This window comes from Ornithodoros turicata, chromosome 4, assembly GCF_037126465.1.
Source record: "Ornithodoros turicata isolate Travis chromosome 4, ASM3712646v1, whole genome shotgun sequence".
Lineage (NCBI taxonomy): Eukaryota > Metazoa > Arthropoda > Arachnida > Ixodida > Argasidae > Ornithodoros > Ornithodoros turicata.
In genome coordinates, this window is record NC_088204.1 from 70,438,658 (window position 1) to 70,510,746 (window position 72,089).

The following is a 72,089-nucleotide window of genomic DNA, read 5'->3' on the forward strand; positions in this document are numbered from 1 at the left end:
AGGCCAGTTCCGATAGAGTCACCCGATATATTTGTTTTTGTTTTGTTTCGGCAAGTTAAAGCTCATTTTCGCATGAGGCGGCAGTGTACTTTTTTCCCCTCTCACGTTGGGGATGAAGGAAATACGCGTCTGCGAAGATGCGCAATTCTTCAGTGCCCCACTCTCACCCTCAACGCATTAACTTCGTCTTCTTTTTTTTTTTTCAAGTCATATCTTTTTCTGTAATCCATCTCATCCTTATTTCACCGGTGTTCCTTTATTTCCTGACTCATTTCTTTTTCTTCTTTTATTTATTTTTCATTTTTTCTTTGCGGAATAGCAAGCCGCCGTTCCGTTTGGCTGACCTTTTCACCTTTTTCTTTCTTAGTTATAATAAATGTATCCCCCTCCCCTCCCGTCAGGATGAAAAAACTGACGGAATTTGTTGAGAAGCCTCTGAAGACGAGGCTTTGACCGTCTTCACGGCACACCGTCAACCGAGTTCTGCGAACGCCGTCACCGTTAAAGCTCCGTTTTTAGGTTATGGTCGTCGTATTTGCTGTCTGGCACGTAGCTAACTGCCGTAAGTATCTACGGCCCTAACTTTGACGGCCGTAAACGTGGCTGTCTGACAGGGTTATCACTGAAGCACATACGTCTGCGTAAGATGTCCATAAAAATGAGCACGATCGAGCGCAGGAATATTGGATTGTATGTGGCGATAATGATGCACATGGCATAGTCGCACCAGCTCCCATGACTGAGCAGTACAGGTACGCCACCGACAAGTGAAGGTGATCCGGGCCACGAACCCACAATCGTATGTGCAAAACTCTTAACCTTGACCTCCATGTTCTACAAAAGTTAAAATTCGCGTGGGTACCATATCGCTCGTAGATTCAATAAATGCTGAGCAATAAGATCGTGGACATGTAATAAAATGCAACTCTTAGTTTCTTTTTATTCACAGATAGCTGACAAACTCTACAGGTAGAAGTTCACCACATACGTAACATGCCCTGCGCAAGTTAGATGAAAAATGATTAAGTTAAAGCTTATGATCTCAGAAGAGCGCGGGCTGTACGCCTTTTCGTGACAAATAACATATGACGAATATGCCACGAAAAAGCGAAAGCGTGTAATTTTCATCAAACCGAGAGAGATAATGACAATAGTGAGTTTTAGTATATCGTACGCTGTCGCCTTTGTGTACGGAAGGGGTAACTCGCAAAACTCGCGCGTGCGCAGAACCACCAGAGCTAATCCTTACGTAAGCAAAGGCGATAGCGTACGATATACTCACTATTATTACAAATGGCAGGCAGTTCTGAACCTGCCATGAGGCCAAGTGCTGTTTTTAGACTGTAGGAAGCCATGTGAAATTGAGCGGATAACGTCTCGAATCACCCGGGGAGGCGTTCAGTTGTAGAGGGAGCCGCCCCTTACACTCCTTCTTGTAGCAGGAACGTCTGTACTATTGGAATGCAAGAAACGTGATTCACTTTTGAGCGTAAGAGAGGTCCCAGTGGTGGAATGCTTAGTATCGTGTGCAACCAGGGCCGACGAGAAGGAGGGGGGAGGGGCATGCCAGGAATGGAGCCCCGAGGCCGGGCCTCTTGAATGGCCCGCCGAGTCAAGGCCCGAAGGTTGCTAGTACCAGGAGACGTGCGTAGGGGGACCCTGGCAGGATTCATCAGGAACCTTTCCCCAGGGCCCATAATTTCTCTCGCCTGCCCTGGGTGCAAGCACACCCTAGTGTGACAAACGCATGATTCTTACAACGTCATAGTTTGCAGTACGACATGTTGAGCCGACGGGCAACACGTACGTCCTGTTATTTCCACCCTTGCCTTCTCCAGGTAGACAGCACTCTATTTCACAAGGTTGATCAGTATTATTTGCCATTGGTATCTGAAAGAAATCGCACGCTTATTAACACATGTTAGAGGTATAGCTTAGTGTCAAGTGGAAAACATATCTGCATTATCACGGTTGCTAGACAGCCAATATGCGCATTAGTTCTTCGCATTAATTCTTCCCAATCAATTCTGAAGAACAGAGGTTAACATAAAAGAGATGCTGCTTTCTTGTGAAATAATAATATGGACCTTCTATCGGCCCACATGAAGTTCTTTGACGATTGTGTTGTTCTAGTTATTCAAACGTGAGATCCCCTTGTCGGATTGAAGATCACATTCCTGTTTAGTAGTTTCGGTGAGGCATTGTCGTTAAAGGTGTGCGCGGGTGCGGTTCTACTCGAGGATGCGCGCAGATGTCCGTGATACATTGTTGTTTCCGGACAGAAATGCAACGTTTCGAAATCCGCGCGGTATAAAGTGCGGATTGAACCGCATACCTGTGTGGTACTCGTGGATGGCCGTATTATATATGCAAATAAGCATTAGTGTCGCCATCGACATCCCCAGGTGGAGCCACAATTGACGTAAATAATCCAAAATGGTGTAGAAGTGTATCATCCTTTATATTTCATGCTTTGTGGGGGGAGGAGGGACGTTATCGCCGGCACGTGGATGTAACATCTTCTGCGGGCCTTATCTTGTTTACCTATTTTAGAATGTGCATGCGAGATCTGGGACCCTTTTACTTCGTCGAATATGAATAAGCTTGAAAAGGTCTAAAGGCAGGCAGCATGGTTCATTTTTAAGAGATACAGGCATATCGACTCACCTTCTTATTTATGTAAACTACCAGAACTCTGCCCTTTGAATAAACGTAGAAAAATAAAGAGGCTTAAGTTTTTTTTCTCCTACTCCACGGCCACTTAAAACTCGATCCCGCATCCTACATAAGTAAAGGCAGTTCACGTCCTTCCAGACACAAACATTCGAAATACTTAGAACCTTACAGGTTCAACATCAATGCCTTTAAATACTCATTTTTCTCGAGGGTAATAAGTGAGTGGAATACCCTGCCCGAGGATTACGTCTCCGCGTCGTCACTTGCGGAATTTAGTAGATTATTGGATACCTTGTCGTCGTGTGAATTTTTCCCTGCAAATAGAATGACTGCGTATGTGCGGATGCGGATACACCTATGCCAACAAGCACGGTTGCGGATGGGTTGGGGTTCTTACATCCGCGGGTACAGTGCGGATGTGGTAAGTATCAATGCATGGCAACACGACTGCTGCAACTCCCACATGTCTCATTATTCTGTAACTGGAATGAAAGTTTATTCAAGAGTTCTGTAGTCTCACAACGAAATATTCGTTCAGAATATACATGACCTTTTGTTTTATCCCTTATAGAATCTGTATAAAAGAGCTATGAGAGCAGAACAGATGTCGTTCTTGCAGTTGAGTATGCGCCAAGGCGAACAGAGTATGCAATCACGGACGCAAGGATTTTAGGTCATTCTAGTCATCTTGTATAGAAAATGACTATAATTGTAACCGAAAGAGCATAACAAGGTAACAAAGATAACCGAATAGGCGCGCCTCGGAAGTGCACTACTTTTGCCGGCAGACGCTTGGCTAGGCCGAAAAGCGGTTAAGCCTAGTTCTCACATACGACAACGACGCACGGCAACGGCGAACGGCACGGCAAATTGTGTCATTCCGACGCCGTAATGGCGCCGTTCTGGCCGCCGTCTCACGGCAAAAGGAAGTTGAGCCATGCTCAACTTCTGCCGTGCCGTGGTCCCGCCCACATCACATCCAACCAATGAACGGCCCGCACCAATGAAGATGGCGGCTTTTCAGCTTGATGCCGAGAAATTAATTGAACTCGTGAGAAGGTTTCCTTATTTGTATGATTTGTCGCATCCTGATTTTAAAGATACACAGAGAACACGTGCAAGGAGAACACGTGGAAATCCATCTTTGCTCGCCGCGGCTCGTGATGTTCGACATCACGTGAACACGGCAGCACGGCGAGGTGGAGCGACGGCGACACGCACGGCGGCGGCAACGGCACGTCACCGTTGCTGTTGCCGTGCGCCGTTGTCGTATGTGAGAACTGGACTTCAGCCTTGCCAACAGATCCGCACGTACTCCGATTATATCAATCACTCCAAAGCATGTGACCCTCTGAAGTGAAATGAGCGCTGTGCCAACATGACCTAGAGATAAGGCCTGGTCACTTGAGCGACGTGACATAACAATTACTTTCGGTTAACTCGTGGTACCTACATTGTGGCTTGCCGATAGGAGTGTGGCGAACCTGTAAGCAACGAGAGGCAGACAACCGTTGACAGTGACGACCAAAAGAGACTGATCAGTGGCTTGCGCCACACCGTTTATCCTCCGCGCGCCATGCGGCGCTGGCGTGGACGATGGTGCCTCTACAAGCCCCCCCCCCCCCCTTTGCGGACTGCCGGCCACAGAGGGTGATGCACAACGAGGGTAGGGGCCGAGGAGACGCGTCTCGGGGGCGCCCGGGAGGATGGAACAGCCTGATGAGGGGTCGGAGGGGGCGACAGACCACGTGAAGCGTTGCACAGTGCCAGTTGAGCAGGTTGGGCAAACGACCAAGTGCAACCAACTCGAGACCGAAAGTGCCACGCTAAACCACCACTCGTTAGGACGCTGATGTTGCTGCTCGCTTGCGCCCCGCAGGTAGTTGCTCTCTGTGTCGTGCGCACAGGACGATGGTCTACAACATAGTCCTACAACATACAACATAGTTCTACAACAGTTGGCGATACGGGATTGTGCGAGAGGAGAATTATATTTGAATTGTAATGTGGGCAAGCTATCGTTTGTCCCATCCTACAGTTGGCAATACGAACATAGTCGCTCCATTCCAGAGCGCACCCGCAATTATCTCGCGCGAACGTTTGTCACAAAATGGCGCACACTAAATCATAGTCAAATATTTTTTTAGTATGGACATGGATGCGTGCGTGTGCAAACTTTATGAGCTATTTTTCACTCCTGATTTGCGGTTGAAGAGCCCTGTTTTCCAATAATCTCGTCGCTTGACTCAATAAAAATAACGAAAAACTGTTTTGTGGCATAAAAACATGGTGTCCTTTATTTACGACACTCTAGCAAGCACGTGGAGACAACTCGTTCCTTTCCATCGGCGATGTGGTTCTTTTTCCAGCATAGTCACGCCAGACGGAGATCCCTGCTTGTCTCCGCTTCCATATATCGCTCTAGCAATTCCAACGCGTATCTCGCAAACTGTCTTATTTGATAAGTACTCCGCGTAAGAATAGCCCTTGAAATATCTCTAAAATCAGTCTCTTCTCTGTGTCCATTAAAAAAGCTTTTTAGGCGCTGCAAATCTGCGTCTGCATACGAACTAATCCACTCACGCGATACACTGTATTTTTAAATGGGAAATACGCTCGCAGCCCTCACACTTTTGAAAATGTGGCTCCTCACTTTTTCTTCGGCTGATAGGGGCGCGAGTCTTTCACCATCCTTGAATCACTCCTTCTTCTCCAGTGTTAGATTCGACGGCTGACGCATTCCTTTCAAATCCGTGAACCGATTGAAACGATTGGACACCTTTACGTATCATTTTCCATGTATTCCGCCTTCCCGTACGTCGTTTCGACTTTGCGCAAGTCAAACTCATCAAGCATTGCATTCTTTGAACTCACCCGGTTTTCTCGAACACAGATGACTTTGTGTTTGTCTGACCTCTTCCTATCGGATTCTACGCACAGAATGAATTGAAAATATTAGCTCAGTTTCCTCACGATGAGAACAACAGTACCTTCCCGACTCTCTGTGTAAAGGAAGGAGTCGGCTCAGGAATGTGAGACAAGTAGCTTCTTGAAGCGCCGATCTGGAACGCGTTATACATATGTTACAACGTTTATGAAAGGTCCCGGTTGTGGGAAGTGAATATTTTTACACTGCGACGTAAACGGGCTACTCGTGCGAGCGGGCGCATGATGCAGCAGGGGGCCATCAATAGGGGCTCATGCAAAGAGTGTGAAGCCACAAATGGTTTGATAACCCCGGAAACCAAACTCCAAAAGCGTGGGGAGACTACTTGTACACGAAATCCGATTTGATTGTTTACAGACGAGAATGCAGGAACGAGCTAAATAAAACGGGCGGCCAGCATGCACTCGCCTTGAATTTTGCACAGTGAAGTTTAGCAGTTTTGGAGTGACGCAGAACAGTTTTGCTTTTTTGGGATATGATATAAAAAACAGGTTGCGCGCGCGCGTGGGTGGGTTTGAGAGTGGATTCGTGGTATCCCGAAATGAAAGTTCCATTAGCTCCATGTCTTAGTGATTCTCAGTGGAGTGCATGCTCCAACATGTTCAGGGGGAAACGTCTGTTTTATATCGCAGGTCACCGGTTCGCGCATTCCAAAACAACCTTTTTATAACTAAACAAAATTTTATGTAAAAGTAGTCTCCACCACATTGAAGGTTGTAAATCACTGAGAAATGGGGTTAACGGAACTTTCATTTCGGGACAACACGAATTCACTCTCAAACCCACCACGCGCGCGCTCAACCTGGTTTTTGTATCATATCTTCCCCCCCCCCTAAAAAAAAAAAAAAACTGTTCTGTGTCACCGAACATATGTCACCGAACACAATGAAAAGTAGAAAACTGCTAAACCTCACTGTGCAGGCTTCAAGGCGAGTGTATGCTGGCCGCGTGTTTTATATAGCTCGTTTTTGCATTCTCGTCTGTATAAACAAACAAAAAAGTATTTCATGTACCAGCAGTCTTTCCACGCTTTTGGAGTTTGGTTTCCGGGGTTATCAAACCATTTGTGGCTTCACACTCTTTGCATGAGCCCCTATTGCGAAGTCCAAGTGCACACGACACAGAGAGCATTTACCTGTTTCTGCGGGGCGAGAGCCAGCAGCAACATCAGCGTCCTAACGAGTAGTGGTTTAGCGTGGCATTTTCGGTCTGGAGTTGGTTGCACTTTGTCCTTTTTTTTTGTTTTTTCCCCCGTGGGTTTCGTTCAGCTTTCCTTGATGCGCTGGAAATACCATGCAGAAGCCGCCGATGAAACTGTTGAGCCCTCAATGGTGCTGTGTAAACGTTGCCAGCTTGGATAGCCAGGAAGGTAAACGTTGTTCATTATGGACATCGTGAAATCCTCATTGTTTACGCATACTGTGATCATCCATAGATTTTTTAACGAAAAAAAGTTTATTTTACCGAAGCCTTGTACAATCCGTAGATTAGTATGGATATGGCGGGCTAGAAGTATGGACACTGAATATGGATGGATGTGCAAACTATTTTTCACTCCAGATTTGCAGTTGAACAGCCCTGTTTTTCAATAATCTGTGGCAAAACTCGTTCCGAAGAATGAACACGCTCCACAGCACAATTTGCCATTCTGCTTAATTGAAACAGTTTCTAAGTTGAACTGCAAAGCACACACAGAAAATGTTCCTAAGCTTGTTCCCACGGTTGGGCTTGACCTAACGCACGCATGCAACCAGGTGAAGCCAGTTCCCACATACTGCCGCTTTGCTTGATAGCGCTAGAAAATAGTTCTCAAAAGCTGGCGGTGTTTTTCCGCTCGCCGTTCTCACATACAACTGAGCACAGAGCGCTGCTGCAGTCGCGGGATATCTTGTTGCGACGGGATGCACCGGTACTACCGTGATTATTTACTGCCCACGTCGGGCATCCGCAGCATGAACGCGGTTGACACTTTCGATGCCGTGATCGCGATACCGAACTATAATAGTAACCCAACAGTCATGGATTGGCAGATGCACGCGCACATGAAATCGGAGCCATTTTCATGTCGTCGTCGTCGTCGCTTTCCCGCCTTGCTGCTTCGAGTGATCGGAAGCAAAACAAGCCCCAGCTTCGGCGACGTCACGGCTGAAGGAAGCTCATGATTGGTTCACGCTGACTCAGCGCTGAAAGTAGCGCTAGAAAGTTGACCAGGGCTCTACTTCGGCAGGAAAGGTTTCATTGCGGTTCGCAGCAATGCGAGGAGGAAGATATAGCACAATTTTCCAGCGCTATGTACCAAAGCGCTATATGTGGGAACTGGCCTTTACTCTTGTACAGTGTGTTTTGAGATGTGTACCCTAAACACGTTTTTTTTTAATTTCCCATTAGCAACTGTGGCTATGTGAACAACAGGAGGCGGCGGCATGTAAGCTGTTCAGCATTCTAACGCTGGCTCTCTAAGAGATTGAACCATTTGGATAGAAATGAGTCACCAATGAAATGGACATTTTTTTTTCACACTCGCGTCGCAGCAGTCCAGCCTCAGCTTTCTTTACAAAGAGGGTATACAACCGACGCCATCTATTATATGTGTAGGGAACCTTCTTCGGCTCCATCAGAGCATGTGAGAAAGCTTCATTGTGAACCAGTGAGCAGCCGGATGGAGGCATGGGCCAATAGCAGTTGAAGCCTACCAGTGTATCAGCCCCCGGCTAAACCTATCTTATGGTAAAAGTTCCAATATCCCACAGTTAAACTTAAATTATTTCATCTAAAGATTAGAGAGTGTCGAATAGCAGTCGGGTCTTGCGATGAGTGGAAGTGACCAATGGCAGTTTGAGCCTGTTAGGGTGCTCTAGACATAAGTGACCAATGAGAGGCTTGTAGTCAGATAGTCCATTGAGCACAACCACTTGCAGTTAGATGAACCAATAGCAGTTGGTCTCTACCGAGGGCGCTGAGTGACCAAAGAGTGCAAGAGATGAGCAGATAGAATTACGGACTAGCGATCTCTCTGATGCCACTGAACCAACCCATGCCCTACGATGCTGCTGGACCAGGAGGCTGTTGTACCAAACAAAGGTTGAAATCAACAGTTGTCGTGTCTTGTCTGAATCCACTGCATTGTGCTTTAGGAGCGACAAATGCAGGCTAGCCAATCACTGTTCAGTAGGCCTAGCGCGTACCAATCAGGGCAAGCCATTGGTAGGCTTAGAATGAAGCAAACACTGTCAAGGGCCAATCAGCAGACTCAAGGTGAACCGGCTTAGAAGTCAGGATCAGTAGGACCAATCAGCATGAAGTGGGTGGAGCCAGTAGATAGTTGTGTCACGAGGTAAGTAGCGTGGGCTAATCAGGAGTCAGCCATCGCGTTGCTCATAATGAACCACTCGGTAGGCTTAGCGTGGTTTGGCTTAGAAGTCAGTAGGCTTAGAATGAACCAATCAACATGAAGTGGGTGCAGCCAGTAAAGAGTTGCGCCATCTGGTGCCAGTGCATCTAGAACGGGTCAGCGAGGGCCAATTGGTAGGCTTAGACTGGGGACGACCAATCAGAGCATTTGGAAAGTCTGAGAGAGTGATCAGCAGGCTTAGCGTGGACTGGCTTAGAAGTCAGTAGGCCTAGAATAAACCAATCAGCATGAACTGGTGGAGCCACTAAAGAGTTGCGCCACGAGGTAACCTCGGACATCTGAGATAAAGCCACAGTGGGGTCGCTGCTGAGTGGGCGGGCACTAACAGAGGCTATGTTCAGCGGGCTTAATCAGTGGGCTTAGAACGATGGCCAATCGATAAGCCTTAGATTGGGGATGGCCAACCAGAGGGCTTAGAAAGTCTGGAAGGGTGATCAGTAGAACCAATCAGCAGAGCCGGTTAATCAGGGGCGGAGCTCAGCGATCGGCGTGCACAAATCAGCGTGAAGAAGCCAAGTAATAAGCATAAAGGGGCGGAGTCAACCAATCAGTAGGCTTAGCATGGGCCAATCAGTGTGAAATGGGCAGAGCTAAGCGACTAATTAGCATAAAGGGTGGAGCTATGATTGATCAATCAACGTGAAGTGGGCGGAGCTAATGGAGGCCAATCAGGCTTCAAATGAGGCTTCAAAATTGGCTTGTGTTGGCTTAGAACTGGATTGTTTTTTCAAAGAACAGGATTTTGGCTTAGAATTAGATTAGAATTGGATTGGAATTGGATTAGAGAAAAGTCTTGGCTATAGGACTTAAAATTATACTACCAATGCTGACTCGAAGTGGCGACCGCAGTCGGTTGTGACGATGGACGCCGTTCCAAAAGGAAAGATCGACGTAGTGACGAGGGCTGCAGCTACTGTGGAGGCGGTCGCGTCAGGAACGGGAACGGCTTCGGGCCAGCAGGTAAACCGCTAAATCATATTGAGTGTGTGAGTGGCGCCTTGACTGGTGGGAAAAGCTCCAACTAAGTTGATGCGGATGTGCTCGAAACGCCCGTCGGGTGGCAGAAAGGTTGAAGGTGGCAAGCGGGTGTGACGCTGAGCCTTGCCGCGCTGGCACTATATACATGCGTGTGGACGTCAGAGTTCATGCTAGGCCAGGCATATCTTGTACCAATGCGCCATTGGGTCGCGTGGATGCCAGGGTGACATAGGTTATGGAAGTGACTGAGGATAGCACGGCGCAGCATGGAAGGGACAAAAGGTCTGGGTGGCGAGTGCGACGTGTCCCAGGTGACGGGGGCCGAAGTGCCAGGGAGTGCAACATCTTCAAGCCAGAAGGTGCTCACCTCTACTTATGATTCTGCATCTTCTGTATGGGACCAGTATCCTAAAGTAACAGCAAGGAACAAGAAGCCGCTGCGTGTGACCAGTATGCTGGTGACACGCAGTGACTTTTTGTTACTTATTCTAACCACTTATGGTGATTAGGAGATGCTAATAGGGAACTTTCGGAAATAGACGCGGTGCATGTGGTCGATCGATCGGTCGCTGTGTGGTGGAGCGCCCCTACCACTCTTCTACCGTCTTCCCTCTGCCCCACTTGTGGAGTGGATGGCGAGCTCTGCCAAGTCATCCTGGCTTGTGGGCAATATCACCACGAGCGTGCACTAATGGAGGTCTCTATACAACGTATTAAGAAGCGGCCGTTCAACCTCGCGAAGATCCTTGGAGTGGTTGAATGCTGCCCACCAGATGTAAGGCCTTCGTCTTCTTGCTGAGTACTTGTGCTCCACGGTCTGGTGATAGCTCTCGGAAAGCCCCCATCAACATTCCCTCATCCGTTCCAAATGCACAATAGGGCAGTGTACCACCTCAGCGGCGGTGAATCGTCCACCTCATCATCACCGAATGTGTGTGTGTGTGTTGCTTTCAGTATCGGCACTGAGCTAAGCAGGCGAACAACAACACCATTTTGTAGTGTACTTCTCCTGGCAGCAACCTGGCTCCTGTTTCGATCTCTCCATCATGATGCTCTCCGGGGACCCTTGGTGTGATGCTGTGTTCTCGCTTGCTCGCATCGAGCTGCGCGGGTAGACGTTTCACACGTGTTGGTAGGATGTACACCGCGATGTGTGTTTGAAATTCGTTTAATTTTCAGAGAAGTTCCAGTTTCAGAGCAAGGTATTAGTATTTGTTACCGCCATGGCTTGTGATGCCTTCGGTAACTTTATAACGACAGGTATGATACTGACAGTTCGCCCCATTGTATCTTTGACGGAAATCTTTCCGGCAGAACGCCAAGCCCTTCACAACGAGGGCAATAATTACGCACGATGCGCCGTGCGTACCGAACTTAAATCCTGAAATGCTGCACGAGGCACAACACTCAGACTGTAAAGGCCATCTTGTGTGCTGAGCTGTTTTGAACCTTTTGATATTCAGTAGGCAGCAATTCAATTAGTTTGTTAGTGCTATCATAGCTTACGGAGTGTAGCAGTGCTCTCAGAAACAAAATAATCCCACTCGACAGCAACCGAACCACAGGAGCCCCCAAGATGTCTGCGGCCACTATCGAACGGCACGCTCTATAGGGCACGTGACTCCCTAGAGTGAATGAACGCCCCCGCCGACTTCTTGCATTGGAGCAAAGCCTGTAAGTTAAATTAAGGAATAAAAAATGTATATGTCGATCACAAGTATCACGTACATCACAAAGACCTCACAGTTATATTCACGAACACATTGTGGCTTTCTGGACGCAATATTTGGGTTTTGAGGTACCTGGTGCATGTCCCCCTTTGAGAGCGTCGCGATATAAAAGTTTGTCGTGCTTCTGAGAAATGTAACGCCATGTACTAGTCCTCAAGCCAATACTATATCCTCTTACATTTTGCTGTGTACACTCTTTAGCGCCTTTACGGGACATCTTAAATTCGCAGAAGTCATTCTTCTCGATTCGGTCGCCTGGAATGTTGCTGGAGAGAATCCATGGCGATTGTGTCGAATGACCGTAGCAGTACGGCCACAGTTTCCTAAAATAGACATTGAATACTGAATTACAATTTATTTTCTATTAATTGGGCTAAACGACAGTGCTACCGACCATGACACCCTTGCTAAAAAAATAAGAATAAAATACTACTAGCCACGCCATATGTTGAAAGTTCAGTGCAAAATGTGAAATGTCTCCCTAGTGCTTATCGCGTAGAATATTGGGCTAGTTGGTGAAGAAGCATAATAAGACCAAAAGTGACGCAAACCGGACGCAAACACAAGGGAGAGAACCACACGTGGCAAGGACCGACACTCAGCCGAGAATGTTTAGTAAGGAAACCACCCCAGGCAGCACAAACCCTCGGGAAAAGAATGGGAACGCAATGGGGGCTTCGGCTCCTGAGCGGGCGATAGTGCCCGACTGGTTCCCAGCGGTGTGGGAACTGAGGAGGTGGAACATAAGAGAAGATAAGGTAGTCCCCCGACGGTGCCCTGATCATTTCCCGCTCTGGTCTCCTTTTGGTCATGTAAACAATAATATAGGATCGCTCCCCAATGCTGCTCTGATTATTTCCCGGTCTAGACTGACCTTGGTCATGAGACCAAAATATAGGATCGCTCCCCGATGCTGATCTGATCACTTCACGATAATCAGTCACATGACCGGGATGCAGCAACGGATTTCTCTTTCCAGACTGTCAGGCGCCGAGTGATGCAACACGTAACCGACAGTCGAATCTGGCCAATGATGTTCCTCGATCACCCAGCCGTGTTTGCACTGTCGGAGTCACGACCTACTACTATACTAGAGACCTGGGCATCCGCAATGCTCCCAGCACCGGGTAGTAGTTCTGGCAATCGCCGCTTGGCTATGGGATTTGGCGCTAGCTCGCACTATTCGTTACCACGTGACTTGTCGCAACCGCGGCGATGTATGGTAGGCTGTGTTGACAACGACAAAGCAGTATAAAAGCTATAAAAGAGATAATAGCGCGTGCTCAGCAACAGCCCGTGTATCCCTGCGTAGCAGTAGCAGACTAAAGGCGGTGGCAAGGGTGATTCCCTTTCCCCAATAATGCCATGTGGCGCTTGCAGCGGTCACTAACGTAACTAACCCGTGACCCGTCTCTCCCATAGGGAATCGCCAGCTGTCCAGGTCTCTAGTATAGAGTAGGTCGTGGTCGGAGTACCCGTCGCTCTCGCTGCGAGAAACGAATGTATCTGACCGTGCTCCCGAAACTTTCGAGGAATTACAACATTTTTAAGCCATTCATCTAGTGGTAAGTGCTATTCCTTTTTGTGGTATTCCTCGCATTGGTAAACGTTACTGATAGATGCTTTTCAACATGAGTGACACCGTTCTAGAAAGCTTCTGTCGAAACTTAGCATCGCATAGTTTCGATTTCAGTGATTCATTGTGTTTTATGAGTTGCTTTTAGGATAATGGACTCCCTTTTGGTGAAAATATGGTGCAGTAAAGTTAGGAATCGTATGTATTGTGTATTTGACATCAAACGAAATATAACCATTTCTCAGGACGACTGCGTGCTGCATCTGTGCTTTCCATCACCTGCGTGCGTACACAACTGGAATGCTGGAGGACTTCAGCTCAAGGTTCGTTTTTGTAGTCATTCTAAATAAAAAAAATATAAAAAAAGAACTTCCGAAGCGAATAAATTATTCCGCTTTAATCCGTTTGCGTAATGTGATCGACGCATGATATGTCAATTTGTTTGAAACTGTGAGTGAATGAAAGCTATCCTGATCTTTCTTTCAGAATGTCATGCTGGACCACTACCAGAGCGTGCTTAAAGAAATCAGTGCCTTGATGAAAGTATCACCGAAGTGCCCACCACCACATCTCTGCCTCAGAGCCAGTGATGATGGTCAAGATTTTTCTAGCAGATCTCGTCATGTCATGCTGAAAACTGTAAGTTTAGCTATTTGGTCTGTATTCAATAACGTGTGCGTCTTGTGGTGTGGTGTACTTTTCTCAGTGTAACGTCGACCTCAAGCTATCTTCCACTTTCAGAATCCACCCCGCATTTCGCACTTCGGCTACAACACTATGAGCATATCGCGCTGTGATGTTGCTTGAAGGGAATACAATCTGGTATGCTGTGTTGTTTTTCTTTTAAAAGGACTTCGGGTATCCATAATAAGAGGCCCTCATAGCAAGAAAGCCAATGTATAAGAAAAGGCATCTTCTTGATACATTAATATTTCTCACAGTATCCTAAAGCCACAGGTACGAGTCACACATGTGCCATACTGCACTCTCGGAAAAAAAGGGTGGAGCGATTACACCTTTTAGGAGGTAATAGTTGTCGCATATGTTGTGCCTAAAAGGTTGCAAAGTTTTACCTGCTACCTACGAATGATAGAGCTACCGCGTCTGATTTGGTGAGCGACGGAGGCGTACGCCTTTTTGTCGCAATTTGGATGGATGATAATTTCTTTTACCACCCTTTTACACCCGTTATCAGACGCTATGTTGACCTAGGAGGTAGTTAAGGAAGTTACTATCTTATCACACCCTTTTTTCTTAGATCGTGGTTCTCAAATTGTATGTATGTTGCCCTCATATTAGCAAAAGTGCCCAGGTATTTTCTTCTTTTTTCTTCAAGAGGGTATAGAACGATCATGACACATGTAGTACGGATTCTCAAGTTGTTCACGTGTTCCATGTTGTTGGGGGTAACTCGTTACCATTAGCTTGATACTGCAACCAGGCTACTTGGCTTAGCGAATTTCAGTAACTTTTTGCATAGCTCTTTGCATGTTTCGGGGGTGGGGGGTTTTGTTTGTCAAGTTTGTCAAAGTAACTCGAAGAAAGTTGTAAGTTCGATTCTGGTCTTCAAACGTCGCAGGCTGAGTCCCCCCCACCCCCCACCCCATGACTTGAGATGAAAGATGACACGTGCACGGCGCGTCTAACTCCCGTTGTTACATGGTGAATGTTACAAATTATGTTTTAGCCGAGCATTAGGAAGCTGAGGTATCGCGCATCTTAACGATAAGCAGTATATTGATAATGATAGAGGGCATTGAGTAGCATGGTTAAAACTTGGCACGGTTCTACGATATGTGCGCTTTGTGGTCCTTTCACGTACCTTATTTCGAGATCAAAATCATCAAATCCCTCCCTAAGGAAGCCTATAAATGTAGGCTTTTTTTGTCGTAGCAGATATTGATATCGTTTTTGTATATCAAGAATATTTTGAAACGTCTTGAATCGCCCATTGCGACAGCAAGGTCTGAATTAACCATATAGACAGGTCAAGAACTAAAAAGTATACAGGGTGTCCACGCTAACTGTGAACATATTTTTTTTAAATATGTATAACACTTTTTTCCAAGATGAAATCATTGCAATATAGCATAAGCTGAAGGGCACTCCCTAGCAGGGTATTAGCAAAGTCCAAAGGCAATGTCTTAATTAACTTTCATTAATTAAGTTTTTAATTATAAAAGCTACAAAGTTGTCCCAATGAGAACATCTGTTCCTTTTGGTCACCTGATATCGTAGCCGTTTTCAGAACAAAAATCCGTTCGATAGATCGCCAGCAAAAAATTAGTGAAGGAACGCCTTTTTTTGCTTTATTTTGTTCATTGCGCATCTTCGGAGACGCGTATTTCCTTCATCCCCAACGGAAGAGTGGGAAGGAGCACAGTGCCGCCTCATGCGTCGAAGATGAGCTTTAACTTGCGGAAACAAAACAAACACAAATGTATCGGGTGACTCTATCGGAACTGGCCTTATCTTGGGTTGCATTTCCTGTTTCCTTTTAATCTTTTTCCAGGACGCGAGAGGCGATAGTGTGCTCTTTCTCCCTCTCACATTGGGGGTGAAAGAAAGACGCGTCTTCTAAGAAGCGCAATGAACAAAAAAAATGGCGTTCCTTCACGAATTTTTTGCGGGCGATCTATCGAACGGATTTTTGTTCTGAAAACGGCTACGCTATCAGGTGACCGAAAGGAACAGATGTTCTCATTGGGACAACTTTGTAGCTTTTATAATTAAAACTTAAATAATGAAAGTTAATTAAGACATTGCCTTTGGACTTTGCTAATGCCCTGCTAGGGAGTGCCCTTCAGCATATGCTATATTGCAATGATTTCATCTTGGAAAAAAGTGTTATACATATTTTTAAAAAATATGTTCACAGTTAGCGTGGACACCCTGTATATATTGAGTAGCAAGTACCTTGAAGGTAACTTCTCACATTTCTAAAGTAGCTTAGGAACTTCACGTCTATTTTCATTACGTTTTATTACGTGTAACTGGGTTTGAAATTTAGTTACGGGCCGGTTTCACGTCAGTTCAGGCAGGGAGGTCCAAGCGACCTCGTGGGTTTTCAATATTTTTTATATTGATAAGCTCATCGTGTTATGATCAACAGCAGAAAAATGAATCATTTTTGCAGAGTAGCTTCCGTGCAAAAAAAAAAAAAATCGAGAAAAGCCAGTCCGGCCATGTCCAGTCCAATTCGGCCGTGTTTGTACGGGTATATCTCCCGGGTGTTAAAAGATATTGTTGTGAATTTTTTGATAATTTATTATGCCTACACGCCAGCTGTCAGAGAGCAAATTTTAGCGCGCAGGTGCAACGCTGTGTGCTATAAAAAATGGCGAATATGCCCTCTCGCACAGTTTGGTCCCAATTTCGACGCGTGATATATCTGGCTATAGATGTCCCTGATTGCCGTACTTGGTATCAGCTCACTCAGCTTTTAATGCTCTTTCGTCTGATACATCTATACTGCATATACTTCCTAGCGGCATGTGCTGAAATAGGCAAATGTTTAGGCGTATTTCGAAAAAAACATGGATTTTGCGCGTGTATTTCTCAAAAGTATCGCACTTGATTTCGTATATATTTTGCCAGGATATAGCCCGATGTCAGGCCTTTCATCTAACGCAAAAAAATTTTCTCCAAAGGCATATACTGGTGATTAGCGCTTTAAAACGCGGCCCTACTGCGTACGAACCTATCGGAGATATCTACAGCCAGAGCAAGAAGCGTCGAAGCTGGAACAAAAGTGCGCGACAGGGCATGTTCGCTGCTTTTTTATACAGCACGGTGTTGCACCTGTGCGCCAAAATTTGCGCTCGGACTGCTGGTAGGTAGGCATACTAAAGCATAAAACGATTTCATTACAATATATTTTAAAACTCAGGACGTATACACGTGCAAACACGGCAAAATTGCAACAATCGAATTCAGGGCCTGATTTCTCGATTTTTTGCACGGAAAGTATTAATTTTATCAATGTTGATTATCACGATGAGCTTCTAAATATATATAAAAAATAATGAAAATTCTGCCTGAGCTAACGTGGAACCGGCCTACAATTATGTTCTGGCTAACCTTTTCAGTGACTTCTATCTTTCAACAGTCTAACTTAACTGGCAACGAGTCCCAACTTCTATCTCTCTTCCATATAACCTCTGTTAAGTGAATATTTGTGAAGTAAATAGTACATATGCGGGACTGGTGACTGCATACTTTCAATGTAACACTCATCTTTTTCATTGCTGGTGAAGTGATGCCATAAAGAACCCATGTATCTTGTGACTATGATGCAATAAAGAATTTGCTACAGTGACATATTGATTTTGTTTTTAAAAATCGCGCAAATTAACTCTTGTTTGGGGGGTAGGAGGTTCCCGGAAGTGTGCATTGGCTGCACCTCGGGAAATCGTTGGGGTACGATACAGGCTGCCAATAACGGACCATTAACATCCCCGTGTTGCAAACCGTATGCCGGACCATGGTAGGGAGCCGACCCGGTCGGGTCGGTCGCCGCCGCCGCAACGACGTTGGGTCGTCACACTGTGCTGCCTGGGACGTAACAGAAAAGCACGCGTGCGCAGTCATTCGAGCGCGACACTGAAAGCAGGCTAGAGCGGAAGAAAACTGAACGGAGGAGGCGAATACTGTCTTTGAAAGGTCGACACTAACTGAAGAAATCTAAGTTGTTGGCCAACAGAAAAATAGAAGGAGCACTGACGCATATATATATCTCCCCCACTCTAATGAATGGTCGCTGCATCCAATTTTCCCTTTCTTTCTTGCCTTTGCTTCGGTCCAGCGCTGTAGTCTGATCCAACAGGGGCCAAATTTACATGTTTCGCAGTTCTCTGGCACATAGGTGCTCAAGCTGGACGCCGCGTGTTCCCCGAAGCGATCATTTAAGCAGCGTCCAGCCTGGTCTATGTAGACACTGCTACAGTTCACCGGAAGGCTCTAGACTACCCAAGTAGCACATGGAACTAACCCGGACTTTGCGGACTTCTGCTATGAGGCACCATGTGAAGGTTTGTTGCATTTCCGAGTGTGTTGATTCCCTGAATGTTGCCCATCAAGAAAAGAAACAGGTGGTAGAATGCTTCTGTGGCCGACAACTGTCACATTTTTTGGTAGATAAAGGAAGAGTTTTCCATAAAGTCCCTTCAATTATGAGGCCCTAACAGCGATGATAAAGTGCTACAAGAAGGTTGAACTGCAGCCGGCGAAAGAGAGGTCCTGTCGCTGGGGTAACTGGGGTTGTCCCTGGGTTTGCCGGCAGGCTTTTCAGGCGAATGCGGCACAGTTCCCCTTAAAGTCGGTTCAGGACGCATACTAACCCCCTTGTTCCCCACTCTTTCCAGCAGCCCTCTCTTCATCTGTTTAGGTCTCTATGCAGCTCATATAGCCACAGTTGATTCGTGGCGCTAACACGGCATAAAAGAAAAAACTTGGAAACCAGGAACGGAAGGCTAGGAAATGCAATACGACAGCTACAGAGTGAGCAGCTCTGAACATCTTGTCACAGCTCTCAAGGTTGGCATTCCGGGTGCCAATAGTGGTTTCTCAGTGGATATTGAGGAGCTGTCTTATGCAGTTCCTGTGAGGATCCGTTTGTTGCAGCAAGAGATTTCATTGAGGCGCGTAGAACGGTTAGCTTCCAAAATGTGTGCGGTAGAAACGCGCAGTCCTTTTTGGAGCTTTGGCATTGGTGCTCGAGGTCCACCGTTGTGCATTTTCATGAACAGCTTTTTGTCCAAAACCAAGGTATCTGTATTGCTACTAGCGTTGCGCCCGTTCTTTGTGAACTCTTTGGCAAAGCTTAGGAAAAAGCTGTCGCGTGAACTGACTGAGGGTTCTACTTTCGGAGTATTTCGCACAGAGGTAGAAATGAGGGAAGACTCCCTTCCTGGATTGCGAGAGCGTTTTTTCCTGCCACTTATTGTTGCCAGTTGCGTCTGCGACTACCAGGGGCGCTACCGAATTGAGGCCAGCGTCGCATGGGAGTGTACGGGTAGAGCGCGTATTTCACTTCCTTTCTTGCTCATTTGGAGCGTTAAGAGCTTGGTTCGGTTTGGTCCTGTTTGACCCTAAAATGATCCACACACTGATAAGCCGCTACCCCAGGGAGGAAGAATCCTTGCTCCACAGGCTTCGACTGAGTGTGGCGCGGACTCCACTGCTCCTGTTTAAGATGAGCCACCTTACGTCACCCAGCTGCCCCACCTGTCATGTTGAAGGAGATATTCTCCACTGCACCAGCTACCGCCAACATCGTCTTCTCTTACGGTCGCGCATCGCTCGCCTCAGGATTTTGGACTTTTCCCTAGCTACGCTGCTGGTCCCCACACAACAAGGTCAGGTGTAAAATGTACTTGTTAAGTTCTTGCAGATCTGTGGCCTTCTGAGTGGACGGTGATCAATTTATAAAAAAAGATAACAGAATTAAAAGAGGATCGGTAGCACGTTCCCAGTAACGCCGAGCTAAGGGGAATTTTCCGGTTAACTGTATTACGGACAAGAGGGGCATTACTGTCCGGGATTTTGTGTCACAGACAACCGTCGCAAAAAGCAACACCACGGTGGTCAGTCGGCGGACCTGGACCAACCTACCCTTGTACCCACCTTCTATTCGCCTGAGGTTCGCCTAAGGTCATTGGCACGAAAACGTGAGCACACGGCACAGCGTATTTGACGGCACTTATACAGCATTTATATTTTGCGCACTGGCTCTTCCGGCGGCGTTGACGTACAGGGTAGCTACATATAGAGGTTTACTCAATATGTCTCCTGATTGTTTTCTCATAGGGATCCGAAGGATTTCGGTTGTAACTTTGGATTGCAATTTTGAAATGTTTTGAAATTCAGGATGAAACGTACCAACTACAGTTCCACATGCACGGACCAGGGTGTCGGAGCGAACCGAAAACCGGAACCAAACACACACACACAAAAAAAAACGCTATTTTGGTGAGAACCGGAACGGAATCGAAACCGTATACGTTTTTTTCGCTCAGGAGGGAAACCGAAAAATATATTTAACGGTTTTCGGTCCAAGATTAAACTTCGCCGGTTTGGACTACGGAAAGGCGAATGAAACAGACGTCGTGTGCTCTGAAGTCATGTCATGGATACTATACGAGGGTTACGGTTACGGTGGAATGTATGTTGGTATACTATGACCCTCAGGCTCCCTTTGTAATGCTTTATCGTTCGCGCACGCACACAGACTTAGAGGTACATGTGACTCTCTAGCAATGTGCCGTAGTGTTCGTTTTAATTTGATCCCCCCAAACTCTCCTCAACTAAACAGCGACCCAAGGGGGCTGCATAACGGCTTCTTTATCGTTAATGTCGCGCAACGCGTCCCTTGTTTGAGAGCAGCTAAGTTGAATACATTTACGTATACGCGAGTGCAAGCACGTGCGATGTGGCAACTCTTTTGTGGACAGGACACGAAGCAAATATAACGGAGCCATCGAGCGCGTTTGTGAGTGAAGGTGTTCCTCGATTTGCGTCGTACTCGTGCGGTGGTGCTTGCTGGCTAGACAGTAGCAACAGACATTCGGATGGGACACTATCGCTCCAACCCAGCAAGAAAGTACTTTACGTATGACATCACAACAAACAAGTCCGTTTGTAGCATGCGCTTCAAGAAAGGAGGAAGCTCATTCAGACAGTAACCTACAGGAACCAGGAGCTACCAATTTCACAGCTGTCTATTAATATTAAATACCATGTGTTCTGAATAAACGGGTTTACATTTTGTAACATTTATTTTTTTTGTGGGGATGAATATTCCCAGCAGAAGCGAAACCGGTTAAAAACCGGTATGAACCGTTATTTTTTTGCTCCGGAGCAGAACCGGTACCGGATCGTTTATGATGTAACCGGAACGAAAACCGGAACGAAAAACGTTTCGGTTCGACACCCTGGCACGGACACACGAATTTTCCACGTGCATTGAGTAACTGGTGACTACTGCACGCCGGCATGGGTAAGCTTTTAGACAGTAGCTACACAGTATAATATGAAATAACATTGATATCACCTGTTTATCCGTAGTGACATTTTAAGCAAGTTTGATAGGATGCCACCAAATTACACGCGTCACCATCCGAATTGTAATGCAAAACCTTAATTGCAGCAAGACAGAGAGAGGGAGAGGTTACCAACTGGCCAATCAGGGCCTGTCTTCTGGAAGCGACGTATGATGTTGATGAATAAAAGGTTGGATGCGACAAAAATTCGCACTGCACAGGACGTAGCAATTAAACAACAACTACATCAAGGACGATGGGATGAGGTGATTCACCGCAACAATTGCGGTACCATACCTCAGTGCATGTGGGTTAGCATGTTGAGAGGGATGTCGATGAAAAAGATGAAACACACACACTGCAAAACGCAGTCGTATACGACTGTGAAAATTAGCATAGCATATCGTTCACAGCCTGGCAGATGAAACGTTACGAAAATATGGCGTGTTACGGCGTATGGCAGTTTTGATTTCGTACTCACCTCAAGTGGGACATCATATGTTTCTTGCGGCATTCATCGAAAAAGTTGTTGCTGTTTGCATCGCATTCGAAAGACAGGCCACCCAATCTGCAACGAGGAATAGCTCCTACTCATATACATACTACACGAACGCAACGCTTGGATACCGACAATAGATAGTTTTAGTACATCGTACTCCATCGCCTTTCCGTACGTAAGGGATAGCGTTGAAGGTTCTGAGCACGCGCCCATTACAGAAAGAGAGCTTCGCGCCGTGCGCAGAAACACCAACGCTATCCTTTACTTACTCTCTATTGTTTCGTTTACAGTGATAGTGTTGCCTCAAGAATTCTGTAACGGATTCTTAAGATACGCATACGTTACCAGGCGTACCAACCATTTTAACACACGACAATCGATAATTGGTTTCGAGGGATCTAAATTTTGTTGATGTCTTGAGAGCACCATGCGCGAACTGGCGCGTGTGCCCGACACTGAACTCAACGTAGCGTTAGTTTCCCTTACTTCTTCAGTTTGGATTTTCCGAAGGCTTTCCAGACGAATGTCGGCATAGTTCCCCCTGAAGTCGGCCCAGGACGCTGTCCTTTCTCCATCTGTCCACATTTGTACGCCGCTCATACGCTGTTGTACGCCGCTCGCGCAGCCAGTTGCTTCGCGGCGCTAACACGAAATTTAAAAAAAAAACTTCTTCAGTCGGCGTGCTCCGAACGTCTTCCACATGAACGACCATGAACCATGAACAACCATGAACCAGTGTAACTGTCTTGAATTGGCGCACCAGGATGTTATGCCGCTGAGCCACCGCAATGTGATCGGGATGCTACCGCTCTACAGCGACGCACCATCTACCAAGCGACCGAAACTGGGGTAGAGCACAGCAGCATGCACTTGCACGTCGACTTGTGTTTCAACCCCAGGAAAATAAACGTAAACTGCATTCACAGTGTCGAAAACGAAGTTCGTGGAAGACATTTACGTGGTATTGATGCTTCATAGATGAAGGGCTTTGCTTTCAACGCTCCGTTTGCGCAAGCAGTGCATCTGCAACATCGAGGAGGCCATGGCCAACTTATTCACGTTTTCAAACGAAACCAAACGATACTACTGCAACCAACTACAGGGTGTTACCCTATAAAAGTCTACCCACGCCGGCACTCCATGCTTGGCAAATACAGAATGCAGGCGCAACATTGTACTGCCTGCATGTAAAGCTCTTAGGGACAATCAACCATGTTAAATTTCCACGCGATTGAGCCCCGCGATGCGAAGTTATTACGCGAAACGTGTGATTCCCTTAGGCAAAACAACCAAGATGGCGGTTTGTCAGAGGGCAGTTAAGATGCTGCTCACCAGACGGCGACGCGAGTCGCTTTGGCAGAGGCGTGTCCTCCGTACTGCTAGCCAAGCCAACTTTACCGCGGTATCCAGTTCCAAATATTTGATCTTGGAACGATTAACTAACAGGTACAAAATTACGCAATGTTCGCGGCGCGTTAGTTTTTAAAACTTTCTGTAAATCTGTATTGTTTGCTACGGCAGCTTTTACGTTATTTCGCTGTCTTTCAGTAAGCAGACGATATCTGTTTTGGTTGTTGTCTGCTAATTACGCCGGCAATTTGGTGTTTCACGTTGCTTGTTCCGCGAGCAAAATGCGACAGTTAACCGCTTTTGAGCGTAGTAGGGTGGTACTCTGGTATGCGCGAACCAAGAGTATCAAGTGTAAGGAAAATGAGCTTCGACGGGGCTTGCCCCCGAACGTCGCAGTAAACGGACACAGCAGCCAGCGTACACTTCGTAGAACGTCACCGTCCACGATCTGTTTATTGTACACTATATACACTCGTCCCAAGGACGCAGCATTTGGGAGACCTCAGTTATCTTAAGTTTAACCGAGCATCACTTCAATTGTGCAATTACTTGATCAAAGTACATTATAGGGATTGTTACGTAGTCATTGCACTATCTTGAACTATCTATCACTTCGCATTTAAATCCATTTACGGCACCAGCATATGATCATTGAAACGACCTAATCAGGCCATGGCGAGTACCTTCGTAAATCACGCCTCCTCATGTAGTTAATGTTCCTCGCGTCTACTGTTTGGTCGTCTGTGCTCTTCTGCGGTCGCCTGCAGTATGCTGAAGTTACCGATGCGATACCGCAGTATTCCTCCGTGTTGCTTCGTGAGATGGCAGAACACGGGAAGGGTGGCTCACTTACTATAGACACCTCGTTTAACTCCTCCTCATCGCGATAACCTCCCCCGTGAATTGCACCACATGAGGATGTTGCATTCCTTTCCTTAGCCATTGTCACAGTGTCCTTCGTTAACTCGCTTGGTGACGTACAGGATCTACTGCACGCAGTAACTCCTGCTTCGTGGGCGTTTGCTCGTGGTTGTCTGGCATGTAAATTTTCTTCGGCAGCGTTTTGCTCCTCGTTTTGGACCGACACTATAACTTCGACTTCCGGTACATCTCGTATACATTGGTGGTCTTCGATTGGCACTATGAGTCCTGCATGTCCTACTTTCATTGGATGGAATCCTTCCTTCTCAGGTGCACAATGTGGCGCTGACGTCTCCGTTACCGCAGGAGTGTGCATCTCATCGTAGTGGACCACATTCCGCGGCTCCTCAACATCGTCTGGATGACGGACGTTATGCTCTGGATCGCTGTATCTTAGATCAAAGCCCTTGAATGGACCACTCTTCGTGCAGTCAAAAAGTCTCACTTGATCTTTCGCTTTTATGAACACAACCTCGTGCCGATCAATGAAATTCCGTCCAATCAACATCTCATACTGGAGTACTTTGTCTTCCACAACGTAAGCTTGAACGGATGCGAGAACGTCGTCAACTGAAATTTTAAGTGTAGCCTTTCCTAATGGCATTATTTTGGCTTGACCCAGTCCGTACAAGGCATCATGGTCGTTAACCCTCTGTACCACAGTACCGCAACGAAGCGCTGTAGATGCCGTGATAATCGTTGTTTCGCTACCTTGGTCGATGAAAGCTTTTACCATTAGTGTATCGTTAATTGTAGCGTCCTTTATGTACTTTCCTGCGGTGGAGTTTCCTATGCAAAGCGTTTCATTTCGTTTTGTCTCAGATAGTTTACAGTCACGCCTCCCATGCCCTTCTTGGTGGCAATTCGTACAGAACAACTTGCGCTTTTCCTTTGGACAGTGTTTAGATATATGACCTGCATACTCATTGCAGTTGAAACACTTCAATCTTCCGTCTCTTGCGGGCGCGTATCTTCCACCTTTCTGCTCTGTCGCACTTGCGTGCTCTTCCTCTCTCTCGTGCGGCGTTTTGGAAGCTGCGCTTGCAAACAGCTCCCTGCGCTCATGCTCTAACTGGCCACATCGTTTCATGTCATGCAACAAATCTTCTACGCATTCATGCATTTTAGGCATCAGCATCTGATACAATCTTGTGTCTAGAGCGCCTAACAAAATCTGATCTTTGGTCTCATTATCGCTTAGATTACATCGCTTGCACAAGTGCAATTTGTCCATGAAATACTGCATGATGGACTCACCCTTCTGCTGCACTCGCTTCCTCATATCGTCAAACTTTGACACCAAACTCACACTTGGTGCAAACATTTTTTTAAAGTTCACTTCAAATAAGTTCCACGTCGTACAGTCCTGTACCTTGCTTCTGTACCACTGTGCTGCTGGTCCGGTGAGCTTCGCATGGATCAGCATCAGCTTGGAATGGTCGCTCCACCTGCACTGCGCTGCGAGCTGGTTGAACGTGTTGAGCCATTCCTCCGCCTGCCGCTCGTCGCCGTAGCCGTCGAAGGCTTGTACCTCTTTCGACAGATCTGGAAGAATTGGCCCAGCGAGAGGCACGTCATCGCTGGAGGTCCTGGCTTGCAGTAGTTCCCGTATCATCGAGTCTCGGGTAGCCTCTTGAATTCGCAGGTGCTCGAGTAAGAGATCTAAATCGCTTCGCTGTCTCGGTTGGTTGACATCGGTCATCGTGTCGCACGTTCCGTCGGAGTTAACGTCGTTGTCGTTGTGTCCCATCGTTGGGGAATCTGTCGTTGAAACTGACCCGTTACTTCGTAGTGTGGGCGGCATCGTCGTTGTCAGTTTACAGAAACTTCGTAGCCGTACGTCGTCGGTCGCTCGTGTAGCGACGGAGGGGCTAAAGGGAACTGATCCCACTTCTGAAAAACTGTAAGGAAAATGAGCTTCGACGGGGCTTGCCCCCGAACGTCGCAGTAAACGGACACAGCAGCCAGCGTACACTTCGTAGAACGTCACCGTCCACGATCTGTTTATTGTACACTATATACACTCGTCCCAAGGACGCAGCATTTGGGAGACCTCAGTTCCCCGAAACGGGAAGGGCGCCTGTCAGCTATTGGTCTGGGAACGGCGTCCACCCACACCCGGCCAACGGGGTCCCTTCGCAGGCCATTTCGGCCGACTTGAAACAATTCCTCACACAAGGAAGTACGCATTCGATGGCGCCGTAACTTTCACAGGCGACCACCGAGCAAAAAGACCATAATGAAGTGGCTGAAGCGATTTGCGCAAGACGGCACAGTCCTCAACCGCAAGCACAGCCGCAGCAAAAAAGTATCAAGCACTGAATTAAAAAATGCCGTGGTTGGTGTATTTGAGGCCGACCCCCACATGTCGATTAGCCGTGCTGCCAATCTTTTTTCTGTGTCCAAAAAGACAATACACAAGGCATTGAAATCGAACAAAATGTACCCGTTCAAGTTGCATAGGATCCATGCCCTGTCTGAGATCGACTGCCGGCGAAGGAAGCAATTCTGCCTCGAAGGGTTGGAGAGGATACAACAGAACCCGACACACCTGCCGTTCCTGGTGTTCACTGACGAAGCAGTGTTCCACCTTGACGGCAGAGTTAACACTCAAAACTGTCGATACTGGGCACGTGACAACCCTCATTGGGAACTGGAGCGACAATTTCAAACACAAAAAACTGTTGTATGGGGTGGAATTTGGAACCAAGGTGTGATTGGCCCGTTCTTCTTCCCCAGTACCGTTCGCGCCGTCAACTATCTTGACATGCTCAATGAACTCTTTCTCCCCGAACTGGAAGAACTGCACATGCAGAGAGAGGTGTGCACATTTATGCACGACGGTGCGCCACCGCACTGGGCTGTGTCAGTCCGAAGCTGGCTCAATGATATGTTTCCTGGTAGGTGGATGGGTCGAGGATCGCCTAACATGCCATGGCCCCCACGATCTCCAGACCTCACAATATGTGACTTTTTTCTGTGGGGTTACGTCAAATCAAAAGCTTATGACGGTAGACAAATTCCAAACCTGCAGGTGCTTGAAGAACGAATAGAAGCAGCACTTCTTTCTGTGTCAAACGAAATGCTAGAAGCCACAACTCGAGAATATGTGACACGGCTGCATCGCTGTATTGCCATGGACGGACGCCAGGTCGAGTCGCACTTCTAAAAATCAGCATATTCATCAAAGCAAATTTCATCATATCCCTCCTTTGACAACGGCCCTTGGCCTTCTTAGCGAGTTCTTCGACGGCCCTTATTAGGGTACAATTGATTGCACAGAGACTGCGTCATATCGAAAAACCCAATCGCAATTATTGTGGTGAAACACCTCATCTCATGGTCATTCAGGTTGCTGTTGTTGTTGTTGTTCAAAAACCCACTTCACGTTCGCACACGGAGAGACATTCGTCAACAAACAATGCAACAACAACAGCGAGAAAAAAAAATCAGGCGGAATCAATGGCACTTCGCACTTCACCGCTAAAGTATCAAACATGCACATTTGCTGAGAAAGTTGGGCAGAGGGTCAACTTATTGCTTTGCCTGTGTACGGGCATCATATGAGGGGAAGAAGTAGGCCCTGATGGTTGTCGTATACCTCAAAAAGGTTAATTTGCACATAACGCTTTCCAAACACGCAAGCGAAATTGAAATGACAAGCAGGTTATGAGGAACCGCAGTTCCACATAGCTGGCTGCGTGATGTTGTGCGACTCGTCGCCGTCTGGGGAGCAGCGTTGGCAACATCCGAAGTGCTCTTCGCAACTCCGCCATCTTGGTTGTTTTCACTACGGGAATCACACATTTCGCGTTATAACTTCACACAGCGCAGCTCCATCGCGCTGAAATTTAGCATGGTTGATTGTCCCAAATAGCTTTACACGTAGACAACACAATGTTGCGCGTCCATTGAGTATTTGCAAAGCACGGTATGCCGGCGCTGGTAGACTTTTATAGGGTAACACCCTGTAGAGTCCTGCTTTTCCAAAATTTTGAAAAAAAAACTGTTATCCACGTTTCCTTTTTTTAAAAAGGGGGTAATTTAGGGGAAACGAAAAAGCATGGCACCATCAGGCATATTTCTTCTGATGAGTTGTTATGCTCGTGGTGTGTAGCAACGAAAAGTAGACAGGCAGACATGCGTGGAAGGAAGGCAACAGAATGCGTCTGCACTCCGCTCACTAAGGACTGGAGCCCGTGAGCGCGCGTCAACATTTCTTTTTGGCGCGTATTTTCTGGTGGCACCGACCTGCGACCCCCCCCCCCCCCCGCCCAACAGAGAGGAGGCGACGTGGAGTTGTGGACACGAAGCGGAGTTGCCCAAGTAACTCTACGACCAGGTTTCAGAGGAGGCAAGGCGGAGGAAGAGTCCTCGCCAAGAACGAGTGGGGGAGCCGGCGCGACGGCTTCAGGGTATAGGCCGGCTTGAGGCGGTCCAGCGAGACGACATGGCGCTGGCCAGCGATGTCGATTGTGAAAGTCTTGCGGTTGCGGGAGCGAACACGGTAGGGACCATTGTAGTGTGACGAGAGCGGTTTCCGCACAACATAATGGCGCAGGAACACGTGAGTGCTCGTGTTGAGGCTGGGGTGGAGGAAAACTTGGGGGGGGGGGGCGACCTGGAGGGGGCCGGCGCCAGGCCACGAAAGCAACGCCGGAGCTGCCTGACGTACTCGGCCTCGGGAATGGAACGCACGCCGCCGGTATCGTTCCACAAGTCGCCAGGAAGACGCAGTGTCGTCCCGTAAACAAGCTCGGCTGCGGTGCAGGAGAGGTCTTTTTTGAAGGGCGAACGGATGCACAGCATGACAACAGGAAGTTATCTACCCAGCTGGTTTGGGCTCCGCGAGCGATGAGTGCAGCTGTCAGTTGACGGGGAAAGCGCTCAACAAGGCCGTTGGAGGAAGGGTGGTATGCCGTGGTGCTGACACAGTGAACACCGGGGAGAGCCATCAGATTCTTGAAAAGGGCACTCTGGAACAGTCGGCCGTGGTCTGTTGTGATGCGCGTCTGACAGCCGTAACGGGCGATCCAAGTTGAAACAAGAGTGCGGGCTACGGTACCCCCTGTGATGGCACTGATGGGGACGGCCTCGGGCCAGCGGGTGTAACGGTCGACAATAGTTAGTAAGTAGCGTTCGTCTCCGGACGGTGGTAAAGTGCCCACAATGTCGACGTGAATGTCACGGAAGCGACGGACAGGTGGGGGGAAGTGACCAGGAGGGGACTTAGTATGGCGAGTGACTTTGCTCTTCTGGCAGGCAGTGCAAGATCTTGTCCAGCGCCGGACATCGGCTATGACGAACACCCAACGAAAGATGGGTAATCCAGCGAACCGGTAGAGAAGTACAAGGGAGTTGCCTCAGGACAGGAGTCGCCGATATTTCGAACAGAGACTGTTCTTGTTCTGGGCACCGTCCTCATCATTGGTATGGTATTTAAAGGGTTACGTGTGACCTGTTAAAGGTTCATGTGAATTGTGGGTCAACAGCCCGGAGGGAATAAAGGGTCCGTACGGCCTTCTACGGCCGGAGTGAATGGCCGCTTTGTTAGAATGTGGAGGGGATTATGTGAACGAAGTGATCTAGGCTTCAGACCGCGGTTACAGAAATGGGAGGTTCACGTACACGCGGACGAAGCGGGACAACAGGCAGGAATTGGCAAGCATTCCGAGAGATGAGGTGGTTAGTGGTTACGTGGGAAAAATTCCAGAGCGAACAAAGCATTTTATTCACTTTTAACATTTTTATTTAAAAAAATGCTTTGTTCGCTCTGGAATTTTCCCCACGTAACCACTAACCACCTCATCTGGAAAATCATGGAATTTTCACTCTTTGGCCGCTACATGCTTATGATAGTTCCAGTAAATCAGTAATATCCCAGAGACGTCTCAGGAAGCTCACACGCGTCACATATGTTTGAGACATCTACCATAAGTTTTCTGTACGTCCACTATGTGACATTGAATATTGTCTCACTTTCAATATGCCAGGGACATCTTGTAGAAAGGCATGAGCCAGCGCGTGATACCTTGCGGACATATCTGGGACGTTAACTGGAATGACGTAAACAAACGGAGACATTTTTTGCTTTGCAACTTTGTTACGTAATCACATTTTAGAAGATAGCTTGAATTAAGAACAATATTTGCAGAAAAGGATGTCAAGGTTGTTAGCGGGTATATGGGTATATACAAAGTAGTCGTTAGCAGACGCACGGGTTAATAGCAAAGCAGTTGCCACTATTACAAACGTTGTACGCACCACTGTACTTCACGAAGGTACCTCAACGCTATGTATTTCAGTATCTGCTCCATCCAGTACGCCGTAGAATGTATACTTGATCGCACACGTGCGGACGTGTCCAAGCCGTCTCCTCCCCTAGTGGGGTACAGTAGTTACACTGGTCGCGCTGGTTATGCAGTGTTGCCGATATGTATTAAACACAACTATCCCATAGGGTTTCCCAAATAAAATAAATAACTTTTTCACAATTGATACTAAAACTGGGGCGGTTAAACTAAAAACTGATTAGTGATCCATCATGGCTGAGTATACAAGCTAATTTTCTGCTAAGAACATACTGGGACATTCTCAGATTGTAAAATGATAAAATAAAGTTGCCTGGATGTCCCACAGATGTAAGCGGGATGTTCTCTAGCATATTCTGTACCACCGCAGAATATCTTTAGGGTATATTTGGTTTACAGGGGCAGCCGTGTTGTTGAAGTCACATGGTGAATGGATTGGCAGAGCAGGGCATACGTTGATTGTCCCATTGGTACAGCAGGTGCAAAAGCATTTGCTCCAAGGAGCAATACTTTTTGACCTAGCGATTACCTGAGCGGAGCACGACACGGAAGGCAAGGTAGATTTGGGCAGGTAGCGAAGGCGGGGGAAAAGCCAAATCTGACCCGGCAACACTGTCATCTCCGTGACTCGAGCGATCCTGGGTGTTGGTAGCACAGGTACGGTCGTAAACAAAAAAATATTTACGACGCGCGCGTAGGTCTTGTATATACTAATAGTTAATTCATAATTTAAGTATTGGAAGTGCTATCTGTTGCACCACTAGTACACATATACGAAATCATCCGCCACCTGAGTACTCTTCCGTATCCTGTTCCACTGCACATGTGTACCAGTACGCTTGCTTGTCCGTGCATTCTTATATCCGTGTCGTGTGCACGTACATCGTAATGCGGAGTTCGTACACTTTTTGAATTAAACATGAAGCGGCGTTCACATCTCTCCATCGATGTCACGTTTTTTCTTTTTTTCTTTTTTTTGCAACGGATCCATTATGATCAGTCATTGAAGAAATACAAACGGCTAATCACTACGTGTACGTTTAGGTCTAGTTGAGGAATGGGCATTAAATGAAACTTAATGCGCATTTGTGGTTATCACGTATCCTTAGTCAAAACCTGCGATAGCTATGTATTTCCAACTGATGTGTGTCATTAAACGTGGGATGATTTATTTTTCTCTGTTCTCGTCAGGTATTGCTGCCCTGGGTGATTAGTACGGTTCGGTCAGGAAAAGGGGAAGGGAATGCAACGCAAACGAAGTACGGGAATGCAAACGCGCCACGGGTAATTATGCACTGCTTATTATCAGTCCGCGGATTTGCATGTTTTGCATGTTTCTTTCTGGGGCATACAGAGCTTCGAACGCAATATATTTACATGTTTTGAGGCCATATGAATGCATTAGTGGAGGTTTTAAAATGCATGAAAGTGCATATTTCGGAAGTTAGTGCATGTTTATAAGAATACTGCATGTTTGTGCATAAATGTGTTGTTCAACGGCGCGCGTCGGGCTGGCGCGACCTTCCCTGACGCCGGGCAAGTGAAGACGCGCGGAAGGCTGCGTTCGCTACAGACGCGTGCGAAACCAGCATTGCAGTTGACTCAGACTTGTACGTATCTAGTGTACGTACTCAAAATACAGTATTTTAAATACTTTTTCCGGTATTTTGGTACTCTACTCAATCCTTTTTGCGACAAGTATTTTCAAAGTATTCAAAATGCTTTTTTTCATTGTTTGCTACTCAGTACTCAAAACACTTTAATTCCTCGTCAAGCCGTATGCAGCACACTTCCCCATCGTGTCCAGATTTTCAGCTCGGTGGAACTTAATCCCCCTTTTTCTTTATTTTTTTTTTTGGGAATTTGCCCAACTGGTCATCTGGTACAATAGGCTGGTCCCACGCAGGGCCTTGCTTGTCAATAGCCCGACCCCTTCGTCAGAAAACGATTCCCATTCATATTGCCAGATGAATCCCCAGGGGATTAGGTACAAAAGAATTCCAGCATTTATCTCCTTGGTCACCAAAGCAATGTTGTTGAGAGGAGCTCTTCAGCATAAAAAGCTTATGCTTACAGAGAGATGTCAACGTTTCTGCCCCGGAAACTTGGAGCAGTATAGAATGGAATAGAATAGAAACAGAAAAAAAAAAAAAAAAAAGAAATGGAAACGTAGGTCGCACATTGAAATTGGCGTGCGTGTGCTCTAGTCTTCACCTGCATTCCCCCGTGACGACATTGTGCAGTTGAGTATACACATTTTTTATTAGGTGCCTGACCAGAGCAATGGCCGCGTGTCCCATGCGGCATGAGGAAAGCCACGCTACGGTTTTATATTTGCTGACTGCTCGGTCTTTGCCGATGGTTAGCATATATGATGAAGCCTTTCCTTGTGACCGTGTGTCCAGCCGAAGAACCACTTTGCAAGTGTTCGCTATCTCTACCGAGGAAATGCACGGTCACATTACACGCCGTCAAAAAATTACGATGGTGACCGTGAAGTGTATTTATGCTTCGGAAAACAACATTGAAAATCGCATGGCACAACGAAATGATATTGTGAAAATAATTATGCTTTTTTTTTTCGCTCTCTCTCTCTTTGGCCCTTCGAAAAACTGAAATAAAATAACGCGTTTTCCCGGTTTTTCCTGGTTCTTTCGGGGGTTTTAATTTCAAGTTATAATGTCTAGGTGTGCCATTACTTACAGCGCGGCAATATTCCGAAGGAAAATCTTGAAACCGCCGTAGGACCAGAGGTGATCATTTCCAACGGCAATATTATCTTCTGTGCAAGCACCTCGTACCGAAGCGGTGCCTTGTACATCTAAAACAAAATAAATGTAAGTTTCTTTGAAGGCGCCATCACGAACTGAGTAGTCTTTTCCTCAGGTTTTATTCTGTTGTGTGCCCTGAAAGAAATTCTCTTTATGTGAGGTCTAAAAAGTCTTACCTCACAGGACAGACCACTTTTGTGATCCGCTCAAAATGAAATCCAATCCGGAAAAGTGAAGATACAGTACGCAAAGGCAGAGCATATAGACGTCACTAAACTACCAAACACGAGCGAACGAGTGTCAAAATGTACGACAGATAAGTGCAATAATAAACACATTGACGAAGCTATTAACGGTGTTTCTTACCTACCCCACCTGAAGTGATGGTGTTCCTATAGCAAATAGCACCAATAGTCAAGTAAATAACGTAATTTCATGTATTTGAAGCAATATGACTTCGAGAACAACTCACTTGGTGAACACGTAAATGATGTCGGATTCATTTGCGCGTAGCTTCTCTTCTTTAATCTCCTGTATCACAGCCCAAGTACCGTTCAAATCAATTTTTTGATTTGGAGACATCCGTTTCTTTTGCTCTTCCGTCAACTGTGAGACAAGAGGCAATACAGGAAGCGTACAGTTCCTGTCTTATGTACACCAGCGAGTGCGTGAGGTGGTGTGAAATAAAAAAACACTGATGTTATAAGCGGCACTGCGTCACGTCAGTACACGCGCGACAACACCAACCTCATATGTCTGGCTGACATTCTACGTTCTATATCTTCTGTCTATCACGCACGTAACATGAAAAACGGTTAAGAGCAACTAAGATTTATTTGAAGATTTATTATTTATTATTAAGATTTATTTCCTCAGGTTACACAACTAAGGCACTTAGTTGTGTAACCTGAAGAAGTGCAGTCTCTTGCACGAAAGTTCTTGTTTAAATAAATCTTAGTTGCTCCTAACCGTTTTTCATGTTACGTGTGTGATTCCCTCTTCGCGGGCTCCTTGACAGTGTTTCTCCTTTTTTCTTTTTTGTTGTTTCCCTTTCTTCTGTCTATGGTTGAAAGCGGTCATGGGAAAGAGACAATTAGCGGTGACGATGACTCATTTACTGTATTATGAATGGCCGTCCGTGATTATCAAACGATGTCACCTCGACTGAGACCATGAGCGTGCGCACTTAGGTATGGTACCGCAATTGTTGCGGTGAATCACCTCGTCCCATCCTCATTCATGTATAGTTCTTGTGACCTCGAGAGCTGTTGACGAAATATTAAACACATTGTTGGAAATGTTGCGCCTCTGTAAACTTACTGAAGGTTACCTGACTCACTTAAGGAGAGGTGTCGAAAGCTTCTTGTTGACTAGCATGAAGGTAATGTTCGATTTCGGAATGGTTAATTTTGAGCGGAACTTAAATTTCAATGGACCGGCATTAAACACCGAGCTTATGTTGAACCCACACTCTATGTACATAATATCATCATCGTAAGATCATCCCAATACACAAATCAGGCGACAAACAATCCCCCAATAATTACAGACCTATTTCATTAACATCCGTGCCGTGTAAAGTACTTGAGCATATCATCTACTCTCATTTAGTGCGTCACGTAGAAGAGAATGCTTTTTTCAGCGATTACCAGCACGGGTTTCGCAAATCATTTTCCTGTGAGACGCAACTTGCTTGTTTTGCTCACGATGTCCACATAGCGTTAGATCGGTCCTCAGTTATAGATTGTATTTTCCTTGATTTTAAACGCGCCTTCGACAAGGTTTCGCACCAGTTACTGCTTCATAAGCTCAACTTCCTCAATATTAATCCCCAGGTTCTGGAGTGGATTCGGTCTTTCTTGAGCGATCGGTTCCAATATGTAACGGCTAACAATTACGATTCCAATCTAATCCCAGTCCTTTCCGGTGTTCCCCAGGGTTCGGTGTTGGGCCCACTTCTTTTTCTCATATACATTAACGATTTACCCAACAGCCTTCGTTCAAACATAAAACTGTTCGCTGATGACTGCGTGCTATATCGTGAAATTACGAAGAGTGACGACGCCAGCATTCTCCAATCTGATTTAGACCACGTCCTTGATTGGTGTAACACATGGCGTATGGAGCTCAATATTAATAAATGCAAACACCTTAGAGTTTGCCGCAAAACCTCAAACTATTCAGAGTACAGCATCAACAACACCATACTTGAACACGTTTCATCATATAAATATCTAGGCGTTCATATCACATCGGACTTATCTTGGCGCACGCATATTGAACAGATTATCAGTAGTGCCAATCGCACTCTGGGTTACATCAAACGTAATTTTTATCTAGTACCTCTTCATCTTAAGTTAACACTGTACAAAACACTCATTAGACCAAAACTCGAATATGGGGCAGCTATCTGGGACCCTTATCAGGAATCGCTCGTTCACGCTATTGAAGCTGTTCAGAATCGATCAGCACGGTTCATTCTCGGCAATTACAATCGCACCGCTAGTGTATCATCAATGAAAAGTAGCCTCCATATCCCACCTCTGTCTGTGCGCCGTAAATTGAGTCGCCTGAACCTCTTTCATAAAATCTATCACCACAACCCTTCGTTGAAGGAATCGCTCATTCTCCCACCTCATTAGATATCGCGTCGCGTCGATAATAGCCAGAAAGTGGGTATTCATCGCTGTGCAACTACAACGTTTTCTGAGTCCTTCATACCTAGAACATCGCTTCAGTGGAACCAACTGCCATCATCATTAACATCAATAACTGACATTACACTCTTCAAGAAATCAGTAGCAATTCATTACTCTGCCAGTGATTAGTTTTGCTAGGCCACCTTGTCTGCGTGTTTTCTTTTTCTTTTTTTTTTTTGCATTTTTATGTTACGATTGAAATTGCCTTGTATGTGCCTGTCGTTTCTTCTTTAGTTTCTTGTCTCACTCCCCTCTGTAAAGCTTATGCCCTGAGGGTACCAAAATAAATAAATAAATAAATATGATGTCGGAATAAGGCTTTGGATGCCGAAACAATCACCCCTCACATGAACAGTGGAGCGCGAGCTTTGTACTCTGGTGCCACACTCTACTGTATCGTATGGGCTTACATTATAAACGCCAAGGAGTCCTAACCTGATGATGGGTTGTGAAAGCTCCATCAGATTGATGTTTACCTGAAAGAAAACGTGACTGTCAAAAGAAATGATAAAATGAAATTGATGTTGAGACATTCCTGTTCCTTCGTTGTGCACCTGCCCATACGGCATGACAAGAGTTCTACACGCTATACTATACAGACCATGTCATAACTGTAGAAGGGTAGAAAACCCAGCGAGCAGGTCGGGAAGTATGAAGGGAACTTCCTCAGGACGAGAGCCGGTTAAAGGTTATTGCGAATTGTGGGTCACAGCCCCCCCCCCCCCCCCCCCGGGGGGGGGGGGAAGGGTCCGTTCAGACTTTTACGACCGATGTGAATAGGCCGCGTTGTTAGAGTGTAGAGGGTACTATGTGAATGGAGGCACCTTTGCACCAGACCGGCTACAACAACGGGACGAGACGGGACCACAAGCAGGCATGGGCGAACATTCCAAAAGATAAGGAGGTTAGTGAAGTTAGTGGTTACGTCGGGAAATTTTCGAAGCACACTTTTTTTTTTTCTAACATATATATTTGGAACACACAGCTTTGGCATGCAATAAAGAAGGTAGTGGTATACTAAACATAACACTTTAGGTAGACGATGACGGGGATTAACTTTCTCGACACTACAATATCGCTAGACAAGGGCAACCTCACAACAACGCTGTTCAAAAAGCGAACTGACATATAACGATAGCTTTACTTTAACAGTCACCAACCGCGCGACTGTAAAGTTGGCACTCCTAATGGACGAAGTGTAAGACTGTATAGAAGTTGTTCGAAGGACTCAGATAATGCTTAGAATCTTGACGAGCTCAGCCGCACCTGTCTAAAGGGACTACCCAAACTCCACTCCTAATCGAGTTCTGTCGCAACGCCCAGACACAGGACGGAAACGAGTTTCTGGAACACGGAAAAAATTGTACCACGAGCCAAATAAGCTTGATGGTTAGATATCCCAACGCACTTCCAAGCATTAAAGCGATTCTACGAGCTATTCTACAGGAGCCCCTCCCCCGAAGCAATGACCGACTTGAGAGTATAGGATATAAGCGATACCATATATTGGTCCACGATGTCGTGCTTCTTGGGATGTGGGACATCCGACCTAAGGCTACTTCCTTCGATCTGCCATAACGGTTCTGCCATAATTCGTCTACTTATGAAGAGTGCAGGAAGTGTCAAGGCCAATGCAAATGTTCAAGTGAAACAGCATGTGTTGAATGTTCTACTCACCCCGGCCACTAACCCTGCCACGTAGAACTTGTAATCTTCAAGAGTGGCACTTTTGTTCCCAATGCTATCGTCAACTACAGCGTAGACACCCAACCTTACGTTATCACTTGGCAGTTCGGGATTCTGAAAGAAATATCCTCATTGACCTTGGTACCGCATACTTGAAGAGCAGTCGGAACATCGTCTCCGCTTCACGGGAAACGGGCAACCATTGAATTTAGAAAATTCAGTTTCTTGAGACAGAAAATTGGTCCAAGTGCTCCGATGTCATGACAAAAGTTAACGCAAGATAAACACATTTGGCCCTATAATTTTCAGGCAAGTAGATTTTTTTTACTATAATTTCGTGACACATTACGTGAAATACTCTGTATGTCCAAAAACTTCATATCTCATTTAGGCCGATCACAGCGGCATGCTTCAGTAGCAAGAGCTCATACGCTACACCAGGTTACGCACTAGCTGTATCAAAGACATCACTGTGTCAAAGACACGACGCCTTTTCCTGAGTTTCCTGAAGAAAAAGCTTAAAAAGCGCATCTCTGTTTTAAATTTCGATAAGCGCGGTATACCTTTTTTTTTTCAATTTCGTGTTAGCGCCGCGAAGCAACTGTGGCTACGAGCAGCGTACAGACGTGAACAGAGTACTGCAGAAAGGAGTGGGGGAACAGGGCGGTTGGTGTACATTCTGTGCGGACTTCAAGGGGAACCGTGCCGACATTCGTCTGGAAAGTCTGTCGTAAAACGGGAAATCCCGAGACAGCCCAGCCGAAGTGGGGATTCGAACCCGCGTCACCTCCCAGCCTCGGCATGTAAAGCGGTCACCCTAACCACTATGCCACGGGATCTGGTGTGTGGTGATATTGAGACGAAAAATGGATAGGGTACATGGGATTCATAAAAGGCATGTGTCGTATGGGTTTCTTTCGCCGGTTCCCACACGCGCTTTCTCTCCTGGTTCCAGATCCCTTGCCGCTCCAATACAAAGCGACCGACCGATCGACCGACCTTATGCAGCGCTAGAGTCACTAAGTAAGATTCGCTTCAGAGTATCGACGCTGAGGTCCAAGGCAGTGTTTCCCAAAGTGTGGTCCGCGGACCCCTGGGGGTCCGCGACCGTCTCTCACATTTCAGTGAGGATTTTCGTCCCCACAAACACGCGCTCGTACATGCTGCCCGATTTCCAGACACCCAGAACTTCCAAAATTGCTACAAGCATGCTTCAACGGCTAGCTTCTAATTTCTGATAGAAAAGTCCTGCAATGCACGTTTGTCCGCGTCATACACATACTAACAAGAAGAAGAAACCAGTCCGGAATCGTTTCTGAAGCTGTATCGAAAGCACGCAGCAGCTGACGAGGTTGTTGGTTATGCACTGGCTAGCATGGGAAATACAGTGCGTCATATCGTTTTGCGTCGAGTTCGAACTGACTGAGAGTGTTCCTCCTGTGTTTAGCGCATTTTATATTTGGCAGCCGTGGGGGGGGGGGGGGGGGATGAATTGGTTCTCATCGCTTCCGGGGGTCCGTCACCGCCAAAAGTTTGGGAAACGCTGGTCTAAGGGAGAACTGGAGCGCCATCTTGTTTCCGTACCACACCGGTACCACCCCCAGTTGAGGATCAAGGACACAGGGGTGACACAAACCCGCCATTGTTGTAACCACCCTCAAGCGGGCGCTCTTGGCAAAACTGCCATCTTGTCCTGGTCGCATGTCATAGAAAACGTCATGTTCAGGTCATGTGACTTTGTTTACATGTCGTTTTGCGGCTAACCGACATACTTCCGCCGTCATAACATCAAGAGATTTCCATATTTTGCCAGCGTAAACTATGCGGTGCTTCTTCCGCAACATAGTAGCCCATTTCACCTTAGTTTAAGTACATCGCATCGGCTCGGTAAGTCTTAACGCGCGGTCGTCATCACATCTTTGGAATTTGTCAACAGCACGAGGCTTTATGTGTAAAACTGCGCGTTTTACTGCGAGATTATCGCATAAAAATAATTACCGTGGTCGAAAAATATCCAAAACGTCGTCCAGAAACAACAACCGCATTGTTTACAAACGGTTTGGCCGCCGATCGCGGGCGCCGCCATCTTTAAGGTCACGTGTGCCTCGACGGTTGCTGTGACGTGCGACCAGGACCTGCCCAGGATGCATTGCGTTCGCCCAGCACGCTGTCGTCTACGGAGCAATACATTGAATGCCACCCCTGCGATCAAGGACGACTAACATGATGCTCGCTGTGGCATAGAGAAGCGTGTATGATCGTTGTGCGGTAATCCATGTATTGTCCACCAGAGCGCCCCGAAGATGTCAAGGTGAGCTCAAGACCCCAACTGCTGCTTGTAAACGAAATGAACTTTTCACCCGCGCACGATAGATGGCATCGTGCGCGGTGCGCGTGCGCGTGGGTGGCGTGGCGCGGAAACGAGACCGGGCATGCTCGCTCTTTGAACTCAGTGTCGATGCTCTGAAGCGTAGCTTATTTAGTGACTCTATGTAGCGCGGCTTTTCCGAAAAACTCCCTATCATTAACGGGTTTGAGGAAATCCGAAGAGTTCAGGATAGCGATTCCGAAAACAAGATAAGCCAATCGCCCTATTTCTTTGAAGCGGGTGACATCACATTGCTAAGCTTTGATTTGATTACTTCCTTTCTCGTATACACTCTTAAAAATGAACTTCACCACATAGCAGGAGGAGGGGAGGAGGAGTGTCGTTTTGGGAGGAACCCGAGAGGGAACCCGAGAGGTCTGCCTGCCTGATTAGGCGGCATGTTTCTCGGGAAGGGAAAGGTGGTGGAGAGGAGGAGAGGAAAGGGTGAAGTGGAAGACCGAGCGGAATCCGCTCGGGGGGAGGATAGCTGCGTCCATGGGCCGACTTCAGGGGAACTGTGCCGGCATACGCCTATTACACATCTGAGGGAAACCCAGGAAAAACCCCAGACGGCACAGCCGGCCCGCGGATTCGAACCGCGGACCTCCCAGTCTCCAAGCGCACGCGTTACCGCTGCGCCACCGGAGCTGGTACCACATAGCACGCTCCTAGCCAACCATCATTCCGAATGACAACGTTCTCGCCCCTGATTTGTTGAAAACGGGAGGAGGAGCCTATCTTGTGCTATGCATAATGGCACAAAATAGGCTCCTCCTCCCGTTTTCAGCAAATCAGGGGCGAGAACGTTGTCATTCGGGATGATGGTTGGCTAGGAGCGTGCTATGTGGTGAAGTTCATTTCTAAGAGTGTAGTTGTTCCCAGGTGCTAATAGCATGTTCGATAGAACTGCACCGGGGTTGCCCCGAAACCAGCAGGGTGAGAGTGCTACACACCAGCGGCTTCCAGAGCAAGGGCGTTATCGAATAGCATTTTCGATAAACCTGCGGCATTGCGGTGCTGGTGGCGGAGGGCTCCTGGTGTTCCGCAGGGAATTTGAAAACTTTCGCTTTTTTGGTTATGGTGTTTCCATACGCGTCAGCGTGCCCCAGTTCAGCGTAGCAACACGTCGTGGCAACTCAAACATGAACGCGGTGGACGTTATTGTAGACGGAAGAAAAGGTCGTCTACCGATGACACAATTAACGCTGTTAAAATAGCTAATGAATAGCGAGCGCCGTTTTTGCATTATTGGTCACTGCAAAGTTGATCCTCCCCACTAAATCTCACGAATTATCGCAAAGAGTACGTCATCACCGCCGTCGGATGATCTGGAAAGAAATTTCTACACCAATCACCACGTCATTAAATACGGATGTCACCACGTACGTGTGCTACGCACTCTGCTGCTGTCGCCCGTCGCAATTCTCCTCGGCATTGTGCTCCGTTGCGAGTTAAGGCAACTCGGGGGCGCTCTGAGAGCGTGCATCCCCTTAATCGAAGATGTCTGGTGCGCACTGATGCAGTGTATCGAAGATGCTCTAAAACTCGCTATTGGTAGTAGCCGGCGTCCTTTACGAAGGTGTAATCCAAGGCGACCACCTTCGCAGAACAACTCTACGAGCAAATGGGAGTTGTGATCCAAAATGACGTCAGCCACCGGATGACGCGCAGGTAACCTGCATAGATTTCGTAATGATCCCACCGAACATGATCTCGGTTCACCACATCAACATCATCAGCAATCATTTCTCAGACCATAAAGTCATAGAGCTACTGTGTAAATAGAGTAATGCCGGTATATCGTGAAGTAGGCATCTGAGGCGCTTTGTCTTCACTTCTCACAATGCGGATCGTAAAGGGTAAGGTGGGCCAACATGTGACACGGGGCAAGATGAGATATTTTTTTACTCGACGCCAATAGACAAGGTCACTTAGGGACAATTGCTCCCGCGTGGGGCGATCGTGTCGTTCAGGGGGAGAAGCCCTCGTGGACGTTTCATAGCGCTGCGTGTTTTCGGGGAAGATTTGATCAGCTACAATTTAAAGTGCCGAAATAATTAATCATTGAATCGGTTCATGAGTTGAGTCGGCACATTTCAGTTCGACAAACGTAAATTTGCAGATTTTCCGCGGTGGCTACAACTTTCGTTGTTGTCCTTTTATCTGACACGGACAATTTTAATTTTCCTCTCACTCATGGCTCTCAATGAAGGTCGAGAACCATATTAATGCATTTCGTTACACAATCACGAAAGTAGTAACATTCTTCCGCACTACGCCTTCCGTATAGTTATTGCGTGAGGTTCAAACTTTGCAAACGAGAGATTTTGTTGTTTCGTCGGAGCTCGCTGTTTGCTGTAACTCGCTCCTTGCTGTAAGCAGATATAAAATGACGAGGTGATAATATTTCAGCGCAGACAGACAAGTCTTCAGAAAAAGTACTTATAGAAATCCTGTATTTTAATCATCAGAAAGTGGTCTCTGGCGGTATGATAGCCGCGGGATACACTTGCTATAAATCACATGGCTTGATCATTTTCGGTGAAGAAATAAACTCCATGTGGTGCGGTGCCCAACACAAAGGTGACGATAACTGAGCTGTTACACCTTTAACGTATTGTAGATAGCCATCTTTACAAACTTTAGGAAGGGATGTATCTACTTAAGACAACAATGGCTCTAGCGCATTTCCTTTAAAGGTAAAGCACATGATCATCCCATGATAACCTTTCTGAAGAACACATGAAGTACTTCCACTGTTTTTGCAGTTAGACTGACTGGCGAGCCAGTTGTAATGAGTAAGAGATTTCAACATGATTAAAGCCGGGTTAATAGGATATTATGTTTTCTTACTGAAGTTTGGCCTGATAGCGCTTTCCAACAATAGAAATTAGCTGACTAGATTCAGATCGTCAAATTGACCGGCGAAACTACCATGGCGTTGTAGATAGCCTCGGGATATCAGTCAGATCTGTTTCAGTACATTCCACTCAACAAACTATTTAAAATGATGGAACTGAGTTTTTTTCTTTTCTTTCTTTCTTTCTTTTTTTTTGGGGGGGGGGGGCGGCACTTTTACCATAGCTCGGAAGGAAATTTCAGGACTGGCCAAAAACTACATTTACGGGAGTAACGTGGTATCTGGTGACAAATAAATCAGAAATGGAGAGAGGTAAGTAAGGGGAAATGCAGAAGATTTCTTGAGTCAGCCGTTCGCTTGAAATCAATGATGAAGACAGGGAAACGATATTTTTTAAGCACTATGCACGGCCATCAATTAGCTCTGGAGTCTGTAGTTTATAGGCCGCAGAAAAAGATCCCCACCTCCACCCCATACCTCTCTTCGCTTCCGATTCAGCAAAAATATGTAAATGGGTATGCGAACGAGTAAACGGGAATATTGGCTAACTTCGTTTACAAAGTCGACTTGGCATTACGTCTTTTCCGGCAGGTATGTACACTAAGCAATGCTATTGTATGCATAAGCGTGTTGCAATATATATCTTTTGAAAATTTTACGGTGCTTGTTGTTTGATGGCTACACATGCCACGCAGTGATCAACTTGAAGGAGCTCAACAAATCACGCTCATCGCGGTACATCTCCAACAAGGCTATTAGCGAATGTTCTGTTTATTCCCGTCGCTGTTTTGTAGACAAATAAAAAATGCCTTCATTAACTTCTCGTCAATTTAAGACTCCCCTTGCATCAAGAATATCGCCATCACAAAATGCTGCGCGCGCGAATCAGCCTCCTTGATCTGTGTAGATCATTCTAACGTACGAAGTCAATGCAAAGGTTGCAGTCAACTTCGAGGATATTTAAAAAAGAATCTCTCTTTACGTACGTACGTTATGTCGCATACTTCTGAACACCCTCATATGTTCACGAATTTGGAAAATTTATTGACATGTGAAGTCACTAGGAAGGCTTTCTCATATCTACAGTGCACCAATGAACTTTCTTTCTAAATAAGGGCAACTTCATAGCCAGCTGGTCAGCAGAAAAAAAATAGTGGCGTGATGGAGCGGGTTAAGGGGTTCCGCACGTTGGTGGTAGCCAAGGCCGTGCTGAAGACTGGGAGGTGGTGGGTTCGAATCCTACCACCGGCTGTGCTGTCTGACATTTTCCCTGGCTTTTCCGAAGACTTTCCAGACGCACGTCGGCACAGTTCCCGCTGAAGTCGACCCAGGATGCATACGACGGCCACGTCCCCCACTCCTTCGCGCTGTCCTCGCTCCATCTGTCCACGTCTGAACGCCGCTCATAGCCACAGTCGCTTCGCGGCGCTAGCACGGAATCGAAAAGTTAACAAAGTTAACAAGAAATATGGAACACATGTCACCGCTTTGTTCTTACATACGGACTTTTATGGCGTTTATGAACTCCCTTCCTGGGCGCTACATATTATATAACAGAGCCCAGAAAGCCCGAATCTGAAGCAAAATCTTAATGTTCCCCATGGCACCGATGTCGGTTCAGCAGCGATTCACGCGATGATCACAAAGGGTACTGTCTGGTGAAATTTTAGTTCGTGACAATAATGGAACACAAAAAGATGAAGTGCCAGTGCAACTACACAAACGAGTGTATGTAGCACTAAAACGACGATTACAACTTGACATACGGCTTCTGTAGCCGCATACCCTTAGTTAACTGGGATCAGCAAAGTGACAAGTCGAACAGAATAAGCTAAGATGAACATTTGCCATATTACGCCCAATGTGTCTCCGTCGAGAGTTTTAATGCAATCATTTGTCTTTGATTCCGTATTATCTCAATCCAATAATGCATTGACCTGTGTCTATCTGTGGCACCGTTCAAACCCTCACAGTGTTCGATTCGCAGTATGCGAACAAGGCTATCATAATTCCAGTGCGCAATCGATAGGGAATCTACTTGAAGAGGTCAGCCCCTGTACACCTATGCTGCTGTAGCTCGCACACTGCCTTTTGAATTAGACTTCATCCAAAAGCAACTTCACTTCTTAATTTGGATAAATATGTGCGACTTACACGGTCAGAATTGTGTACAGAGCGCGATGCCGTCTCTTGAACCTTGCAAACAACGTGACAGAAAAACAGGACGAAAAACACAGCCATCCCTTCGGACCCCATTGCAATCAGGTGCTGCTGCGCGATTGACGTACGTAACATGAGTGAGCTGTGTGTTGGATATGTACTGGAATGGGAACTACTGGAATCCAATAGAAAGAATCTACAAAGAATAGAGAAGGTCAACTGCCGGAAGAACGGGAAACAAATGATACAATAACTATCGTGTAATGAGGTGGAATAACGTCTCTTTCATCACCATCAGCAATGGGATACGACTTATGTAATGTACTTTAGACGGTACCTGACAGAACAATGGAGCTGCAGTAAACTTTTCTTTGCCCCTACATTAGTCATCTGAAGACTCACTTGTAATGAGAAAATTAAATAGCTGCACATCATCATCTTCATGCATTTATTGATGTCGGTCTTGCTTCTGCGTTTCAGGAAACTTGGCGGGCTACTGAGACACCTGCCTTTCTGGGGTTCAGGAAACTTGAGGGTGTACGAGTTTAACGTGAAGGAACGGATATTGTCCGCTGTACGATGCCTCACTAGCTCCCTCTGGATAGGGTGAAGACAACTAGCCGCGTCGTCTGCTACGAATTTCCGCCTTCTTGTCGTCCATACGCAGCTCGCGATGTGTTCACAAAACTGCATCTATACAATTAGCTACGACTACATTTTTCTCATATCATCATCATCATCATACATTTTTGAGCAGAGTAAATACGCAGCACAGGAGGTTTGAAAAAGATGGTGAAATCGGTACACAGAATTCATGCATGGTAAGCGTGAGCGTCAACATGGCGGCTTTGCGGCCTACAAAAGGTGACACCACCCTACACAGAGGGAGCTAGTATTCAGGCACCCTAGTCCACTGATGTCTGCTGGCACCACCGAAGCTCGCTGCATCGTAACGCCGTTCATGCTCGTGCAATGAGGGGCACGATGCTGCGATCTTCATGCGACGCTAGCAACGTGCCCCAGGCAGAGAAAACGAACATGAAGCAACCGAAAAGTGAATATAAACCTACCGAAACTATATGTTCAGCGAAAATCTTGAACCTCGTAAAGTTCAAATATCAAAGAACTCAGCTGAAATCGATGTAGATTTTCTTCAATCGAATTTTCGAGGATTGCATGTATTGTCTAGGGACCTACAAGGAAAGCGATCGAGAGTCTGTCAACAATTGCATCATGTTTAAATATTACTTTGCGCGTTGATATGTCTTGTGTGTACATTAATATATTGTCTTCTTTGGTGCATGTTTATACGAGAAAAATAAAGTTAGGACCAGGGGGCGCGAGAAGCTCGCTCTTGGTTCACTTCCTGGTTATCACGAGATCGAGTACGGACGTGTCTCTGATACTTCGACGAAAGGAACCAAGCTGTGGTATTACCGGTAGATTCTACACCTGATGCGTATCTGCAACACATCACATCGCGCCATCTGTCGAAGACGCATGTAATACGCGCGCTTAATCCTGCGAAAACGAAAATGGCAGGTAGCACTTGTGACCACTTTCTGCGTCGAGAATGTCGAACCTCCTGAACCTGAGTGCGCCAGAATTCTGCATTCGAGAACGATTGCTCGCACAGAACTTCTGTTCGTACGATAGCATGTCGGAAAGTGTGTGCGTCGCAGCAAAAGATGCCCCGTCCACAGGTTCACCGGAGTCACCGCCATCCTCACCGTAGCTGACGGATCCGAGAACACGGACGGGTTTGTGAAATTTACATGTATCCGGGAGAAGCACTTGTGTAGGCCGAAACAAGTGCTGTTTTTTCGTCGTGCAGGTGTTCATGTGGGAAATGCAGCCGGACGATACTGCGGACGAGTGTTTGTACTGCCGAGAGGTAGAGAATGCATGTGAGTAGCAGACAGACAATTGCATGACAGCCAACGAATATTTCGAAATACTGTGCCTTGACACCGAAGTCCTGCAAGTGTCTTTTACGTGCATCTGGGAAACCGAAGAGCATGACAACATACGCATCAGCACCGTGTGGTCTTTTCGCTCTACTTGAACGGCAAACTGGAATAAAAACCCTTATTTTTGCAGGAAATTCCGTTATATCGCCCGTGGGCAATTCACAAGATGGATATGGGGTCCTCTGAGAAAGCAGAAACGAAATATTCTTCCTGCCTGCGTCGTGCATGCTATTAGGGACCCAGGTGAAAAATGTCTGCAATCCCAATAGGTTTATGAAATAATCTTCCCTTGACACCACTTACGTGCAAAGTAGTTTCAAGTAGAAATCCATTCATAAACGACTCGTAACTGCAAAAAATTTTCACCTGGGGATGTTTTCCCATCAGATGTCTATAAGGACTTTGTATCTGCAGACTTTTTAGGCGATACAGATTTTTCGTTAGAAAACTATATGGGCTATAAAAACGCTGTTTCCACGTCTATCATCTCTGGGCCGTATGTTGCTCGACCGTCAAATGACTAACTACCTAAAAATCGTTAATTAACTTTTTAATTATAAAAGCTATGAAGTTGTTCCAATGAGAACATCTGTTCCTTTCGGTGAACTTATATCGTAGCCGTTTTCAGAACAAAAATCCATTTGGTAGATCGTCCGCAAAAAAATCGTGAAGGGACACCGTTTTTTTTTCTTTATATTGTTCATTGCGCATATTCGGAGACGCGTCTTTCCTTCGTCCACATTCTTCTCCATTGTCCATACTACCAACCTTCCCGAACCGTACTCTCCAGATCCCTTAACGAGCCGGACTCTCTCAACCCTTCTCTCACAAAATTGCTTGGCCCCTGGCAACATCCACCCCACCAACAACAACATCGTATGTGTGTTGGGCTCACCACTATGATGCGTCGTGTTCACTGCTTCATGGAGGTCGCTTGCTCGGGCGTCTGACGTCGTCATATGGTGGCGAAGTTGGTCAGGGCTGGTTCCTGACGTGGGACCGAGGAAGCAACGCCGGAGTTGGCCGGTGAACAGCTGGTTCGGAGCACACCAGTCTGAAGATGTTCACTGCTCGCTGGATGCCGCTCTTCTCCCCACGCAAGGGTCCTTTTCCTCCCTCGAAAACTGGGTCTCTTTTGTCTGTCGGCCACCAACTTGTTTGCCCTTCGCTGTGTCATCCCAGGTGGTTCTCACTTACCATTCGTTTTGGGTGCAGCAGCCGTCAGGTTCTGTCGAATCGCTCGATCACACCTTCGGTTCAACCGCGTTTCTCGTCTGGACACCACCTCTAAGGGCCCTAACCAAATCGTAATTGCATGGGGCTAAATCTGGGTTGTGAGAGGCATGGGGCAAAACCTCCCAGCTCTTTTCGGCCAGTGTTGCTACCGTCAAATTCCCCGTGTGAGGCCGGGCATTGTCATGAAGAAGAGTGACCCTTCCGTTCTAGACCTTTTCTTGGCCTTCCAGGCCAATATTCCAGGCATTTTCTTGCGAATTGCGCTTCGCCCGGCACCCTTTATCAACATGTAGTAGTACTATTATTAACCGCGACCATGAAGTTCACATGTATGACACCCCCTTGTCGCAGGAGACTGTTCGCGCATGGACCTCCCACTCGGCGACAGCATTCTGCTCTTTTTTCCTCTTCGTCTTCTTCTTCTTCTTCTTTTTGCGTCTGGGAAACCTTATATAGCTATTCTATGATGCTTCTTTTTGTGTCTAGGGTGAAATGATGCATTTCATCACTTGTGATGATAGATGATCATGATATTTAATATGACCAAGTAAACTTGTGTACTACAAGTTCGATAGAATTTCAATACAGTTTCGATATAATGTAGCACAAACATTTGCCCCCTCGGATTGAAACTGCTTCTGCGGCGGCTCAGAGACAACGATGCGTGCGGCCTTTCAGAAGTGAGGTGTCGGGGAACACATCTTGCACAGACTTCGCGGAACAGCAAGTTCTCGTGAATGATTACCTCCACACTACAGACGCTAATGCTACGCTGGGCTGCATTGTCGCGGACAGTTACTCGCCGGTTCTCGAGGATGGCTTGCTCAAAGCCTGCGATGTTCACTGGCGTGACTGCATTTGATCGATCGTGTCCATGTGGTTCACTCGTACCCTCGCCAACCTGTCTGTGCCATTGTTACACTCTTCCCCTTGACATCATTCCCTTATAAAAAAAGTTTCCAAATTCTGTACGAATTGTATAGCAAAATCTAGACAAGGCAGGTACAAAAGCTATAAGAATTCTATACAGCCTTTATCTAATTCCATTTCCCATGGATACTTGGCGACAGGTTTCTATAGAAAATGTATAGAGAAAAATATATATACAAGTCGCATACAATATGAATAGAATCTCCTTTCATTTGCGATACAGCTAACAGCTTTGATAACTCGTTCACCATGCATCGCCTAGTCAATGCAGTAGCTCAATACTCTTTTGTTTGTACTTCAACAATCAGGAATATTCCATTTATTCCACCGCGACAGCAGACAGGTTCTTTCCCACTCCAAACCGCGAACAAAAGAGAGAGAAAAAGTAAATAAAATAAGCACAGACGGGAGGGAAACATTTGCACACGCACAAACCTGCGTGTATTGTATTGTTGACTCATTAGATGGGTCACAAAATCAGTGGGCCCATCCTACTTATCGTTTTAGCCTCCACCTCCCTATATCCTTAATTTACTGATTCGCTTTATTTTTTCCAATTGTCTATTGTCATCAAGTAAGTGACGTATTTGCAGAGAAACAGAAACTCGTACGGCGTCAACGAAAAGGTTTGCCCCTGTGGAGCCGTCTTCGCTTGAGATGCATCCTCACGGGTGAGGAGAGCACGCATAGATTGTTATTTCAGTAGCGAATAACAGCCATTAAAAATATTTCCTCCAACTGGTTAATATATTACTGCATCAATGACTGTGTTTATTATTTAAATTACTCGGGCTCTAGACAGTTGAAATAGGTACAAAAATGGTACTTCAGCCCTGGTTTCCTTTCTTTTCCTCTTTTTTTTTTTTTTGCATGTACCTTGTATACCTTCTTCTCTGACAGTGTAGAAGCAGCAGTGTGCCAAGTGCACGTGGCATTAATACTGACTAGAGGCTGGGTAGGTTCTGTATATAAAGGATCAAGCGAAAATGTATACAATTTCTTTAGCAACTCTATATATTACTCCGCATACATTTTCTATTGAGAATATTCACAAAATATTGATTAAAAATGGATTGAGAACAGGTAAAGGCTCTATAGAATTCCTACACCATTGCAATCTGCCCTGTCTATATTTTTGTACATAATTTGTGTAGGATATAGCAAACAAAAATATCAGGGCAACATTAAAGAGTAAACAGTAAATGTTCGCGTTGCCTGAAGTCATAAGTCACAATATTGCTATTAGCATTTATATCTATGTTCATTCATCATATGTGTTAGTTGTTTTCCAAATGTGCAGCGAAAAACCAGTACCACATGCCCGTAAATAGGAAGTTCCGTGCCTAGTATAAGCTCTATACAGACTGTGTAGAAAGTCTATATATTCTAGTTCCTGATTCTAGTTCTTCTCTAGTTCTTCCTGCATAGAAGCTGTATAGAGTTTACGAGTTGAAAACCCTATACAGGCTCTATTTTCTATCTATTTCCTATGCACAAGATTGACACTAGACCGATAGGTAGATTATCTATACGTCCTGAACAGACTTGTACACGTTACCGAAAAAAAAAAAGGAACTGAATACCGTTACTCGTTACCATGAAAAAAAGGAACTAAATACGTTACCCGTTACCAAAGTAACAAAAGAAACGCGTTCCCGTTGCTCGATAGTAACGAGTTACGTTTACGTTACCACGCTATTACAGAGCCACAAGCATGTCAAAATTGACATGTGCTTCATTTGGTCCGACAATTTCCATGGGATTCGCTTTGAAGAATAGTAGGCACTCGAAATGGGCATCGGTTATTTTTGGTGCGTTTGCTCGAGAGACCCTCTGTGGCAAGACTGAAATATTGCTGTGGAAAGGCATGGTTGCATCATATACAACCACCTTTGTTCGATGCATGGTGTTGGATGCGCCCGATTAGTAGCGAGGCTGACTTTCCTTCTTTTTTTGTTCTGTGAATTCAAGGTCAGCAGCTGCTTTTATTCCCTCATTTTGGCACCACTGTTAGGAGGCTACACGATGTCAGCGGCGATATTGTGCGTTTATGTAAACTGATGAGTACAATCCGTTGTATAAATTGGCTCTTTGCTTGGGTAACCTCTCTTTTCTTTTAGTAAACATAACCGCCCTTCCCCCCAAACCCCCTTGTAAACCATCAAATCAGATAAGGTTCTCGGGCTACCTCCTCACAACACGACATTGGCTCCACGAGGTATTCGATTGATTCGTGGAAAGCAGCGCCTTTAACGTATAATCATCGATACGGTAACTGCTACAGCTAACTAAAACATTACCTTACTTACCTCAGCACACTTCTCCAAATTCGAGTGCGACGAGTGGGGTGCACTCGGTCATTTTAGTTTGGGAAGGCAAAGAAGACACTAAAATGGTACATTCCCGTCACCTTTTGCCGCCTTCGCCCTGAACATCTCCTCCAACCCAGGCCACATTCACGAGACTTTCATCTGTACCATTTGTAATCCAACGAGTGATCCTCACTGGAGCCCACAAGTGTGAAGGTGGGAGCGAAAAGCTAAGGTTTCTTCCCGGGAGGCTCTGCTATGCCAATGACACGCGCGAACTGCATATAATAAACCCGTGATTTCGTGGTCCACGTCAGGTGGACCCACTTTACAATAACAATGCGAATCAGCAGAGAATGACAATGTCATCTCAGGATCCGAGTTTCGGCGAACTTAATTACTCTAGTATATCCATTGGCCGCTGCTGGGAGATAACACCCACGTCCACAAACAAATCCAGGGTATTTTTCCAAGAATGCTTTCATTGTCAATCACACGACTGGGAAGTGTTGCAGCATTCGTCATGCCGGTCACCGCAACAAAAGAATGACTGTCGACCAGAGGCTCCCAGGAGCTGAACATCCAGGTTAGGTCACCACGCGTTAGAAGCGTACGAGATTTCGGGAATTTCCACATACTAACTGACCATGTCGTCCATGTTGAAGCCGAGCGTAAACGAAGGAAAGGAACGAGTAACGTGAGTAACGAGTTACTAATTTTTGTAACTGAATACGCTATTAGTTACAATTTGTAGAGAATTAACTAGGTCTTTACGTCGTTACCGAAAAAAGTAACTGGTTACTGGGTGACGAGTCACTTGTAACGAGTTACGTACAACTCTGGTCCTGAATAGAAACTAGAAAATCACTTTTATAAGGGTTTGCTGCCCATATACTGTTCCTATCATCTTTACAAAATCGCAGCTGGTATGACGTTCGCCTTCGCAAACAGCTTGATTATGCATCGCTGGTCCCACAGCCACAGACATACTGCTCCCCGCCGTGATACAGCACGTGCCCTGCTACAGGTGCCGGTGACCCGAGAGGCGCCCTTCGTCCTCCGAAAGTTTCATTTCATTACTTTTGCCAATATCATTACTTTTGCGGCAAAGCATGCTGAGCGCCCACCACCGGGACGAGCGAAACGTTGACTGTTTTGAACTCAAAAATACAGGGGTGCGTACATCTTTTTGTGGCAATTAATATTTATTCGAAGTCCTACAAAAGGCCGTTAGCCTGCAACTCTCAACTTTCATGCCAGAAAGATAGCGGTTTTCAGCTTCGTATGGGGTGAAGTTCTAGAGCGTAGGTTCTTTCCAATCGAGAGAAATGTCTTCGTCACTACCTGGGTCGGCGTAGCTTAGTAGAGCTACCCGCCTCATGCACTGCTTCTTGTAGCAAGAACCTTTGTCCTGTGAGAGACAGGGTTCATTTGTGACTATAACGATGTGGTAATGGTGGTGAAAGGAGGAAATCACTGACAAGGTTAGCCAGCTGTAGGACTCGAACCCACATCTTCTGGATTACCGACCCAGGGCTCTTACCAATTAAGCTAAGCTAACGCGCCTCTTCAATGACTTCCAAGGGCGGTCATTTGAAGGGACAAACACGCTCGCTCACTCACTCACTCACTTACTCCACTTTCCCTCTTAAATGTTTTTATCACACGGGGGGGGGGGGATGCAGAGAACCTCAGTCTCGCACCTCTACCTCAGAACTTCACTTCCCACCATGGTAATAGTGCAATGCATAATGGGATGCCAAATTCATTTTGTCCTGTGGAGCAATACCATAGGTTAATCTAGTGTATATGTTTCTTACAGCGTCAGTACTTGCAGCACGGCAGGTTGTGCCAACTGGCGATTCGTACGCCGAGACGTCTGCTAATGCATCTCCAACTGGACAGCAATATATCTTACAACACGAATTTCCGTTCTCTGCATCTGACGTCTGAAAAACGTTAAGTATTAGGTTCAGTCGTATACAAATACATGTGTGCGTTATCTCACCTATGATCTACAGCGAACATCACAGGCTTCTTTATCCTCATTTATAAGTCACACACACACAAAAAAAAGAACAAAAAAAAAACACTGAATTGAGGAATTGCTTAGTGTATCAGCTCACCCTCAAGATAACTTTTCTGTTTCTTACTTGTCTTACTAGTTTCTTACTTGTACTTGTACAAGGGAAAATTGAGACTCAGTGTACATGCCATTCATATTCCATGAGAATGTTAAACATTTTACAATGAGGCAAAACACCCTTAAATCATTGCACCCTTATTACACCCTTAGTACACCCTTATTACACCAACGTAGATGTGCACCATATTCAAACCCATCTACGAGATGATCAGCATCGAAGGGGTGTAATATGAGTGCAATCTGGGTGTATATTGCAAAATACGCGCCTGTTACACTAACGTAGGTGTAAAAAAGCTTTAGTGTGAGCCTCAGAAGGAGAGCCGCCGACATTTCGAACAGAGGCTGTTCTTCTTCTGGGCACCGTCCTCATCATTGGCATGGTATTTAAAGGGATAGTCGCATCCGGAAGCGTGTTCCGGAACTATTATGGTCATGTTCCCTGTCGTTCATAATGTACGCCGGCAAATTTTCTCCGCACAAATCCACTTGGTTGACTCAGAAACGATTTTTAAATGTTCGCGCTTCCGGCGCGCACGGCAATCCCCGCAAGGCGCCGACACTGGATGACGTCACCCGGATAAACCAACCATCAGGAGGCGCTCCTTCCCGCTCCTTCCCGCCGCAGATTCTGTGTGTGTCTGAGCGTGCGTCTGACCCTTTTTCTTGTTGTCTTGTCGCGTTTGCTTTGAAGTACTTTGAACTACAGCGTGTGGCCTAGGATTTCACGCCGTTGACGTGCGATTTCACAGCCAGGAAACCGGTGCTACGTGCTCGGGTGCAGAAAGACTTACAACGCGAATCCCGAGCTTGCATTTCACCGGCCTCGCAATGGCGAAACGAAACGAAAGTGGGAGGCAGCGATCGCCAGTCACTACTGTGGTGTGGCCAAAGGATTGAATGTTTCACGCGTCTGTTCCTGTCATTTCGCCGACGACGCCTATTTTGATGAAGATGTATTGCAAGTTCGGCTTGGGCTACGGCAGAAACAGAAGCGGCTGAAGATTGACACCGTGCCTACCACATTCGATCAGGAACAAGGGCAGGAACCAGTAACGGAGGTAAGTGACAATTTTGCGTGGTCACAGCTATACGCTGCGATGAAAAATATCAGTTGTCACAGTAAAAATCATCGCAAACACCTGGCCTCGCCGCTGATTGTAACGTCACAGTCACACCGGCTACTAATGTACACAAATAATTACAATGATTGCAGCATCCTGACGCAATAGTACGCGTACTCTAGAGAAAAAAGATTGGTGTGTTGTTGCTGTGCTAATTGTCGCCAGTATTATGCAGGAGTAACGTAACACTCCCACATGACAGCATTATTCTAATCTTATTGCAGCTAGTGGATGTTTCTACAGTTCATAGTGTAAGCCTGATGGCAGCATTCAGGGATGTGAAAGCATCGCAATCTGTGTTTGGCTACGTCCGAGACACTTGCATCAGTATTCTACTGCAGCCTTGTTGCTAATTTCTGGCTCTATTTCATGCGGCAGCAAGCACGTCAACGGAATCAACTGGATTTGGTATGTTTTGTCAAGCCACGAAAATATTTCCATTCTTTTTGCACGTCCCACAAAATATTGGATATGTACAAGCCCTGAAAATTGTCGAGTTCTGTGAAAGGAATCTTGTGTGATGCAGCTGCCAGTGTTTATAACGTAATGTCGACAGGAAAATAACTGTGCCAGTGAAATAGGGACCGCAAAGGGGATGATTTATTTGCATACTCATTTTTATATTTTTTATTGTACCTGCTAGGCCCTCAACGTATTCCTTTGAGTGTTAACACTCGAGGCCATATTTCAGATGTGGAGGTCATGGCTGAAGCAAGTGCTGGGGACCCACTTCCCACTTCACGGCGCATCTCACAAGGGGGTTGTCATCCCCTGATTCCAGGAAGAGGAAAACAATGGACACAGACTTGCATAGCGTATTAGTACACCAGATATGGATCTGCCAACATGAACCCTCCTAACATCCCTGTGGCAGCGTACCTGTAACCGCCCAGACTTCACACCACATTAATGTAGAACCACAGCACAACATAAAATAGCTTAGGTTTATTTGCCTCCCATACATAATGGGAGGCAAATAAACCTATGCTATTTCGTTATTCCCACTCCGTCATACTCCACTGTACAATAAATCGATACAATTATAGGGTCATTCTTTATTCCCGTCACTACACCACACTGACAATCTGCACAGAGTTCAAAATATTCCCACCTCGGCACTAACTTAGTGCAGTACAGTCTGGATTTGATGCCAGATCTAATACTGCCACGTGTAGTAGTTTTTGCTGTACAGATGGGTAGACAGTCTGTTGACTGCAACTGGAGATACAGAGTGACAAGACAAAACATCCCCCATACTGCAATGACGAAAAGACGAAAATTGCTGCAAGACGAAAATTTTGCTGACATAGGCACACTTGGTGTAAATGAGCCCTTGGTCATCTCCCTTGCCTCCCATCAGAGGTTTAGGAGGATACTATTGGTGTGTGGTGTACGGATAAACCTATCCGTACAGCACACACCTATAGTATCCTCCAAAACCTCTTATGGGAGGCAAGGGGGATGACCAAGGGCTCATTTACACAAAGTGTGCCTATGTCAGCAAAATTTTTGTCTTGCCACTACATGTCTCTAGTTCCAGCCATCAGTATGCACCAGCTTGTCTCTCCTGTCAAGACACCCTTGCTTCGATGGTCCTAACGCTGATAGCCTTGATAGGACGTAGATGGGAACTCCCTCCTGATGGCTCGGACAACGCATCCAGGAACCTGTCGCCTGTTCCTTGGACCAAGGTATCCCCAGACCCATCTCGTGAATGATGAGTATGCCGTGAACCTTAGGCAGCTGGAAAAGACAAATCCACATGACATTTCTTTTTGTTTAGCATTATATCTTGTGGGCATTTGCATACCTGCCAAATCTCCCACAGTGTTGGGAAGACAATGGCCAGAACAGAAGAACAGACACTATCGCAACCTTGGAGTTCAAAGCCTGTGCATTCCTTTCTTGGTTCCGGGGTCTCCTGCATTTTGAAAGTGGAAGGTTGGCAGGTGTGCAACATAGTACAACAGAAAAATGGTCCGCCTCTTTCCCGATTCCAACAGCTAACTCCCTCCCGAACCAGCTTCCCTCCAATTCCGGCAAAATCCAATTTCTCCCAAAATATATTACTCTTACATTCTTCAGTAACATGCTCCCCCCCCCCCCCCTGTATTGGCACCTCAAATGCTTCTCTTTTCAGACTTGTAAGACTATCCTTCAGAATTCCCACTGGATATCTGTCAATCAGGGTTTTGTGTTGCCAATCAGACCTTGGCTAACTGGCATAACTGAGAGCATGTCGAGACTAGCTGAGGCGACTGTGTTGCTTCACTTTTCCTAATGGAATTGTTGGACCAGGATTCTGGGTCGTTCCACGGCTGTCGGCCACGCTTATGATTTATGGGGGACAAACTTGTGTAGGCTAAAAAGCTGCTGAGAATAGCCGCCCTTTTGTATACAACCCCTGTCCACTTTAGGTTCGACAATTTGCGTAACCAACAACACCGGACTAGCACCCGAGTTTACCCTTCCGAATCTTGATGGGAGATCATTTAAACCGAAAAACTCATTACGGTCGTAATCATAGCAAACGGAAGAGCACTGCAGCAGGCTTACCTGTGATCCTGGGGATTGAGTCGCCTAAAATGTTGATCATAGCGGCAGAATTGAGGCGCGTACACCAGTAGAAGCTCCCTACGGAGGCAGATGTCCCTGAGTAATGGGTGTTGTGTTATGCACTGCACTGCGGCACTGTTGCACATTTCTACCACCCTGGCAACAGAATGGCAACACAGGCGGTCGTCGGGCTCCTGTGGGTCGCAGACTCCACACACACACACCTGCCGACAACAATTTCAACATTCTAAACTATTTCGCACATCCGACGGCGGCAACCATCCAAAGAATACGTCACCTGAAAATGTCATCCCGCGGGTTAGCCGCAGCCACATCTCGTGCATGGTCGGCGGGTTCCAGAGGCATTGGGTCCGTAGAGTATGCGTCATCATCCAGCATTAACTCGTCGCAGCTACCGCTTACATGTTCGTCAGAATCTCCCCCAGACAGAGAAACATCACTCTCGTTTTCAGACTCCATGTTTGCTGCCTTCGCCTTCGCTTCGCGATCGGCAAACAGGCGCGCGGCTCGCATTTACCCAGGGCGCGGGCTGATTGGCCTTATCCGGGTGACGTTTGCTCCCACTTTTAGAGAGCGAGGGCGCAAGGATTCCGGTTTCCTTTTCATCGGATTGCGCGAAAAGTACGCCGCGGATCGAAATGGTATTTTCGGGCCCATTTCAGTGGTCGGCAAGGAATTAGAATTCGCATTAGTTTCGAAATTGACCTCGGTGAATGCGACTGTCCCTTTAAAGGGTTAGGTATGACGTACGTGTTAAAGTTTCATGCATATTGTGGCTCAACAGCACGAGGCAAGAAAGGGTCCGTTCAGTCATTTACGACCGAGGTGAATGGGCCACTTTGTTAGAGTGTGGAGGGGATTACATGGATGAAAGCATGTTTGCACCAGACCGGTTAAAAAAATCGAAGTTCACAGAAATGCCCACGAACAACCGGACGAAATGGGACAACAGGCAGATTGGGCAAACATTCCGAAAGATAAGGACGCTAGTTGTCACGTGGAAAATTTTGAAATATCTCTTTCTTTCTTTGTTTGTTTTGTTGGTGTTGTTGTAACATATATATTTGTAACACACAGTTGTGGCATGCAATAAAAAAAGCATTAGCCATGGAAAACATAACAATCCAGATAGGCGGTGAAAGAGATAGAATAGTAGAAGGAAAATGGTCCCGTTTTATTTGTGAAGTGTTTCTATAGGGTGCCTTTTGATTTGGTAATACTGAACGGGTGAATGGCGTTGAAATTGTATGTGAGATAAGACTCCCTGTCACGCCCGCCACGTATGCATCTGAACCCAGTTTCTAGAATATATATACCTTAACATGGACAAAATCGTGACTAAAGAGGTTAACATGCTCGGCGACTGCTTCGAGAAGTTTGTTGGAGGTGTCGATTCTGTGGCAGGTAAGGCGTTTGGTCATTTGTTGGCCGGCTTCGCCAATCTAGAGCAATCGCCGCATTCAATGCAGTATATGACATTGGAGCTAGTGCGTGTGATTGCGTGCTTAACAGAGTGGGTTAACACGCACATACAGGGGAAGTTAGTGAGCACTGGTGTACGGGAACACCGTCATCGGTGTTCAAACACAAGATTCGGACTTCAGGAGCGCGACGCACGATATGCAACAATGACTACAAATAAATGGTAACATCACGACATGAGATGTTTTTTTTTTGTAGTGTGATGTAAGCCATGCTAATAGGTACTACCTTCACTACGTTACCTGTGGACTGCTGCATTCTTTAGCGCTTTCTTCGGCCATTTTAAATGCACAGAAACCATTCTTGTCAATTCGCTCCCCTGGCATAGTGTAGAAGGAAACCCAATTCGAGAGGTTCGTATGGCCGTAGCAGTAGATCCACATTCTTCTACAATAAACATCGAATGCTGTTTTAGTTTAGAAAACAATATGTATAAATATATATATATATATATATATATATATTGGGGACTCGATGAGTACAATAATAACATGTATTCTTAATTCTTTTACTTACTTTGGTTTTGATTTATTTATTGTTTTCCACAGACAGCCGTGATGGGGGCTGTGAAAAGAGCCCACCATCGACTTGACGCGGTCACAACCCCAAGACAAGGCAAATGGTGGCAGTAGGGTAAGGTGGGGCAAGATGAGACATGGGACAATGCACGACATTTTTTGTCGAATGCCGCATGTCTGAGAGAGGCGTTGCTCCATGCGCTTGAAACCTCACACATAGGTGGCTCTGCATGTACCGCTTCACCGGACCCCAGTCACCGGACGGAATGGTCTGACACTGTCTAACTCCAAGGAGTTCGTTCGTTTGATTCAAGATCAAGTCGTCGATGACAACGACATCATGGTCTCTTTTGATGTTGTCTCCCTTTTCACTAACGTCCCCACAGCGTTAGCAGTGAAAGTGGCTGAAGCACGGCTACGTGACGACAGCACCCTTCCCACACGTACGTCTCTCACAGTGGAGGACATTATCATCCTCCTACGCTTCTGTCTGAACCAATCTCATTTTTCGTTCCGGGGGCAGGTCTACCATCAGATTGAAGGTTGTCCGATGGGCAGCCCGGTGTCCGTGACAATGGCTAATCTCGTCATGGAATATGTTGAAGAATCTGCCTTCCAACGATTTACCCACAACATCAAGTTCTACCGACGGTATGTCGACGACACTTTCGTGATTCTAAATCGCAACCTCCTAGACGAATTCCATTCGACCCTGAACAGCATTGAACCCTCCATTCAGTTCACTTGCGAACTTGAACAGGAGAACCGGCTCCCCTTCCTGGACGTGTCCGTACACAGGCTCACCACCGGCCTGATTCAAACTTCCGTCTACCGCAAGCCCTGTGATACCGGTAATTTCCTAAATTTCGAATCCTACCATCCGATTGAACACAAACGCAGTGTAGTGAGAACCCTGCTTCAACGCTGCGAAGATTTCGCCTCTTGCCCGGAACAACGTACGTCCGAGGAGATGATAATCAAGGAGTCACTCATGAAACGAGGATACCCGCTACGTTTCTTCGAGAACACACGAAAACGCATGCAAGAACCCAGGACCCGAAGGAAAGATGATTTCCGACACGGCATCGTCACCATCCCTTACGTCAAAGGTGTATCGGAATCCATTCGGCGAGCCCTCCTCCCGTTAAAAATCAAGACTGCATTCAAGCCCTGCCTGAAACTTCGCTCACTGATTTCTAAGCCAAAAGACCATATTCCCCCTGAGTCCCAGACGGGTGTTGTGTATAAAGTACAGTGTCTCGGTTGCGAGGTGTCCTACATTGGAGAGACGGGCCGCAAGCGCAGTACAAGACTAAAAGAGCACGAACGAGATGTCCGCAACTCAACAAACGCAACGCGATCTAAGACAGAGCTCACCGAGCATTGTTGGAACACAGATCACTCTTTTGACTACGCGAATGCTGTGACCTTAGCCAGGGAACAAAGGTGGGGCCCCAGGAAACTGCTTGAGTCATGGCACCTGCGAGGAGAACTTTCAGTGTGTAATACCAATCGCGGCCCCCTCCCCGAAGTGTTCGCCGACCTGGTTAAGTAATCCGCTGGTTGCGGTCGCCTCTCATTTTGCTTTCACTGATGATGTCCCCCGCATGGGAGACGAAACGTCTGCATTAAATTTGTTATTTGTTGCGTCAAGCCGGTGTGTAATTTCGTTGTTTTCTATCATGTACCGCTTTATTGCACATGAGAACTGTCCGGATTAGTCAGGGTGGTCCACCAACCATGATAGAAATTCATAGTAAAAAACGTAGTTCCCGGAGAGACATGCGGCCAAGGGTTTTTTCCTGCCAATAACTTTTGCCACATATTGGTAACATTTTTATTTCATTTCAATTGACGGAAAGTTAATTTCTTGAATTGAACTCCGAAATTTTCCAAGGCAACCTAACGTTTTCTTTGCGGAAATGGGTTCCCCGTGGTCATTTTACTCAGTATAGCACATCGTAATGCAATGGCAATTGCCGAAATAAATTCGGGGAAAATCCGTGGAAATGGGCCCTTGGCTCCGCCTCTTTTTTGACGGCTAGTAGTTTGAACACAAAGCTGCGAAGAAAGGAAGTTTCATTGACACGCCACACGAGGAGGGCAAGGGTTACAAGCCTTACCCACGGAACAAACACGCGCGGTGAGTGCAGGAATCAGAGCTATCTTATCAAAAATGAGGTCACCCGACGGCTTGTAACCCTTTCCCCCCTCGCGTGGCGTGTCAGTGTAACCTCCTTTCTTCGCAGCTGTGCGCTCGAACTACGAGCCGTCAAAAAAGAGGCGGAGCCAAGGACTCATTCCCACAGATTTTCGGCGAATTTATTTCGGCAATTGCCATTGTATTACGAGTGGGATTATGTGCTATACTGAGTAAAATCACCGCGGGGAACCTATTTCCCCCCAAAAAACGTTAGGTTGCCTTGGAAAATTTCGGAGTTCAATTCAAGAAATTAACTTTGTGTCAATTGAAATGAAATAACAATGTTAGCAATATGTGGCAAAAGTTATTGGCAGAAAAAAATCCCTTGACCGCATGTCTCTCCGGGGCCTACGTTTTTTATTATGAATTTCTATCATGGTTGGTGGACCACCCTGTATGTAACAGAGGGAAAAAATCGATTACTTCTACCTAGAATGTAAAGATTCGCCAAAAAGGCGCAATTTTCTGCAGTCCGTTTTCTTATCATTTCTGCGGGGTTTCGCAGACTTATTCGGTCAATGTAAGTTTACATCCTCTTTCTTTGTTCAGATATGGGCACTCTTGGTTATCCGGTGTTGAACGGAAAAATTTATGCATCCGATGATCCGATGATGCACGGGGCTTCTGTGTTTTGTTGGAGCCACCATCTTCATATTTTTCCTTTCTAGTGCCAACTCCAACTCCACGGGGCAAAACGCGACAATTTAGTGTAATTTAGAAACGGATAAGTCAACTATTAGTTGTCTTTATGCTTGCTCCTCAGAGATTTCGTTTTTGCATATTGCCTAGGATTTTCCAGAGAATTTTCCTGTTTCCTTGGATATTTCCAGCACAGCAGAAGCGCGCGCAAAAGAGAGCGATCAGCGACACATTGGACTGGCCGTGCGTTGCTTGCAAAGGACGGAGGAGCAAAATAGCCGGGGTCTGTGGTTTTATTGCACATCATGTGGGCGGTGGTTCAAGGGGGTAGTGTAGGGGCCCACGAGGTTTAGTTTGTCTGCTTGGACTGCAAAAACGAATTGTATAGCTCATTACCACGGCGTGTCTCATCTTGCCCCACGCGATGTCTCGTCTTGCCCCGAGAGTTGGGGCAAGACGAGACAATCTGCATTTTTGAATTTCTTGTTCTGTGTTTATTTTAGACCAGCTACGTCTGTTCTACATTTTGCAGAACAGACTGCAGCTCTATGCCACTGAGAATGTGCCTATGGCTAGTTTTTTTTAACACGACAAATTAAAATTATATGTTAGATTGCAAATATATAGGACCAGAGAAAAACTACATACTAACGATTTGTAAATTACTACAGTTCTACCTCAGAGCACTACATGCAAAAAACGCGAATTACCTTACGTGATACACGCATGTGATCAAAAGGATAGTTATTCAATATGATGGGCAGGTTACAGCCTAATCTCTGTTCACCGTAATATGTTTGGCACCTGCGAATGTAAAAGGTACTTCGGCTGCAGTGTTCGTAGTGTGGTACGTTCTCTTCTAACTTGAACAATGGACAACACATTACTTGATGCTTTCTTTGATATTGTTTGGTAATAGTAGAGCAATTTGTACTCATACCAATTATGAATATATTTTTACTATGCCGTATACAGTTTAAATAGCCCTGTAGTTGTGTGACCATACGGAAGGCAATGAAGAATCCGAAGAAATTTCTTTCGTAGAACTAATAATTTATTTAAACTCGAGATATGTGCGGTGTCCCATACAAGAAAGCAGTACCTAAACAGAGAATAGATTAGTGCGTGGTACAGGAGCGATACTGCTCTCTTGGTCATGTGACCTCAATACCTATACCAAAAACCAAAGTTACGGGACGCCTTGGAATGTACACAGCATTGATTTGTGGTGATCACGTCAGCGCAGAGGTACAGATTACACCTGGAGTCTTAACCGTTTCAACCAAACCGATGACCAAATCACTAAGGGCAAGGTCATTCTGCAGCTCTACAGGTTTGTTTTTTGCCCTGAAAAAGACTGCTTTGGTTTTCTGAACATTAATTTTTAGGCAGTTATGTGCCAGCCGAGAAAATAACCGTGCGGGTCCCGAAAAAAGCTTACGGAAGACTGGAGTGGTGTATACAGTCGTCTCAGCGACACGGTTGCTGCAAACAGGAGCAGATAGACTTACAAACAGGTGACCGGGTACTCAACGCACCTCTCAGTAAGCGTGTCCACTCCCGTTCGCCGCTAGGGTGTCCCTGAGATCAAGAAATACGTCGATCTTGTGTTCCCTAAGCTTTTGTCGGGATCTGTACTAAGCACTCGATTTCCAGCTGTGAAAATGGAGTCTGGATTGGGCCCTGCGAGAAACAGACTCTTGTCGTCTGCCTGGCTAGTTATCAATTTAAAATAACACACGTAAACATAGTGATGAGCGCAGTTACAGAGTAATAATCGCGTGCAGAAGTGATTTTGGCACGTTTGGCACGTAGAAGGGTAGAAAGTCCAGTGAACCGGTAAGTAAGGTGAGTGGAAGTGCCTCAGGACGAAAGTCGCCGATATTTCGAACAGCGGCTGTTCTTCTTCAGGACACCGTAGCATTTAAACCTATCCTTGGTCTCACTACAGCAAGGTCTCTCGTGACCACAAACCAGAGAGTTGAACCGAACCTGAACCGAAACCCGTTATTATCCGTTATTTTTAGCCGAACCGGAACTGCACCGAACCGAAATTATTGGCGCCAACTTGGAGCTGAACCGGAACTGAACAGCTAAACAAATTTCGGTAACCGGTTCCCATAACGGTTCACATATACCCAAATTATACCGACTGCGGGAGAAATTTAAATTATGCCACCAAATGGGTAGAGGAGGTGGTGTTCCTCTACATGAGTCCTGACCGGCGATGATGCAATGTCCCAGCGGGCAGACGCTAGGACGGCACCGGTAGAACCGGCTGCCATGCGCGGTAGCACGCGGCGGCGGAGGCGCGTCGTCGTCGTCGTTCACGGGCCGTCACAGACCCTTAACTTGAATTTAGCGCTTTATTAAAGGGCCTTATATAAAACATTCATCACATGGCCGACTAACATTTGTGAAAAATAATCGAGCGTTAACTTCACGTTTTAGCAACCCTTGACCTCGGCTCAAAGTTAACCAGCGCTGGTGAAACCGGGCCTCAGTCAGGTAATAATCACTTTCTTGTTTATTTCTTCACTCTGGTTATATACAGGGTGTGTTTTTCTATTCGTTACAGAATTTTTATGAAAGACCTAGCGGAGCAAAACAGATGTCGTTTTAGCAGGTGGGTTATATGGCGAGGCGAACATCCTGTGCGACAGCGTATGCAACTACAGAGCGACTAATTAGCAAAAATAATTAATTAACTTATTAATCAGATGTTTTCTGCGGAATGCGTGATAGCAGAATTGGAGCCAGTCATTATTCAAGTCCATCGTCTTTATTAAACACCCTGACCGAAGCAGCACAATGTACTGAAAGTCGAGTGCAATAGGGGTGGACGGGTAGGTGGAAGGCCTTGAACAGGCTCGTGCAATGAAAGAACATTGATAAGACACATACCGTCCACCCCTATTGCACTCGACTTTCAGTACATTGTGCTGCTTGGGGAGAAGCGAGCTATAAATATTTCAAGATATAAAATAAATCGAGATATAAAGGCACAAGGCCACGTGCTTTGAAGCGATGCAGCTGATTGGGGTAGCCGCAAACCTGTTGGCCAGATAGACTGCGAGCGCTTTCACCACCACCGCTATCCGACTCGGATAAGGCGAAGGACGCGTTGCTTCTGAGCTGGAAGAGCGTGTACTGTGAGATGTAGTCACGTCAACAAGGTAACATCAGTACCGCAATGTCACATAGGGCTGACAACTTGCAATGTTACGGTCTGGTGGAGCCACGCGCCGGCAACATGTAATTTCGTCATCAGCACGTGTGCCTTTGTTATTATTTTTCGTCTGTTCGGGACGCGGTGTCGGTCGCTCGTCGTGCGTCTGTTAGGTAGTGCGCAAGTGCACAATAAAGTATGGCTCGGCCGTTATTCTTGAAATTCCAGTCTTCGTTGTCTCTTCTTGCCATGCTTCAGCCATACAGTACTTCTGGTTTCGGCGGAGTTTGACAAGTTATATCTCAAAGTACGTTCGCTTCACAGGGCGATTAATAAGGACTAGTTCAAATTAGTGAATTTTACCTAATTAGTCGTCCAGTAGTTGCTTATGGTGTCGTACAGGATGTTCGCCTGGCCGTAGAACTCACCTACTAAAACGGCATCCATTTCGCTCAGCTAGCTTTCTATAAAAAAATTGTAACAAATAAGTTTTTAATTCACTGTACAATCGGTTGAACTCATGGGAAACCATAGTGTCCAGTAGATTTCCTATATGTTGTCTGATAACATCGAATTTTGTGCACATTTTCTGAACGTAATGTTCTCTTTCTTTCCTGCTGCTTTTGAAATTCCCTGGAAAAGTAGGGCCTAGATAGAATGGCGTATCGATATAAACATGAAAATGCTTTAGTACTCGATTTCTTTGCACATCAACTTATATATCTCTGAACAACTGCAAGTACAGATAACGTTTAGAATAGGTTTTCTATGCATGGACTTTTAAGTTTTCGACGTACAGGGCGCAGCTACCGTTCAATATTCTGCAATTTGAATCGGACACACGAAGTGCAAAGTTAATAGTTTTACTTATTGTTATTTTGGAGGGCAGGAGTCTCCGTATAAACAGCGTGTAGCCTTCTTACAGAGCACGTTAGCGTGAGCATGCATTTTCACGATTGAGCATAGATGTACCCCTACAGAGGTTATGGTATTAATTTGTTTCATTTATCTATGGTAGTATAAAAAGCAATTACATTTTTTGAGTACAGCCGGTCATGGCAATCTTGCGAAGGAAGCAATTATAAAATGTTATTCGTGATGTCACCCATAGAATGTTCCTTGCAAGATGTGAACTCTCTACTGACTATACCTGCTGGCATGTAATATTTCGGGTGGTCACGAGACAGTTATTATAATGAGCGACACCTGCGAACATGTTGCATTCTACGTCCTTTGAGTACTTGGATTTGTACTCACCTCAAATGGGACATCACATGCTTCTTGCGACATTCATCAAAAATGTCGGTGCCCTCGGCATCACACTCGAGAGAAAGTGCACCCAATCTGCAATGAGTGATACATACTGCAGTAACAAAGCGCTTGGTTTTAAACAGCCGTTTATTTGAAACGAGCAAGTCATACTCCTTGCATGGGACTTCCATCACGTAATGAGCCGCGGATTATTTAGCTGCTAGTACGTACTAAAAATGACATTTATTTTATTTCGCATTCTAAATCAACCCAGCTGAAATACTCAATACGCAAAATATAATGCCGTCGGTGAACGTCAAGCGCTTCCAAAATTTTTGGAAGAAAACTCTAGAGATTCGGATTGTCGAACTGTAGGTGACGTCATGCAGAGTTGACGTCCCTCTCCTATAGTTGCTGTGCCAACGCCCCCTAGATACAGAAGGATTGCTAATTGCCTCCTCGCCCTCCTTCGCTACGTCGACACGTAAAGTCAGAATTCGTCTGCTACCGTTCTGCGAAACTCACAAATGATTGCAACTAACTTCGCAAACTTGAAACTGCAGACAAAAAGTGAACTCCAGAAAATCAGTCTGGAGAACAATACGGGACCAGGTTCGTTTCTTTTGTTTTTGTTTTCCCATTTAGTACGGGGGACGTTTACTGCTCGCAGTCGACAGTTGCTGCCCATGAAGCTGACGGTGGGTCGTCTTCATGGTTAAGACCGCTGGAAGCACGTTCGTGATTGGCTACGGCAGTTGAAAACACGATCCTCATTGGCTGACTTTTAGTTGTTACGTCACGTCGACGAGTAAGCAGACTTTCTGTATCTAGGTGGTATTGGCTGAGCTGCTGGCTCCTGTTACGTCGCCGGTGTTGCGTAACGCCCAGCAATGCTGGCCACCGCCTGCCGTGGCGTCTGCCGGCACAGAACATCTTCTTCACGGTAGTGGAAGTGACGGCATAGAGTGCACGTCATATAGTAGATGAGGTAACCGGAGCCGACCAATCTGCGGTGAGACATCGCCAGAACTGGGACAAACAATTCAGCTGCCTGCGTAGATCGCGCAGACCGGCATAGATACGTAGCGACGGACAAGTGATGCGATAAATTTCGCAACAGTGTCGCTGCTCACTGTGAACTTTTAGGAGAATACAGTTCACCCCGATTTCACCAACGGCACTTAACATTTGAACCGAAATCAACGGTCGTTTCACTTGAATTTAACGCATAAGGGCCGGGCCTCATAGCTTTATGCGAGCAGCAGCAGTAAAGCAGCAGCGGTGCGGCAGCAGCAGCACGGCAACATGGCAGCGGAGCAGCTTTCTGCTGCTGCTGCTCTGCTGATGGAGGCGTTCCATAGCTTCGTTTTGAATTAGCTGCAGCAGCGGCTTAGGAAACACAAAACGGGTTGGCAACTGTGGCATTGTTTACGTTTCGAACATTTCCAAGGCGTACGCAGCAGCTAAGCCTTTTAGTACACACACCTAGGAACGCAATCCTAGGTGAAATGCGTTTGTGTGAGAGATATGTTGTGGATTTCTAGCTCATAAGTGAATTTTGAGGTGAGTGTGGTGGTGGTCTGAGCGTCGTATTACCCGATTGGCTCTTCGTTGATGTGTAGTCAGTTTCGTTACATTCAACCTAGAGTCGTCCCACTGCTGTGCAGAACAGTCCTTGCTCTGTTGTGTGGAGATTCTTCTACAGGATTTTGTCGTATAAATATCGCCTTGTTACTAGTATTCGATATTTTGATTTACTGTGACTGTCAAGTGCGTACGTTGCTCTTAGTGAAATAAAACTGTCTAACGAACACAAAGGCCCCTTCTGCTAGTCTTCACTGCTTTCTGCCTGTTTTCACATGGAATGGGTTCATTATCTATCTCTATAGAACTCTTTTTGTTGTCTGAACATTGTCTATCTCTATATCTAACCCTTTTCAAGGGTCAGTTTCGTTTACAACAACCAAACTCGCAAGTCGTCCACTCTCAGAAGAAGGTATGGTTTTCACACAGCATGGACGTGAAAGTAATTTGCATGTACGTTATCAGGTCAAGGTATCAGGTACTTTGCAGAAGACAAGCGAACATGTTATCCAGGGTGTCGAACCGAAACGTTTTTCGTTCCGGTTTTCGTTCCGGTTCTATCATAAACGGTCCGGTACCGGTTCTGCTCCGGAGCAAAAAAAAATAACGGTTCATACCGGTTTGAATCGGTTCCGCTTCTGGTGGGCATATTCATTCCATTCCAAAAAAAAAAAAAATCCATGTTGAAAAATGTAAACACGTTTATTCCGCATACATGGTATTTAATATTAATAGGCTGAGAAATTGGTAGCTCCTGGTTCCAGTAGGTGACTGTCTGTTCAAATAGGCTTTCCCCTTTCTTGAAGCGCATGATACAGACGGACTTGTTTGTCGTGATGTCATACGTAAAGTACTTTCTTGCTGGATTGGTGCGATCGCGTCCCATCCGAATGCCTGTTGCTGCTGCCAGCAAGCTAGCCAGCAAGCACCACCGCACGAGTACGACGCAAATCGAGCACTCACAAACGCGCTCGACGACTCCGTTTCTTTTTTTTTTTTCTTCGTGTCCTGTCCACAAAAGAGGCACCACTTCGTACGCGCTTGCCCTCTCGGATACATAAATGTATTCAACTTCGCTGCTCTCAAACAAGGGACTCGTTGCGCGACATTACCGATAGAGAAGCCGTTACGCAGCCTGCTTGGGTCGCTGTTTATTTGAGTGTGTTTCCTCTTTAGGGGAACGTAACCAGAGAGAAGAGCTTGGGCGGGTAAAATGGAAACGAACACTACGGCACATCGGTAGAGTCACAACCGGTCACATGTACCTCTAAGTCTATGTGCGCGAACGATAAAATGTTACACAGGGAGCCTAAGGGTCCATACCGACATACATTCCACCGTAACCGTAACCCTCGTATTTTTTTTAAAACCCTCGTACAGTATCCATGACATGACTTCAGAACACGCGACGTCAGTTTCATTCGCCTACTTGTAGTCCAAACCGGCAAAGTTTTTTCTTGGACCGAAAACCGCCCTGCTAACCCTAACACCGTCGAACGAAAACAATACCAACCAACCGCCTGAGTGGCTTGCGAGACCGGCTGCTCAGGCTGCAGAGCAACAGGGCATCACAGCAACCAAAAATTCGGATACGGGAGCAGCAGCTCGGCAGCGCTGCTGCTCGCTGCTCTCGCCCAGTGCTATGGAACCGCTCGTGTCGCTGCAGCTCTGCTGCTCCGCTGCTGTTGCTCTGCTGCTGCTGCTCAAATCGAGGCTATGGGACCCCGCCTTAACTCTGCTTCACTAGAGGGAGTTATTGTCACTGAAACATTTATTACGTCACCAACGAACGTTTGTTAAATGGAATTGAGTGTTAACTTCAAGTTTTAGCAACACTTTATCTCAGTTCAAACTTAACCAGCGTTGGTGAAACTGAGCTGCGGCGAACTGGGAGAGGAGAATTATTTGTCCCAGTTGTTCCCCCTCACCAAAACTTCCGCAATCGCCTGGAATGCCGTCACACTGACTCCTTATTTTTCTTTCAACCAGCTCCGGTGGCGCAGCGGTAACGCGTGCGCTTGGAGACTGGGAGGTCCGCGGTTCGAATCCGCGGGCCGGCTGTGCCGTCTGGGGTTTTTCCTGGGTTTCCCTCAGATGTGTAATAGGCGTATGCCGGCACAGTTCCCCTGAAGTCGGCCCATGGACGCATTTATCCTCCCCCCGAGCGGATTCCGCTCGGTCTTCCACTTCACCCTTTCCTCTCCTCCTCTCCACCACCTTTCCCTTCCCGAGAAACATGCCGCCTAATCAGGCAGGCAGACCTCTCGGGTTCCTCCCAACGACACTCCTCCTCCTCCTCTATTTTTCTTTCCTTCTTGGTTGGCGGTCTGCCAGCAGCTGTGGTGAGGACAGGGGAGACGGAAAAAAAACTTTCGGGGAGCAATGTTCCCAGACGCGTTGGTAGATTGGGACGCCATGACGTTGTACGAGAGATTGTGTCCCACTACATATGTCGTGATCGGCGATGAACCAGCGCGTCTGAGCAAGGTCAAGCAAGGTCATATCGTCCTGGTACACGGGCCGCCACAACGTCATACTTCTCAAGACTAGGAATTAATTGTGCGCTTTACGATATGGAAAAAAAAAATAGGGAGAGTACAGTGTGAGATAGTTGGATTGGAACAGCATGAATTCTGACGCCAGATTTAGTCTGCTGTGGAACTTGAAGAAATGCGACTATGCGTATAAACAACCGGCAGCCTCCAAATCACTCTAATACGCTAGGATTTATGTAAGTAATTCTAAGTACTCAATTTATTTTCTTTCTGTTTTGGGGATTTTCTCATCAACGCTTGCCCGTGTGATGTGGAGGCAAGCTCTTCGGAGGGGATCCTGCGCCCAACTTCACAGCCACATTAATCTAAACTCCAGAGAAAACTGAGGAAAAGCACACAGACAGCACAGGTGATACCTAGACTCAGACCTTTGTCACCTTACGCGCGCTACCTTCCTAAACCGAAACAAGGAACCTCCCTGCGTAAATTGAAGAGGCTAAACGAGCAATTAAGACAAACACAGCATTCATCGTGGTAGCACACCTGACCGGTGAGCTACCAGAGAAGTTCGAGTCCCGCCACAGACACTGTCAGGCCTTTCGTCGGTATATAAGAGATTCTGGGATGGAAAGCTGTCTACACGGGCTTAAAAATCAGCTATTGTGCATTCATTGCAAACTGCACGGATCAGAACCGGAACTGAACCCGAACCGAAAACCGAAAAAAAACGTTATTTTGTGACGAAACCGAAATGAACCAAGCCCGAACAATTATCTTGCTTGTCCTGAACCGAACCAGAACTGAACCGAAAAAAAAAATCATACGGTTACCGGTTCAGAGGTGAAATAATTGTACTACTGACCGACCTTTTTTTGTTCGTTTATTTATTGTTTGTACAATGCTGGATACGAGTAAAGGTTTATGAGTGTAGCGCCAGTTTTTTACCGCAGCAAAATAGTGCGCTGACCGGGTTTGGCCAAAAAGATTCCAGCACTTCGCTTTTCGTTTTCAGCAGTCGACCACGAGACTACAACATAGTAAAATATCAGACTGTAAATAATAAATGTGTTTATTACTTGTCTTGTGATTTCACCTGCTTTCCTGAAAGGTTTTTCGCCTAAAATGGTTATCTCACACCTTTCTCTTACAACCGTGTACAGTGAGCGTAAGCTGGCTTTCGTATAGCAGTATTATTGCCCATGAACCGGTTAAACTGGGACCGAAAAAAGCAAGGGTCCCAATCCCTGTAAATGTTCCGACCCCTGACCGATTTTGTGTGTGTGTGTGTGTGTGTGCTGGGGGGGGGGGGTTCTACCTGAGCCGATCCCGAACCAAGCCGATAACCTGAACCGGTTCAAGCCGATAATTTCGGTTCAGCGGAGCTAAACCCGAACCGAACCAATATGCCTACACGCGAACCCGAACCGGAACGAAAAAAAAAGATACCGGTTCCGATCCCTGGCAAACTGACAGCAA

The 72,089-nt window shown here is 46.3% G+C and overlaps 2 protein-coding genes and 1 long non-coding RNA gene across 4 annotated transcripts; 2 read left to right on the plus strand and 1 right to left on the minus strand.

Annotated features, from left to right (window-relative positions):
- Positions 1-987: 987 nt before the first annotated feature.
- Positions 988-45,102, minus strand: LOC135393410 (uncharacterized). Of its 2 annotated transcripts, XM_064623854.1 has the most exons (10): positions 44,978-45,102; positions 37,587-37,709; positions 36,320-36,385; positions 33,683-33,816; positions 33,577-33,602; positions 33,143-33,260; positions 21,840-21,926; positions 11,922-12,066; positions 1,759-1,890; positions 988-1,453 (listed from the first exon to the last, which is right to left on the minus strand). In XM_064623854.1, the coding sequence occupies exons 1-10, from the start codon at positions 45,077-45,079 to the stop codon at positions 1,337-1,339; spliced, it is 1,050 nt and encodes a 349-aa protein (XP_064479924.1). In that variant the 5' UTR covers positions 45,080-45,102; the 3' UTR covers positions 988-1,336. The 2 variants fall into 2 exon arrangements, with proteins under 2 accessions (XP_064479924.1, XP_064479925.1); XM_064623855.1 differs by lacking the exons at positions 33,143-33,260; positions 33,577-33,602.
- A 9,962-nt stretch (positions 45,103-55,064) lies between these two features.
- On the plus strand, positions 55,065-55,740 carry LOC135393411 (uncharacterized). Its single transcript, XR_010422619.1, has 2 exons — positions 55,065-55,103; positions 55,387-55,740. It is a non-coding gene; the product is annotated as an uncharacterized LOC135393411 (long non-coding RNA).
- A 2,854-nt stretch (positions 55,741-58,594) lies between these two features.
- On the plus strand, positions 58,595-60,827 carry LOC135392548 (uncharacterized). The gene is made up of 2 exons (XM_064623255.1): positions 58,595-58,676; positions 59,587-60,827. The coding sequence occupies exons 1-2, from the start codon at positions 58,595-58,597 to the stop codon at positions 60,825-60,827; spliced, it is 1,323 nt and encodes a 440-aa protein (XP_064479325.1).
- Positions 60,828-72,089: the final 11,262 nt, after the last annotated feature.

Coding starts and splice junctions, on each gene's coding strand:
- LOC135393410 (XM_064623854.1), bottom strand. CDS start 45,079: ATGGGGTCCGAAGGGATGGCTGTGTTTTTCGTCCTGTTTTTCTGTCAC. Junction 33,817..36,319: donor GACTCCTTGGCGTTTATAAT/GTAAGCCCATAC, acceptor CTTGTCTCACAG/TTGACGGAAGAGCAAAAGAA. Junction 21,927..33,142: donor CTTCGGAATATTGCCGCGCT/GTAAGTAATGGC, acceptor TCCTCGTTGCAG/ATTGGGTGGCCTGTCTTTCG.
- LOC135392548 (XM_064623255.1), top strand. CDS start 58,595: ATGGACAAAATCGTGACTAAAGAGGTTAACATGCTCGGCGACTGCTTC. Junction 58,677..59,586: donor AGGTGTCGATTCTGTGGCAG/GTAAGGCGTTTG, acceptor GTTTGATTCAAG/ATCAAGTCGTCGATGACAAC.